Source organism: Armigeres subalbatus, chromosome 3 (assembly GCF_024139115.2).
Source record: "Armigeres subalbatus isolate Guangzhou_Male chromosome 3, GZ_Asu_2, whole genome shotgun sequence".
NCBI classification, from domain to species: domain Eukaryota; kingdom Metazoa; phylum Arthropoda; class Insecta; order Diptera; family Culicidae; genus Armigeres; species Armigeres subalbatus.
Genome location: NC_085141.1, coordinates 391,993,271 through 392,065,359, shown reverse-complemented (window position 1 = coordinate 392,065,359; position 72,089 = coordinate 391,993,271). Strand labels below are relative to the sequence as shown.

Here is a 72,089-nt window from a genome sequence, read left to right as displayed (position 1 = left end):
AATAATAAAATATGTATATTTTACAATATTTTTCGAAAAACATTTATTATTTATATTCCAAAGGCATTTTATTCCATTTTCGCTGAGGTGCCTATGGTGGTGATGCGGCTATGAGTCTGATCCGGACGCCTGAGGATAGTGTATATCCGTGTGGTAGTGGGAGAGATAGGCACTGTATCCCTTCGAGTGTTCAAAGCCGTTGTGTCACTGACGGTGTCGATCCCCTCGAGCGAACATCCGCGAAGAGATGTCAATTAAAATTTATTTGTATTTCCCAACAGCAGCTGTTACAAATTCATGTTATTATACCAATTAACTTGTCATTCAAACCACTAAACATAGCACCATTAATTCTAGAACAGCTGAACCTGGGATATACTCCACTGAACAGTATGCATGGCACGAGATAACGAGGGAATACATAGTTCTCTTTGGTGGTACAAACTTGACATCATTTTGGTCGCGGTTTGAAACTAAATTGGTCTGGCGGGTGCAATGTTTCAAATGTGTTTCGGTGATGTCTTATCCTCTAGATTAAAGTTGTGTGTGTGTTAATTCTGTTCAAATTTCAAAAAGTGTCCTAAATCGACCGGTCAACTGGTAGGGTTATGCGCTAATTCGTTTATGGTGCTAGTTCCCGTTATAATTGCCGTTAATCCTCGCGAATGGAGATTTAAATCTACTTTAATCATCAAGCTAGATAGAAAAAAGTGTACACTATGATCTGGAGTAATTTTAATCACATTTCGATGTTATTTCCTTGAAATGCAGTTCAATTCAATCTTGCAACTAAGGCATATTTGCTCCATTTCCAACATCCTTGCCAGTAGAGATATATCAGCTTCCACATTGATATTCTTCCCTCCCCCTTCATACGGGAGCTTGGCAGAAAGAAGGTCGTGCGATATGTGCCATCACAAATATTTCCCTCCGCTCGCTTTCAAATCGACTTCTATAAAAACATTCTTCATGCCTGCCGTATCCTAACGGAACTATCAGTTCTATACTTTCGCCTCTAATTCTATCATGAACATGTACGTCTGAGTTTGGAAGATGATATTAGAGACAAACAGACATAACACTCGTCAAATTTCCATCGTTCACTGATTTACTGGTCGATTCAAATAATCATTAGTTGGCCAATCGATCACACGTGGCGCACGCATCGGTTTTGCTCGAGTTTGACGTTTGCTCACTACTGCCATCTGGTTTGTGATTTGCCTAACTAACTGAAATAAACAGATGTCGTTAGTGTTTGGACGACGATGAATTTGATGGGTGAATGTTCAATATGTTATGCCGGTTTGTCTGTGATATTAGCATTTCCATATCAAAAATAATTTGTTTAAAAATGTTAAATATCTAATAGTGTATCACTAATTTGCTTCCATGAGCTGATATCGAATATTAGAGCAATGACTCATAGTAGTTCAACTATAGTAATATAGATTAGTGATAATATTGCCTTTCTAGTGAGACACAAACACCTAATTATCCGTTCTCTGTTTTCGAAATATGAAAAATAAATGGGAAATATAAATTGATACTTATCGAACACCAAAGGACACAGTGGCAGCAAACCAGACCTTGATACTGACGAACTACAACGCGAACAACCACAAGTATGAATCCAGAAACATCGATATTAAGTACGATCCTTCAGAACTATAGAAAGGCTTAGATAATTTCTTCTTGAATCAACCCGAATTCTCAGATCCAGTCCACGCACCATACAAATATTCCGATACAGAAAGATTGCAGCGTTTTCATCAGTTAACAGCTTTTGTTTTTTCAGCATTTTTACGTTGCATAATCCTGAAGAGCTGATGAAGTCCACATTTTGCAGAAGTTTCCTACTGTTGGTATTCTTCATGTCAGTCGATCGATCATCAATCAAGAAATAACCGACTATTATACTGTCCTCTTGGAAATGTTCTCACTACTCAATAGATGCAATTACGTCCCAGCTCCAAGTCTTGTTCCCTATTTGCAGTCGGTTTCTTCTTCGATGACATGATGCCGGATCTACACGGTTTTGCTTTTGTACAAGCTTTTACTTGTAGAACTGTCGTGCACACTAGAAGTCAATAAAGTTTCGTCGACCTCTCATCATTGTTTTCTTCCAGTGCATAAAAAGTAGAAAAATCCGCCAAACCATGATCCGAAAAATTTAAAATTGAAAATTGTCAAAATTCGGAGAACTCAAAAATTACGATCTCTTCATATCGATGCTTACTTCGATGTACCGAAAAGCTATAGGACTACTCCAAAAATGAACTTTTGATTTAGTCGATTCAGTGTTTTTGAGCTATTTTCAATTTTGAAAAAAAAAATCCAACAGGAAATATAAACGTTAAAAATAATCGCAACAACCTCTAAACGGAAGCTTTTGATGTGCTCTACAAGTCTTGTGAACATTACGATTCGTTTCGTTTACGTTTTGCCCATGTTAAAGTGATTTTCAAGCTTTTAAGTATATAAAAACACTGTTTCCCTCGAAAAGTCGTTGTTCTACAAAATTCTTGAATTTATTAAAAATCATTGCCGATTTGTGTTTGGCAATGTTTGTATTTCATGTTGATTTCTTGACAACTGGCACTACGACAATATCAGAATTTGCCTAAAACTAATTTTTACTGTTAAAACCATATCCTTTGTTTTAAATCATCTCTGATCCACGCAGAAACTATTTTGATCATTTTTTAAATGCATTTGAGGGTTAGGCGACTCTTAATCCTGGAGATAACCTTGTTCCTATACAGTTGGCAATACCGCCCAAGGCCGACGTATATCCAAAGATTTATATCCTATCGAACCTAATTACTTTGAATCTCCTCAAATTATTATTGTATATTAGACCTGTTCACCATTTTCAAAAGTATTCCAGATTCAAAGTGCCACCCCTCTATTTCAATGAGTATCTTAAATGGAGTCTTCTGACCAATTTTCAGCCAAATCCATGGAGATTTAGAGGTGCATCAAACGAGATTTGTGATTTTTCAGACTTTTTCGTAAAAATATCGTCTGAGTGCATCAATTTAACTCCACATAATAAAAGGATTAGTCGTTGATAGCTTCTTTAGACTATTATCTACCACTTTGTCATTGATACTTGATGTTTAGAGGGCTTATTCTATGACTTTTTATTAGATTTAGCTGAAAAAAATGTCTGAAAACGAGAAAAATAATTTTAGGTGCTTCTGGGGGTAGTATAAATTTTCAATTTGTGCCCAATTCAATTTTTTCTTCCATTTCCTTCGAGTGTTGCGGAAATTTCGACCATAAATTATTTTATTCTGAAAAATAAGCTTCGGCATGTAATAATGCAGTTTTCATGAAATACTCAACATTTGAATAGGGTAGTCAAGCAAGACCATTCCCCTCATGCTAAAACAAAGTTGACCATGATTTATGAGCAATGTCATCCAGTATGCTCGACCCACTGGTATGGATTTAGTGTGGGCTATGTGGTAGTGTCAGGGCCTGCAGATCAAGAGGTACACGGTTCGAGGCGCTTAGCAATTAAAGATATTTTATTTATCATGCCAGGTGACTAATTCCATGTTGTCGATAATCTGTCGCGGTCGGAAACTTCCTTTAAATTGAACGTGATAAAAAAATCTTATAAAGTTTAAAAAACATCTTGATTTATTGGTTATCCTCTCCTTAGTTATTGTACCACACTCATGGCACAAACAAAACCGGATCGATCCCTCCCATTAACAAACCATTACTTCACAATTGGTGGCTGCAATGATGGACATGAACTTATTATAATCTCAATCATTGAAGGTTGTTTTGATTGAAGGAAATTAGTCAGTGGCATGAGTGATGCAATAACTAGGAGGAGGGTATAGAATCACATTCAAATGTAGTTAACGACCCCAAAAGGTCATTGAAAACATGGCATTTTCCATAAGACTTGACAAGAAAAAATCTTTATCGACTCGGCGCCTCGAACCGTGGACCTCTTGATCTGCAGGCCCTGACACTACCACATAGCCCACACTAAATCCATACCAGTGGGTCGAGCATACTGGATGACATTGCTCATAAATCATGGTCAACTTTGTTTTAGTATGGGGGAGTGGGTCTTGCTTGACTACCCTATTTAAATGTTGAGTATTTCATGAAAACTGCATTATTACATGCCGAAGCTTATTTTTCAGAATAAAGTGATGTATGGACGAAACTTCCGCAACACTCGAAGGAAATGGAAGGAAAATTGAATTGGGCACATATTGAAAATTTATACTACCCCCAGAAGCACCTAAAATTATTTTTCTGGTTTTCAGGCATTTTTTTCAGCTAAATCTAATAAAAAGTCATAGAATAAGCCCTCTAAACATCATAGTATCAATGACAAAGTGGTAGATAATAGTCTAAAGAAGCTATCAACGACTAATCCTTTTATTATGTGGAGTTAAATTGATGCACTCAGACGATATTTTTACGAAAAAGTCTGAAAAATCACAAATATCGTTTGATGCACCTCTAAATCTCCGTGGATTTGGCTGAAAATTGGTCAGAAGACTCCATTTAAGACACTCATTGAAATAGAGGGGTGGCACTTTGAATCTGAAATACTTTTGAAAATAGTGAACAGATCTATTGTATATTGGCTATAGTTATATGAAAGCTCCGGTAAATATCAATTTGTCCTAAAAAAATTAGTAATTTAGGCTTCAATTGTTAAATTATGTAACTAGAAAATTATAAGAAAATTCGGATTTCAACTAAACCATCTTCAAATAAAAAAATGTACTTTGACAACCTCACTTGTTCTTGTAATCATTTTTCAGTTGTATAGCCCTTTTACATTATTGTAAACCATCCCTTGTAATAATAATGTGAATATAATGCTCACTTAAGGCATAATTAACGTTGGCTGTCTTGCCCCATATGGCCATCTTACCCCACTTTCCCCTACGTGCGGCAATCTTCGGTATTCGATTTTACCATTTACCGAGAAACGTTGCGATCGCTGCGCAGATGACAGCTCCTTCATTGCCATATTACGCCACGCACCACCATCCGTGGCCAGTCAACTTCTGAACTGTTTCGTTCCACCTTTGGCAGCTCCGTTTGATGGAAGTGCTGGTGGATTTGATCAGCAGAAATGTTTGAAAGGATTGATTTTATGCCTGGATTATCTATGCTAATTACAGGGCGGGGATTTGCGTGGAGTAGGAAGGATTTATAATAGGGAATGGAATCGATCCCCTTGATATACCTATTGTTGGCCAAACTGCGACTTTCGGCGCCAGTGTATGCAAATTCAAGCCGCCGTGCTCCTTCTTTCGAACCATCTGCATAATAGAAAGGCGGTCAGGTATTCCTCTCCATAGGAACGTCCCATGGTTGGGTTCGATTCCCGGTGCCGGTCTAGGCAATTTCCGGATTGGAAATTGTCTCGACTTCCCTGGGCATAAAAGTATCATCGTGTTAGCCTCATGATATACGAATGCAAAAATGGTAACTTGGCTTAGAAGCCTTGCAGTTAATAACTGTGGAAGTGCTTAATAAACACTAAGCTGCGAGGCGACTCTGTCCCAGTGTGGGGATGTAATGCCAATAAAAAGAAGAAGAAGGAACGTCCCAATGTGATCTTCATCGTGTGGATACCAAACGGAGGCAGCACAGACGAAAGGTACCACAGTTTTGATGTGCCGAATGTACTCAGCATTATCACCTTTTGGTGTAGAGTTTGATGCGAAAATTTTTCAACCCAATGCGTTCCAATTGATCGTTGTCATTATGTCAGTGTTGTCCCCCCTATCTTTTTAATCAGCACGATGATGCCCTCCACGAAGGCGTTGGGCAGATTGCCGGTGAGGGCTTCATTAAGAAGCAGGCTGTTCAACTCACTGTGGATGACGTTGAACATACGAAGGTGAAACTCTCTTGATCGGGGATCGTTTTGGTCCGCTCGCTCTGATCGTAGATAAAATCCCAGCTGGAAGATCAACATGGGGTCTCCCGCAAGGCGCTTCTCGTTGATATGCATGAACGCATGGGAAAAATGTCTCTGTAGAGCCAGCATTTCACCTTTTAGGCGGTTTATGGTGGTAAACATTTCGGAATGTTGATAGTATCCGTCGTACGCTAGCCTTAGTTGCGCATAGAGACGCTGGTGCGCATCGTGAAATTCGTCGAAAACGGTTCAAGATTTCCACTTGAAAAACGATTTTATCTTTGGCTTAGCGTACGACAGCCACCACTCCATTCACGACCCGTAATTTCTGCGCTGCAAAATATTGCCACTTATAATGGAACTTGGCAACGTTGTCTTCTGTCTGAAGATGGGACCGTAGGGTCCAAAATCCGCGCCCAACCTCATGGCCCAGTGGGCAGAGACAGCGTAGGTATTAGCGTCAACTCCTTGTGGTCGCTAAAGCAACAGACGTGCGTGTATGCAGACTGCAGTTTATTCTGTAGGCCAGCGCTTACGTACATGCGGTACAAGTACAAGTCGTGATTGTGCGTTTTGATTGGCGTACGTGAATCCGGGATCACGCGGGTACAGCTTTTCTCATGCATCATGCAACTGCAGTTGCTGGATGGCTATTTTGAAGGACGGGCATGTGTTTGGGCTGGATGAGTCGCATTACCGCAGAACAAAATTGATATTACCAGCGAGGATGACGATAGCGTTGGGGTGACGGAGGTAGTGGACCAGCGTGCCGTTGAAAAAAACTTCTCTTGCTGCTCGCTGCGCAGTGCCGGAGGTAGCGTAGACATTGCAAATGGTCGTGTCGGGCACTCTCAGCGCGATCAACCTGCTGTCCAGACTCTTCTCGACGTGAGTGTGTTCCTTCACTGCAACACTGTGTCTCTTATCGTGTGGTCTAAATTCGCGAAAACGACATAGCCTGGCAAGGAAAGCTGTTCGTTCTCGACTTCCTGTAGACACACGATTTTCGAGGCTACAGATGAAGGCTCGGAGTGCGTTCAGTTTCGTTTGGTTCGTGATAGTTCCGATGATTATCAACGCGAGATTGTAGGACGTGAGAGCCATTTATGGATTGTTTTATCGTTGTTTCTTACCCGGTGGGTTGCCTCGGCTTAGACTACTTCTAGTCGATGTTGACGAATCGTCCGTTGTGGCAGCTCGGGAAAGCATCTACCGATGTTGATGGTGGAGCGACAGAACGCAGACCGACCGGTTTGGCGTTCGGTTTCACACCGTTCGCCTTATGCAACGTACACAGCAGTCAAGCAGTATGACGAACATTGGCTCCGCCCCCAAGAAAACGCTTCGGTTGCTGCTTTGTTTGAGCGAGTGTGAAGTTGTTCGAACAACCATTTGACAGTTGGCGGCTCGGTTGGAAAAAAATAAAACGGTTTGATTTTGGTTTGAGTTGTCGGGGAAGGAGTCAAGGTTCGCCAAACATGTTTGAGCATTTGTAGTGAAGTTGCACAAACCCTCATATATTTGTTGATGGTTGGTTGATGGTTCAAGTTGGCGCTTCGGTCGTTCGGGTGTGATATTGTTGGGCGAATAAATTGATTGTTCGTGCCGCTGTTGATAAAACTTGATGGATGTTTAAACAAACGAGAAGTGGAGTCAATGTTGGTCAAACTGCTTGACCGTGTGTACGTTCCATTATTAGGTGGTTGTCGTGGCGTAGTTAGCTTCGCTACGTTTGCGTAGCTCTTTGGACCAGCAGCTTCTTATTCTGCCCACAAGAAATGCCAGTGTGAGTCTGCTCTTTGTAGTGTTTGCAGGAAGAAATCTGCCCCTTGTAGTGGATGCTGACTATCGATCGTGACACACGAATCGATGTTGCGTTTGATCAGCATACGAGCCGACCAAATCCCAAGGGGAATTGCATCAAGTCCGAATCCATTACCCCACGTCAGTTCGTGCAGCGAAATCATTTTCCCTAACGCACTGAGGAACTCGACGATCTTCCCTTCGGGAACGTTTTCCGGCAAATCATGTACCTTCACTTCAACTGGTTCATCTTATTCGCAACATGTGCTCCTTCCCCGCAATATCCTCTTCATGTTTTTCGTCGTGTTCGTCCAAGATTGTTTGTGCGAGCGTCATATCATTGATCTTAACGAAGAACATTGTTCACCGCGGTGGCACTGGAGTCTCACAACATTTTCTTTCTTCAGCCCAAGAACTGTGCGGCAATAGCCATGCACCTTTTCGAAAGACGGCTTCACCGGGAAGCGCGAATAGTCTATACGAAAAGTGTTTTCGCGCCTCATCTTTACTTACTTTACTTATGGATCCTGTAAACCTCCGGTGGTGCAAAGGGCCGACTTGAAATATCTCCTTCCTGAGCGTTGCCTAGCTATCGCTTTAACCTGTTGCTAGGTTAGATTTCGGTCGACTTCTTTTATTTCTTTATTGAGGCTTCGCCGCCAAGAGCCTCTGGGTCTGCCTCTACTGCGATGTCCCGCTGGGTTCCAGTCTAATGCTTGTTTACAGATTTCATTTTCGCCCCTACGTAAAGTGTGGCTGACCCAGCCCCACTTCCGATCCCGAATTTCTGTTGCTATCGGCTTCTGGTGACAACGACGATGGAGCTCATTGTTTGAGATCTAGTTGTGAGGCCACCAGGCCCGGTTTGGTTCACAGTCCGCGGTTTGGTTCACCTACCAGAATCTCGTCGATTACGATGAGGAACAGTAACGGTGATAGAATAAATCCTTGCCTCACACCAGCTACGACCCGGATAGGGTCGGACAAGACCCCATTGTGCAGCACTCTACACGTAAAGGCCTCGTACTGTGCCTCGATGAGGCCGATGATTTTCTCAGGAACCCCCTTGCGTCTTAGGGCGCCCCACATATTCTCGTGATTGAGACGGTCGAAAGCTTTTTCGTAGTCAATGAATACCAAGTAAAGGGACTCTTGGAATTCGTTGAGCTGCTCCAGAATGATACGTTTATATATTAAGTTTATGTGGATAATCTTTCCAGGAGCACACTAAGTAGAACATTATTTTGATACAATGTGACATTTTATAAGTTCTTTGCTCTTCGGGATAACCTAGTTGTAATAACCTTGCGACAAGTTCAATTATTGTCAGCTTATTGCAGATTAGAAAGATACAAATACTATTTTACTGTGTTTTACACAAGTGTCATAAAAAGAAAAATATTACAATTATACAATTGTGGGGAGATGAAACGGTCAAACAGTTTTACTCAACAACACATAGAAAATGTACTAAGAGCCATCCACAGTTTATGGCGCTATGTAATAAATGACCATTAACACTGTAAAATATTGACCGGTTTCAATGAACCACTTTCGCATTCAGTTGCGCTGCTTAATGAATAACAAATTTCTGCCATGATCATCATCGGAAAACCATAAATCCTTCCGTTCTCCGTCCACCATTTTGGGCGCAAATATCCACATCGACTCTAATCCGTTTCGGTGTACGAACAAGACAATTAGCATTGCCGAATTTATGCATACCATTTATTAAATCCCCAACAGGCTCGAACGGTTCGGGCGTTTCGCTTCGCAGAGGGCACGATTTCCATAGGGAATTAAACGTTTCCAGCCATTAGCCCCCCTGAATGGTGCCAAAACCGTAGACAACCGTATCCGTGAACACTTTCGATCCAAAAAGTGATGTTTGCCGTTCATGTTGCCCGGCTCTTCCGCTCGTACATCCATTCTGCCCATTATAGGCACAAATTACCTCTCGGTCCTTCCATGAAATTATGTTGAGCCATCCCCATTATTATTATCACTAACAGCCGGGCTGGGGTGGCAAGCCGATTGACCTACTACCACGTTCCGGTTGCATCCGGAGCTCGGTTCACTTTTACGAAGAATTGGTGGCAACAACGCAGCGGACAACTGAAAGCGCACCCAGGAGCAACGACAGGGCAATAAAAATATTTTGCGATAATGCTTCACGGAACAAAATGGTAATCAAATCATCAAGCTATTTAACAACATTCTAGGAAGGAAGCGCAAAAGAGGTGGTTTTCCTGAGTTTCACTTCCGCTCGTGCTGTGGTTTTATTGCGGCCATCATTGCGGGGCAGACGCAAAAGTGCAACGATACACGTTTACGGGTAGAGATGGCGATTTGAAGATAATGTCTTGCAAAGGGAAATTGCCTCGTTCGTGTGGTGAGGCCGGTTATAGTTCATGGAACAGGTTGATGCTGTCGGTAAAACAATTAAGATCTTTGATCGATAAAGTTCATACAATGCATTTCATTGTAGGCATCAACATTAACGCTAACAAGATGAAACATAATTTTGTTTACTACGCATAAAAATGCTTTACTGTTCACCTCTTTTGACCATTTGTCATACAGAAAGTCAAGCGCTTTCTCCATATGGTTTTATTTTTACTTCGTAATTGTTACAAATAATACACATACACCGATATTGCCGACAGATATGTTAAATTCAAACTAATTACAATATTTTTACTACAGAATCCTGCGCTGCTGCTGAAATTCGTGTTGATCCACAGCTGGTTTCCAGCATTACGCGTACCTGAATAAACAGAGAACGTGTTGTCTTTCAATTTACCAGCTACATATATGCTGATGATGACGATGCAGATAACGGTGTTGCAGTTTGTAACCCTCAGGTGCATGCATAATTTATATTACCAGCCTGACTGAAGCTTGGCTGACTAATTGTTTGTATTTGGATTGATTGAGATTTACAGTTCAAAAATATTGCATCAAATTCGCGCAGCGCAATATCAAATAATTAAATAAAATTGCCTCTCTCAAACAGAAGCAACAAAAATGCTGAAAAAGGATCGATTCTATTCTCGGTTTTATCAAAGAAATATTAGGGTTAGAATTAAAAATATTCTATCATTGTGTCAACTCATGATATACAAATTCAAAAATACTAACTTGACCTAAAAACCTCGCTTTTAATGACTGATTTTTTACAACAAAGGAATGTTTTACATGCAGAATAATCTGGTAGGAGAAGGAGGGGCAATATGCCCCAACTAAGCATAGACTGCTTTTATTCCTTAGCTATAACGGGTTTCATGGGTGTGTCTACCTCACGCAACAGTTAAACAATATAGCTAGGTGATGCCATATTAAAATTAGAAAAAAATCTTAATCATATTAATAATATTCGCATTTAAAAAAGTGGTGATATTTCGTTGCGGGAAAACTCGAGAGGCAAAACGCCTTTTAGCCGGCAGCTCTTAGGGAACAACGTACCACGCGTCGGCGCATCAGCATTCTGGTATGAACAGTGCGTGGAGACGCGAGTACATTGTAGGATAGTTCCACTAGGACGTTTTGCCTCGCCGAAATGTTAGATGTTTCATCAAAATGTGGGAAATTTCAGTTTTTCCTACATTCCTATCTATTATTTTGACACTTTTTTGGCTTAACCTACATAATTTCACGTCTAGTTTTATTAAGGCTATCTCAAACATGGTAAATATAAGTGAATACCCGAAAGTCGTTTTGCCCCGGGGGGCTGTTTTGGGGCATCTTCCCCTACGATTGAAATAGCTTTTTCGATTGTTGCATCATGTGATAAAATGAAAACAATAAATTCTTAAACAGGCAAAAAGGATAGAATCCATTTTTTCTATCAAAGTCATCGGAAATGAGTGTCTTCAACGGCTTTTATATTTTTTATGGCAATTCTAGCTTCTACTTGAATAAAAACAAGCGACTCCAGGATATTCCTGAGTTATTGGAGTTATGCCTGTTTGAAAAAGAAAACATTTTACATTAAATGTCGCGTTTGCCTTTGAAACTAGTGTCACTGACAAGCAACAAAATCATAATGTGTGAATAAATTGATTATCAAGCATAATGTACCTGCAGGGGGTTCGAGCAAAATAAAACAAATAAATCAATCAAGTCTTAGAAATGTTCTTGTTTCGCGTCGGTTCCCAAACATTAAATGTTAGGCAATTTCCTTCTCCCTCAAGTCACACCAATTTCCTTCCAGCAGACTCTGATAATCTATATAAATTTGGTCAAATAGTCCAATAAATTATCATCTTATTTACCGGATCGCCTTCAAATTTGGGTAACGACTGCTTCTCAGCTCGCTGGAGACTTTATTCGATTCGCATAAAGAGAGTTTTAATCTGATCCATCGTCATGCCATCAATAATGCCGTGCCGGCCGGCACGTATTATAAATCACAGTCAAATTGATTTTTCCGACAGCAACAGCGCCGATGTTGCTACACTGTGCCAACAGCAAGGTTGGGCGTTATTGAAGCAACCGAACACTCTCGTTAGCAATATAGGTAAAAGTTTTTATTTTGCAGGGGAAATTTCATTATGCCGGTGTAAATTGGATTACATTTTAACCGTGTTATTAGCAATGGATTGGTAATGGTAGGTGGAGAGTGCCTTTAAGCGCTGGAGGTTTCCTCTGATGGAACCTGGTGGGCACAGCCTACGAAAACTCGACATCAGCATAACGGTTCGTTAGCCTGCCACGAACCGTAGTCTGGTTGATTTAGTGGTTGGGGATCCAAATGTCGCAGAGAAATATCATGAACCGAACAGAGGACACATTTCGACCTTCTGCCGGAAAGCCAAACTGTCGGTGGGAAGGCATTCACGTTGTGCGCCGCCTCGGTAATGGATTTAATCAAAATATGAGAGATAAAAATAATGAAAAAGTCACCTAGCAGAGACATTGTTTGGCAAACGAGTATTTTCAAACTCCTGAAAAACTAAAATGTGAAAATTCAACAAAAAACCATATTTTTGAAACAATGTACTGTGCTAAACCTTATGTGGATTTAATTTGATGTGTCCCGTTAATCTTTTGCTTTCGATAACTTCAGTGAATGAGCAATCTTTTTCGATTGTTATGAGTATGTATATGAGCAAATGTGGTATTACTTTTTTATCACTTTAATTGATACTGTAATAAGAAAAAAAAGCTTCTTTCTTTCATAGTAGCTTCATTAACCTTATACAATAATTACACGACACTGTAACCTATCGAGAGCCAGAAGCAAAATATGGCGAACAGAAACCTTTGAGTGCTGTGGGTCAAAATTAAAATGGAAAACCGTTCTGATGGCGGTTCGATAGAAGCCAATGGCGCTAGGGGTAAGCCTTTCCTCCGGGACCCCAACAACGGTTTAAATTAAGGAATAAGAGTACTCGTTCATTATGTATAATAATTAAATTTAAATTTAATCGTATAACGCGGAGAAGGTGTAACAACCGCGGCAACAACAACGAGCGATGGTGTGACGAGATTTATCACGTTTCGACATCGGAGGCTCTGGTAACTGGTAGTGAAACGGAAATGTTTCACCATATCAGAAAAATGGCAGTCATTTGTTTCGGTAGATCAAATTGTGGACTTCCGCTTTGAGTGCCTTTACAAGGGAGAATTATTATTTATTTTCGTATACATTAAGAGTAAGGGAGTAAGTTTGATATAATAATTATTTCAATCCTCCTTCCTTCAGTATTATATTTCGAAGCATTGTTTTATATTCAAACGCGTATTTTGGCAATACAAAAAAGTAAGAGTTGAAAATTCGTTTGGGTATTACCGCAATAATTTTTTCCCCTAATCAATATGATTGAAACTAAGGTATGATAAAATTAAAGTTATATTAAATCTAAATCTGCAAAGTTGACCATTTTATATGAAAAACGGAAAGTGGGCTTTTTATTATGCAGGTCACTGTATATTAGGGTGCCAATGAAAATCGACTTTTTGAATTTAAAAAACGGGTAATGCTCAAAAGTTTTATCTGCTCGAAAAAAGTCCCTATGCAAAATTTAAGCTCAATCAGACTTTGTTAAGTGTTTGACCAAAATTTGACTTTTTTTTTGATTTCCCAAGGGTCTCGGTACAGGAAGATTTCGAAATCGAATTTTTTTATTTTTGATGCCATATGTCTTAGAAATGCATGAAACGTTGATATCTGGTGTTACCTCGAAAAAAAAATTTCAACAGCCTGCCACCTACAGAGCTCATATTGAGAAAATTTCATCCATTTCGCGCTCGACACGTTTGGTGGCTTAAATAAGAAATTGAGGGCATCGTTGTTTTTTACTACTTGGCGCAATAACCAAACGTAGGCAAGTCGCATGATGGCATAATATTGGTAAGAGCTCCAATATATGCTGATGTACAACAATAAATATGCTCATCCTCAGCATAATAGGCTAAGATTTAAGCCATATACCATATATAGATTAAGATTATTATTAAACTTCCTAGTTCAGGGGTCTATCTTGGTTATAAAAATTGACCACGACAATCATTTCTTGCTTAAAGTACAATAGACGCCTCCTAAATAGGGCCCTCCTTAGCCGTGCCCGTGTCATTTGTTTAGTGCATGTCTTTCTGCTCCATTTCTATTGAGAAGAAATTAAGTAGTGGCTTATACCAACTCTCAAAGGCGTCCTCCTTAATCAGTTTCGGCATTAACAATAAGCGGGAAAATACTGATTTTGATCATGCATCGGTACTAAAGTTTAAACATATTTTTGCTTTTTCTTTTGAGTTCCGAATTCGTTTTTGTACAGAGATCTGATTTCATTGCGTTTGGCATTTCGGAATCTCTCCTTCAAACAGAGCTCTGATCAGTTAGAGGGTTTAGCAGATCCACCCAATTCGTATCCGCATCTTTCCTAATTAATCAGCGCTCTGGAGCTTGGAGATTCATGTCGTCGGCTTCGAAACCAGCCTAAGATTGAGTTACGTTTTTTTTTAAATTTACTCCATTGATCCATCCAAAAGGTGCAAAAGAGAGGTCATCTAAAAGCAAATTATAGTCGTTCCATACTCTTCCGACCATCACTCTGTGAGGCAGGAATAACATACCTCCAGCGTGAATTTAGAGTCGTACCCCTTATCATATTAGCAGAAGAATGAATAAGGATTCATTCACCCGTTTAACGATAGCATTATGCATGATTCCCCAATAGTTGTCAATCAGGACATAGCAATCAGGACATGACTCTTCCTCTTTCGGCGATCAACCATCGCATCGGACGCACAGGTCGTAGGCCCCAACAGCAGCAGCGCAAATGGACGGTAACTTGGCTGATGGATAATTTTCAGTTCACACACACTCAAAGGTATTAACAAGAATAGTAAGAAATAGAGCACAGTGTGGTAGATCTCTCCCTCTTTAGCCGTGCGGTAAGACGCGCGGCTACAAAGCAAGACCATGCTGAGGGTGGCTGGGTTCGCTTTCCGGTGCCGGTCTAGACAATTTTCGTATTGGAAATTGTCTCGACTACCCTGGGCATAAAGGTATCATCGTGTTAGCCATGATATACGAATGCAGAAATGGTAACTTGGCTTAGAAACCTCGCCAATTAGAAGTGCCAATGAAGAAGAAGAAGACAATACACGAATTTCGCTCCATCTCGACCAGCGGTTGGCAACACCATCTCAGAATCGAATAAAACTTGGTGGACATAAAGATGTGGTATTTCTAAGCCACTCTGCATACTTCGTTTTTCAAAAATTGTTAAGAGTAACATTTGATGAGAGCCTAGTTTTTTTTCATTATTATTATTATTATTTTTTTTTTTTGAAAATCGGTGTAGACGAGCTCGGTGGTCTAGTGGCTACTGCTTCTGCCTTATCAGCAGGAGGTCATGGGTTCAATTCCAGGCTCGTCCATTTCCTACTTTGTATTTCTATCTTAGTTCTTTCTGTGTTTCACGTTCTACCAAAACGATTCCTACTGTTATAACCTTCCACATAATTCCAAAACCTCCCGTGGCACCTATGAGAGGACGTAGAGTTCTCTGCATCTTTCTTAAGTAGGTGTCCAACTAATCATCCTTCCCCTTCCTCAGCATTCGCAAGGACGTGGCCAGGACAGATCTCGACTATTGGAGAGTGCATTGCTTCCATCTAAGAGATAGTGATTAGTCCCAAATCAATGTCTGTGGTAACGGATGAAAGTAATGTTACTCGCATACAATAGTCTTGACTTGTACCACCTACGAATTTGTACGAATTGCTCAATGCTAATGCTAATGCTAATTTTTTTTTTGAAAATCGGTGTAATTCTAAAATGACAAGACTTACAAAAAAGTGTTGTATGGCGGACTGTCGTGAAAATCCCAGAAGTTTTTTGTAAAAATATATAAAAAATTAAAAAACGATTTCTACACTGAAAATACTTTGTTTTAAAAATTAAAATCGATATTACAAAAAAAACCTCATCTCAGCAATCGATGATTTTTTTTCTGCAGATAGGTATTTCAATTATCAAACTTTTCTGGGAATAATGTTCATGTGACATATTTAAAGAAACAAAGTTTTTCTAACAAAAACTATTTTCATGTCCATATTGAGTGAAAATCTATCAACGTGTTCTATGTCTACAGCGCCAAATATAGGTTCAGTAGTCTATCATCAACAAACGACACATTTTGGACGTATAAAAATTTGTTTAGGAAGCAATTTAGCATAATCTAACATTAACATAGACCAACATTTGAAAAGGGCGTATATTTTCCTAGATTTCTTATATCAATGCTACTCCCAAATTACAGTCGGGATTCGCTGGTTGGGATCTTAATACTTGGGTCACTTTTCAGTTGGGCCTCCGCTGGTTGGGCCATGGCCCAACTAAAAAGCAACCGTACGTCAAAATTCAATGTAAACACGAAAAACGGGATTGGGCGTCACTGGACATCATTTGTGATGTTCAAGTCGAAATACACGTGTTCAAATGACTGTCAGTTGGCCCAACTAAAAAACCGAATTCGTTAGTTGGGCCGAGGTCGTGGCCCAACCAGCGAATCGCGACTGTATCAGGTTTACAAAATTGTGATGTTTGATGGACTTTTGTAATTTTGTCTAAACTGTAAAATCTTTTCCGTACGATGTCTTGTCTTGTCTTTTCTTGTCTTGTCTTGTCTTGTCTTGTCTTGTCTTGTCTTGTCTTGTCTTGTCTTAGCACATGCACAGCCAGTATTGAAAGCCATCCTGGAAATGTCGGCTGTATTCCCGAGCATTTTCTTGTCTGCATTAATATTTGCAGCATATCATAAATATGACACAAGTATCAAAACGGCCAGGCCCACCGTGCAGGCTTGAATTTGGGAGAAAATCCAAAACATCCCGGCAATCATATTATTTAGTAATAAATAACATGATCAACGAAGAGTTTTGGATCTACGAAAGGAAGAAATGAGGACAGCCGTACCAACCGTTTCACATTCAGGGAGAAAAATGATTGACGAAATCGTTGGGAGTGACTTTGCTAAGAAGATTAATGTACACTCCTTGGGTCCTCGACGTCTTGGGATGGGGCACAGTTTTTAGTCTAGTGCCCTGGCTTATACACTAATGGGCAAAAGTGTTCGCAAAAATTCAGATAGATTACTATGAAAACATGACGAATACTTGTGTACATCAGTGTACATATAGACCTAGGTTTAAGCGCCATTACTCGCTCTCTGTAACGAGAAAAAGAAAAAGAAACAAAAGCGAAAACTCATGACGATAAAATTATACCATATACTTACAACATCTCCATATTTTCCGTGCTTGGAAACGTTTTTTTTTTTGTTTAAATTACCCCCGTCAAAACACAATTTATTGAAATTGCTTACCACAAATTTTTGCGAAAACTAAAGAAAAAATTATCAAGAACAGCCCTTCCGAAAGAAAATTATGAAATAATAAAAATAATAATTGAGGAACGTTTAGATTATAAACTTCATTGTACATGTTTCTGATATGTATAACATGTTGATTCTTAATACATTTCAATGTTCTTGTTAACATATTAAGTTAACAATATTAAAACTCGTCTCATTGTACGAAATAACTTGAATTAAAATTAAAATATACCGTTCAATTGAGTAGATAGATAGATGTCTTACCTGTCATATTGAAAACCATAACGATTCTCATGGTGGTATTTTTTTAACGTACTGTCACTTTAAGTTTAGTTTGAGTTTGATTCGATTTTTTTAACTTTATTTTTGGTAATTTTGATACCAGTGATCAGTTCTACACTTAATTCGATATATGGGATGTAGCTTAGAAGCATATAGACGAAACATATGGGAAACACTGAAATGAAGACATCTCATTGGAATGTGCAAGCGCCATTACTCGCCCTCTGAAAAAAAAATAAATAAAATAGCAAAATCATGAAAATAAGCATAACCTGAGCAGTATTTTGAATAATGAATGAATCATTTTCAGAGAAATCTACTGTATTACACTTTGATCTGAAGTTTTTCAACCGTCTAAGACGAGTTAAGTACTTTCCATTTAATTCCACTAAGATTTGTTATCTTTGCAGATACGTATTTCGACCTCAACTGTGAGATCGTCTTCAGTGTCTTGTACTTGACTCGATCAAATCGTTATCAACAAATGTTACTCTTTACAATTTTTACAAAAATTAAGTATGCAGATTGGCTTAGAAATACCATATCTTTATGCCCTCCAAGTTTCATTCGATTCTGAGATGGTGCTGCCAGCCCCATAGAAGGGTTTGCGCGATATTCGTCAATAATAAAAAGCTTCGATGAACCGATGCGTGTTTACAGATGTTCCGGATTTTCCGGAGGACCTCCAGCGATCATACAAGTCAATAATAATGGGTCACAACAATCCTTTCTTGATCATAATACAACAACAAAAATGTAGAAAAATCGCGCTTTTCAAGGAAGAGTATCGTGAACTGAACTCTTTTAAGGATGTTCCGGATCTTCCGAAAGACCTCGAATGGCCACTTAGATCCATGAAGAAGGGACTTGGCCACCATTTGTTGCTCAGCATGAGCATGAGCATGATTGACCGTCCACGGTTGCTTCTCCGTTATTGCCAGGTCAGCTGTAATCTAATGGGACTAACATCATCTTCAATGTGTAAGAACTGGCGACCCAAAAACAAACAATATCAGCGCTGGCCGTGTCCGAATGCAGGTTAATTGAGGTACAGGTAGGAAATTGTTGACGTGATACTCGCTTTGATAGAAGCCGACGAGTCATCTGCACTTCCACGAGAAATCACCGGGATGTTGGATATATGGGGTAAGGAGTGGTGCAGGGTTCGTTTTGGTAAACGGTCTGCCGTGTATAGCGTGTAGTTTGATTTAAAACAAAAACAATTATACGAACGCTTATTATTTTAACTATCGACCGCACTACACAACTGGATGCGAACTTAATTTTCACATTCTGATTAACATACTCACCCGCACAATGCAGAACAAAATTTCGGTGACCAGCCGATCGTTTTGCTTTCCGCACAAAGCAAAACTAAATTTTGACGACCAGCCGATCGCTCTGCTTACTGGAGAATGTCCGCTGTCCGAAATACGAGAAAACATGCACTGAACTGATTATCTACCATCATTTATTGCTCAGCAAATAAAAAAAATCTCCCTCCTCAAGCATAAGTTTTATGAATCGATCTCTTTAGCAGATGATCCGGATCTTCCAGAGGACGTCCAGTGGCCATTGATCAGGATAATCAATTCATACTCATAGTGTTATAATAGGCAGATTAAAAAAAACTGAGCTCTTGTTGGGTGAGTTTCGAAAATTTATTACTTTTATGTATATTCCAGATCTTTCGGAGCGCCTCCGGTGGCCACTCAGCTCCACGAAGAAAAGTCACAGCAAAATATTTCTTATAGCACGAAAACGATAAGTTTCGAAAAACCATGCAATGCAAGAATGCGTTCCATGGGTCCATGTGAACGGGTCACGATGAGCATGTCTTGCTTATAGTAAAGTCGTAAGGTAATAAACATATGTTGAAAACGGCGCTCTTCTACGATGAGTTTCATGAATTGATCACTTTTATGAATTTTCCGGATTTTCTGGAAAGACACCGTACTATCAAACAACCAGGAAATGTGATGATCCACGAAAATAGACAATGGCTACCTTTTATTGGGATTATTGCTACAAAAATGTGTGAGCATTCCCACAATTACCATCCGAAGCGCAAGAAAACTAGACCTGTGCGCCGCCGCGCCACGCCGCCGCCGCCGGTGGTTTTACTCGCGCCGTCGCCGCCGACGATTTTGGGACGGCGCGCCGCCGATCATAATTTTGCCACGCCGGTGACTAATCGCAATAAAAAAAATCAATTAACTTAAGTCGAGTCGAGCCAAGCACGTGACACTGAAAAACGGCCTAATAATTGAGGTCGAAATACGTATCTGTGAAGAAATACAGCGTGGTAGAGTTAATTGGAATAGTACTGAACTAGTCTTATGGAAGTTCATAAATGTTGTTAAGGTGGATCTCGTCAAAATTCAATTTCAAATCTACCTCAAGCGATGGTGTCTCTAAGTCGGTGTAGTGACATACATTGGTTGATTAGTTTGAGAGTTTGAATGAAGCTTTATCTAATAATAATACATAAATTGTTAAACTGATCTTTGGAATGCGTTAAGCCAAGGCCTCATTTAGTCGGGCACCTAAACTTGTAGGTGACTCGCAAAATGGGTTTGTTGTGGGGCTTGGATACATACCCAAAGCGTCTCCATTCTTAAAGGATCTAACATTGGTGCAGGAAAATTATTGCACCTAAGAAATTTCAAGTTAAGTTGCACATTATTTATTTTTACAACATTTTTTTTTATTTATTTGAATCAACTCATTTAATCAGGACATTACGAAAATTTTATTTTATTTTATTGTCTTGAAATTATTTAATACTGTATTGTAAAAGCCTTATTGTGAAATTCCTGGAACTTCTGAGAATATTCGAAGAAGTATCGTTCAAACATTCATTTATGAATTTCTTCAAAAAATACTCCAGAAATCAGTTCGGAAATAAATAATGAAATTTATTTGATAATTCCTCCAGATATTCCTCCGAAAAGTTTCTTTTAAAAAACCTTAGAAGATTATTTTAGGAGTTCTTCCTAATTTGTTTGGGTATTCCTTCGGAGACTCCGTACAAAATTTCTTCTAAAATTCCTTTAGAATTTTCATTACGGATTTCTTTACAAATCCTTTACACATTTCTTTCAGAAATTGCTTAAGGAATGTTTTCGGATTTTGTTCTATGAATTCCTACAATCTCCTTCGGAGACTCCTTGAGGAATTCCTTTGGATGTTTCTTGAGCAATTCCTGTGAAAATTCCTTAAGGAATTCCTTAAAAAATTCCATTCGTTCTTTTGAGAATTTCTTCGGAAATTTTTCCTTTTGAAATTGTTTCGGCATTTATTTCATGAATCGCTGGAAAAAGTTGTTCTAGATATCCATAAGGAATTTCTTCAGAACTTCTTCCAGCAATTCCTTTAAAACATTCCTCGGGAATTATTCCGGAACTTCCTACAGGAATTCCTTCGAAAATGCCTTCATCTTTCCTAAGGTCTTTGTTTGTTTGTTGTTTATTTTTTAATTTTTTTTTTCGAAACTTCAATAAGTAACTACATTGCAAACAGCTTCATTTTCAATAAATTTCAAAATTTCTTCCGATAAAAAATCTGGAGAAATATCCGAAGGAAATCTCGAAGGTTTTACGAATTTCCTTTTAAAGAAGTCACTGGAGGAATATCCGAATGAATTCCGGGCGGTATTTTTTAATTATTTAATAAATAAAATTCAAACAAATTTTTGGAGGCGTTTTTAAAGAAATTTGTGTTGGGTTCAGTGCAGGTATTTCCAAATAAACTTTTGAAGGGATTCTCAAAAGAGAACCTGAATGGATTTTCGAAAATAATTCCTAAAGGAACTTCTAAACGATTTTTTGAAGGTAAAATACTTCCCTAAAGAACTCCTAAAGGAATTTCCAGAGGAATCGATGAAGGTATATTTGAATGATTGTATGATGGAATTTCCGAAGGAATTCTCAAAGGAAATTACGAAGAAAATCCTAATAGAATTTCAGAGAAAATGCCTACTGGTTTTTCTGATGTAATTCCTAGGTTTCTTCAAGAATTCCTTTGGAATTTTTCCCAGTAATTTATTCGCAATTTCCTACAGAGATTCTTTTGAAAATTCGTCCAGGAATTCCTTAGCAAATTTCCTCAAAAAGTTCCACAAAAACTCCTCCGTAAACGAATTCCAGAAAGTTCTTCGGAAATTCTTTCGCATATTCCTTAAAGTTTACCTCAGGGATTACGTCAGAATTTTCTCCACGTATTCCTTTGTCTAAGAAAACCTTAAGAAATTCGTTAAGGTTCGTTCTTTTGGAAATTCCTTTGAAAATTTCTTGGGAAATTGCTTTAGGAATTGCTTCATAAAATCCCTTAGAAATTCTTTCGGATATACCTTCCGAAAATCATTCGCAAATTCCTTTTGAAATATCGACGGAAAATATTTTAGAATTCCTCTAAAAATTCCTTCAAAAATTCATTAACAGATACCTTCGGAATCATTGAAAGTTTGCTCAGGAATTTCTTCGAAAATTAATACGGAGGATTATTTTAGGAATTCCTTCGGACTTCCTTCGGACGGAAATTTTATAGAAATTCCTCTAGGAATTCCTTAGCAAGTTAAGTTCCTTGGGAATTTCTACGGGTAATTCTTTGAAAATTCTTTGGTAACTTTAGGAAGAAGTTCTTGGACATTTCCCTCAATAATTCCGTCACAACATTCTCCATTTCTTTTCATTTTTCGGGAATCTCTTTAGAAGTTAATTCAAAAAAATTTCTTCGGAAATTGCTTTTGGGAACCATTCGGAAATTGTTCTAGGAATTCCCTAGATTTTTTTTTTCAAAATTTACTGAAAAGATTCTTTCTGATTTTTCTGCGGGAATTTCATCCTTGTGAAGTCGGTGCTACCGGGCAAAATTATAAAATACCTATACATATAATAAGCAAGGCCTGCGTGCTCAATCCTTTGTTCCTTATGAGGAATAAACGAGTATACATTAAGCAAGGTTTTGTATTTCCTTGGTGTGATTTGTGGGAAGTGAGTCGTGGGATCAATAGTGAAGTCAAGGCCAAGTTCGGAAGAAGTATTTGACACTAAGTTCTTTCGAAAATTCCTTAAAAATTTTTGCCAGAAATATCTTTATAAACTCTTTTCGCTATTCTCTCGGAGAGTCCTTTCTGAACCCCTTCGAAGATTTTTTCAGCAGTTTTTTCGGAAATTGTTTCAGGAATTCTTTCGGAAACTATTTCATTCCTTAATAAATTCAGAAAAATATATAAAGCTCTTTTAGTGGAATGTATTCAATCGTCTAAGACGAATAAAGTACTCTCCATTTAATTTCACCAATTATTTTCGATATCTTTGCAGATACATATTTCGACCACAACTATGTGGTCGTCTTCAGTGTTTCGTACTTGACTCGACTTAATAAATTAATAAATTTCCGAATGAAATCCTGAAAGAATGTTCTACGGTTTTACCTATGGTTTTACTAAAGAAATTTTCCAACGAGAACCTTAATGGTTTTTGAAAAAATGCCTATATGAGCTTCCGCAGAATTTGTTATAGGGTTCTACAAAGGAATTTCTAATGATAAAATCGTAGTTTCCTCCGAGTCCCTCCAGGAACTCCACCAAGAACTTTTTTGCCATATTTTACCAACTTTTGAAGAAAATATTCAATTTTGTTGGTCATCGTGCCCCAGTCTCACTCAGCCATAGCGCATTTTAGTTATGTTGATCATCTATTGGGATTTGTGCATACAAGAACGCGATTTGGGGAGTAAACTGTCCATTGTGGTTGTCATTAGTGGACTCCATCGTGAATGCCCTTCCAGGATCCAAGGGTCACAGCAGGTGAACGAAGTAGCACTGCAAATTCTCTAAATATACTAGATATGCAGCCGCTCAAACATTACCCAATTGTAAATGTAACTCAAAGAATAGTAGTTAGAATGTTTCTCAAATTTAGATAAATTGAGAAGTAAATCGACTGGAATTTATCAAAATCCTGAATTGGGAAAACTTTTGGAAAAATATTAACAAATTAGTCCTATGACACCGAAGTCTAGTTTTTAATACTGCTCAAGGGTTACGAAAATTTGTTAAATTGTTAAATTTTGATTCATCAAAATCAGAGAATAATAAAATAGTTTCAATTTAAATAACATTTTGAGATCAGGTACTTATTAGTGTCGCTGGTAATTTACTATGGAATGTGCTGTTTGATGATCAACAAACATAGAATATTACAATTTTAATCCACTGAAGTCGAATCCGCATTAAAATTGATTTTTTGCCATTGGCAAAAGTGACTACTACGCCGCCGCCGCCGATTATATGACCGGCGCACAGGTCTAAAGAAAACACGCCAAAAATTGGCCTTAGAATCTTTGTCCCTTCGAAATCAATTCCTGGATACCAGAAGGGCTAACCCGCCAAAAAGCCCAGAACGACATCCGCAGAATCCATACCTTCAATTTGTTCCCAAAACATTGAAAATTGGTTCGAACATGAACTTTCGGGAGCAAATTAAAGTTGGGATCATTTTTGACCCGCCAATGATGTATCACTTATTTTAATGCATTTTTCCTTCATATTATTAGCATCACTTCAAGAATAATTATAAAAAAATTCGGTCTTAATGTGTTCTCTTGTTCTACCAAACATTTTATCAAGTTTTACCTTTCATACTTACAATTCAAAAACCTTCTATTGTAAAATAAACTGCTTCTTTCATGTATATGTGACGAACTAGTCCTCTCCTTCCTCAGCATAAACAAGGACATGGCCGTGTATTGATTTTTTTTTCTAGAATCTCCTGTTCCCAGGTATTGGATGGCCTCAAAGCTGGAAATTGTGCGAATCAATAAATGCTGATGTTATTCTTCAAGAATGTTAAGAGGATAAATCTTGGGATAAATACTATTTGTGCAGATTTGCGCAAAACAGTCATCATCTCCCGGAAAGCTGAAGAAATAAGCCTTGAAATAGGCCCAATTCGCCATGCGTGCGATTGCGTGCTCGTAGTTAAAAATCAGGTTGAAAAACATCATACTTCCGCCATATATTATATACAAGCAAATTTAAAATAACCTTGATTTACTATTGGATCAACTTGTGCTTCATCGAGATGCAAGTTTCATCTGATTTTCAAATTAACACTCAGCTCATTTTTTTACTTTTTTCCGCCTTGACATCACTGTGCGACGGTACGGTTATATCGTTGTTTAAAAAAGGGGTTTTCCTAACAAAACTAAGAGTGTAGGAATCAACACGTGGTCAGCCCTAGCAAAACACCACGCCAATCGAATGATATGAGGACTGCGCTCTAACGATAAAAAGCATAAACATTGACCGATCAACGTATTGTGTTTATTTTCTTAGCTTTCGCCTGGCGTCTTCAATTTTTCGTGATTTTCTCTCTCCATTTTTCATTTTTCTCAAACTTTATACCAGGATCTCACAAATAGAAGTGTTATAACGAGAGAACACCATATGACACACACTCAACAAGTTTCCACCGTTGCAACTCGCGTTGGCGAGATATCCCCTTAGAGATGGGGAGAGTCGAACATGAAAGGTGCTGGTTCGAATAGTCTGAATTTAATAACCAAACAATAAATTTATTTCACATAGGTACTCGTACCATTACGTAATAGAAATAGACATTTTTCCAAGGCATCAGATCAGATCCGCCAACTGATGAATCAGATTCTAAAACAATGATGGAGACGCATGGTCGAAAACAAGTACGAATGGGACTTTCTATCTACTGTCACAGAGCGTATTCCGCTTACGCTTCTCAACGGCGACAGTCGCTTCACGAATGTTTGGGGGCACCTCTGAAGCATGCGCAATAATTGGTATTTTGCGATAGATACGACTGTGCGTGCCACTTTACCAATCAAAATTTATATACACTGAGTACAAAAATAACGAATCAGTTAACTTAAACTCCGATCAAATAGCTATTTTTTTGGCTGCCGTTGAATATTTTTCAGTTTTCTTCCTTACTACAATTTGGTTAGGAGATGAAAATATAGATTGCGCGTTCTGTAACATTTTCCCAAACATGTGCATATAGCATTCGCTAAAGATCACGATCACCGACCATCCGGCTTCGCGCGCGCCGGTTGCGTAAAAATAACAACACCGCCATACATTTAGGCCGTAAGAAAATTCTCTCAAGTTCACTCACTGACCAGCCCAACAACGAGAAGTCGATTGGGAAGAGATTTGAGTTTTTCGCTCCCGCTTTGGTGGAAAATTTCGCATCGTTTGACTTAGTTTTTCTAGAAATATCGTGTACAGTAGATCGATGATCGATTCTGAACAGGGAAAATAGGTGAAAAATTGTGAAACTTTGTTGACCAAACAAAACCTGCAATTTTGAGTGCAGGAAACCGAAAAGGACTCTGGTACAGATGACGGACACACGGAAATTTAGCGCTGGATGGAAACTCGATGTAGATGACAAAGGTGACCTCAGGCTTCTGGATATCGTATAGCATGATTATTCTGAAAATCACTTGTAGACTGTGAAACAATTTAAAATATTCCAAAATAAGAAAAAGCTATCAATTAGAAAAATCGGAACCGTCGTTCGGATTTAATCGCTTTTGCGTAGTGCTATTTTTAAAAACCAGCCATAAACGACGTCGATCACTTGCTCGGTGGTGGTGATGCGGTGTCAGCTGATGCTATTTGCCAACAAAATGCTTCGCGGAAAATGCTCATCCCCGAAAAGCTAGGGAGAAGTAGAGCAAACCAAAACGGATTAGTTACAACTGTTTTTGAGAACCGAGCGACACTGTTTACAAACACACAGCCGGAACTATTTGTCAATGCTTTTTTGGATAAACGGTCATTTTTGACAGTACAACGTACTTCAATGCTAGTATTGTCAACGTGCTAGACGTATTTAACTGCGGAGTGCGGAGCCATTATTCCACTCGAAACTACCTCTTGATTGGATAATTTGATTTAATCTGTCTCACAATGCAGTCTGGCGGTGCATTCTACCACGAGATGGAAAAATTTACCTACTTTGAGCTCACGGTCGCACAAGTATATAAACCCACAAGAAGCAAAAGTTGCCCAACTGGAAGCCGGTTCCGCCGGAAAGGATGTCTGTCTGCAGTAAAATCCTGTGACACTGAAGGAAAATTAGCTAATTACTATCTTTGAATCTCGTGGTATGCAGATTGATTTAATTCATAAAATTTATTTGCTTTGTTATATCGAGCAGTATGACCGTATAACACTAACACTGGAAAAGTTAGTTTCCAAAATGATGATTTCCAAGGACATAATTTCACGTATAAAAACTAAGAAGTAATTCGGTCGTGACCACCGTTCGGTCATGAATACCACTACGCATCTAATAGATACTGTCATTTTGACCACTGTCATCTGTTGGTTGTATTCACAAAATACGTATTGCTAAATTTGGCACTTTCGAACCCCCACCTTTCCCTTTGTAACACTTTTTGTAAGGAAGAATTAGATTTGTTGTATGAATCGTGTCGCTCGGCCTGATCCTCTCCCTCTCCATATAGCGTTACACAATTTGTGAACACTCCCCAACACGATTTTATGTTGCCTTCGGTGCACTGCACTGACGAGCTTTATCTATTTTCAATGTACCAATTGAAGTTACAAAACAACACGACCACGAATTGTCAATATTAACAGTTACTTCCCTTGTTGCTTTCTGATCTTCATGAAGTACGAAACAGAAGATATTCGTTCGTGTATAAATAAATATGTATGTAATACGATTTTTTATTATACGGTTCGTTTTGCCTCAGTAAATCTGTGGACTATGGAGTGGTGATCGTCATCAAATTTGAAGAAAGGCCTTAGGAAATTAAAACATGGCCCATTGTAAAAACGGCAACATCGAGACTTCGAACGCCAACAGTACCTTTATTTGTCCTTTGACGTTATTTTTTCATTCGATCACTCAATTATTTCAATTATATAAGGTCAACTTCCTCGGGCCTTCCTTAACCTTGGCTTAAAAACCTCGCAGTTAATAACTGTGGAAGTACTTAATGAACACTAAGCTGTGAAGCGGCAATATCCCAGTGGGGGATGTAATGCTAATGATAATAAGAAGAATAATATAAGGTCAACTTGCCATAACTGCCGTAATCTGAAAAATTGACGTAGGGCAACTGTACCAGCTTTGGCCTTGATCCTAATTTGCCAAGTTTCTCGCATGACTTCGAAAATAAAGCAATTTCCGTGGGTTTTATTAGCTGTAACATGAGATATATCGCTGTGGAAATTGATCGATAGTGTTTGGAAAATATGCATTTGTCATGGTTGGCCAAATTATGCACTAAAGTGGCTAAAACTATTACACTTCCCCTACCCGTCATCGAGCATTTTAACAGAAAAATGGAAAACATGCATTTTGTAATTTGGCGCTAACGTCACTTTCTCAGATTACGGCAGATATGTATCAATTTTGTTTTCAAGACTGTAACTATTTTCAAAATTTAACAGGAAAAAAAGAAAAAGTGCCTTTTTACCCTTCTTACATCCTAAGAAGGGTATAAAGATCGCTTGAAAAACCGACTTTTTATCCGAGGCTCGGAGACCCAAGTCGTATATACCAATCAACTCAGCTCGACGAACTGAGCACATGTATGTGTGTGTGTGTGTGTGTGTGTGTGTGTGTGTGTGTGTGTGTGTGTGTGTGTGTGTGCGTGTGTGTGCGTGTGTACGTTACAAAAATGTCACATCAAGATCTCAGCCGTCCGTGGACCGATTTGCACGATTTTAACACTAAACGAAAGCTATGACTTTGTCATTGTACAAGTTCAATTTTTTTGCAATCGGACATTTGGTTCCAGAGATATGTGAGAAATACGAACATGAAGTGTATTTTCAGAAAACTAACAAAATAATGTCACATGAATACCTCAGCCGTCTGTAAACCAATTTGCATGATTTTATCTTTAAACGAAAGCTATGGCTTTGACTCTGAAATACGAACATAAAGCACTAGCCGTATCAACTTCACACATTGGTAAAATATGTCCCATCAAGATCTCAGTTGTCCTTGGACCGATTTGTGCGATTTTATCTTTAAACGAAAGCTATGTTTTTGTCATTGGACCCATTAATTTTTTTTCTGCAATCGGAAATTCGGTTTCAGAGATATCTGTGAAATACGAATATGAGACAAATTTTCAGACTACTAATGAAGAATCCTTAGCCTTAGATTAGCCTTAGATGCGCGGCTACAAAGCAACACCATGCTGAGGGTGGCTGGGTTCGATTCCCGGGTGCCGGTCTAGGCAATTTTCGGATTGGAAATTGTCTCGACTTCCCTGGGCATAGAAGTATCATCGTGTTAGCCTCATGATTTTTTTTTTTTTCTTTTTTTTTTTTTTTTTTGAGCAAGGGTGAACGGAAATCTGCAACCAGACACCTGAGGAGATACTCAGGTAGTGTGGGGATGGGTATGTCATGTAACTCTTACCCGACCCACTAAAACCAAAACCCTTTCGCCAGTCCGTACCCCCGGCCCGCAATTATGCAATACATCAGGGGGGGGACTATTGAGAACGCTCATGCCTATGCTAACGCACTTGACGTCAATACACACAACATCGACTTCAAGGGTGGCTACCTCACCACCCGTCGATCGCAAGCTATGATAGTAACCTAACGGTCCGTATCATAATCTCACGTTGGAGACGAGCACCCCGACAACAACCACCACGCGCGAACCGCAATGACCTCTATATCTACATACTGAGGTCCCTGCAGCCCACCCGCGACATGTTGGTTGTCGGGGTGAGCAAAGTGTTCACTGCATCACAGGTGCCCTTACTGCACTCGTTGGTTTTGTTCAAGACGCCACCACCGCTGCAGTTTCGACATAATCTGTTGAGATGCTGTGTTCACCGCATTCCATATAGCTTCTTCCCGGCACGCCCTCTCGTCGAGGTTGTCCGGGGTTGTATCCATACCCACTAATAAGCAGCATGGTATTGCGTTCTACCTCGAATCGCGGGCATGCGAACATCACATGCTCTGCCGATTCTACCTCACCCACACATTCAGGACACTCCGCAGAATTCTGCGAAGCCAAACCTGTGTAGGAATTTCTTAAAGCAGCCATGTTCAGACAACACCTGTGTTAGGTGGACATTGACTTGACCATGCTTCCTATCAACCCAGTTGGACACATCTGGAATCAGTCTGTGGGTCCAACGACCTTTGACTGCGGTGTCCCATGCTCTTTGCCATTTAAGCAACGAGGCTGCTCTCTTGACACGTCGCACTTGCACCGAGCACTCCACATCCTCCTCTAAGAGTATGTCGATCGGCATCATTCCAGCTATAACGCACACGCTATGGTGCGATATGCGCTTGCGACACGTAGACACATCAGCCGGTGTACTCTGATCAATTTCTTTACATTGTACTCGGCTTTTAGTGCTACGGCCCATGCCGGCACGCCATAACGGATGATAGACAATGCTACGCCAGCTATCAGCCTACGCACTTGACTATGCACCGCCGATCTGTTGGACATCATTCGTGATAAAGATTTTATCGCCAATGAAGCCCGCTGACATGCATAATCGACGTGGCTCGTAAAATTGAGCTTATCATCGATCATCACGCCCAGATGCTTGAGAGACCTCACGGAGTTAACTGTGCAGGTCCCTACTCTTATCCTCGCCTGTTGCAGCCCATGACGGTTATGCACTACCACGACTTCTGTCTTGTGATGTGCAAGGGACAACCGCCTCGAGTTGAGCCATTCCTCCACTCTGCCAATCGCGTATGAAGCCTTCAGTTCGACTTCGTCGAGAGTGTCACCTGCTACTTCTAGCATTACGTCATCCGCGAAGCCTTCTATCTTTACTCCGGCCGGGAGACTTAAGCGCAATACTCCGTCGTACCTAATATTCCACAGTACCGGTCCGAGGATCGATCCCTGTGGAACACCCGCGGACACTACGATCGACTTTTGACCAGCATCAGTGTCGTATAACAACACCCTATTCTGAAAATAGCTTTTCAGTATCCTGCACAGGTAATCCGGAACTCTCAATCGGTGCAGGGAGTCAGCAATTGCTGCCCAGCTAGCATTGTTAAACGCGTTTGTTACATCAAGTGTAATCAACGCGCAGTACCTAATACCTCTTCTGTTTAAACCTCTCGCTATCTTGGCCGTATCCGTTACCGCTCGAATTGCTTCGATGGTAGAACGGCGCTTACGGAAGCCATACTGGTTGCTAGATAAGCCACCAGCACACTCTGTATAGGCCGACAATCTATTCAGAATAACCCTCTCTAGCAGCTTTCCAGCTGTGTCGAGTAGGCAAATTGGTCTGTATGCCGAAGGATCCCCCGGCTGTTTGCCAGGCTTCGGTAATAGCACCAATTTCTGCCGTTTCCATCGATCTGGGAAGTTTCCTTCGTCCATGCATCTCTGGAGGCAGCTCCTGAACATATCTGGATTGGCAAGAATGGCATGTTTAAGGGCCAGGTTTGGAATACCATCCGGGCCAGGCGCCTTATTGAGCTTAAGTTTTCTTGCGGCTACGATAAGCTCTTCGTTAGTCACTAGCGGTACCACGTCGACTGACTCGTATGGTGTAGCGGGCCAGTCCGATGGTTCATGTGTCGGAAACAACCCGTCGACTATTTTGGCCAACATCCCCGGAGATTTCTCAGGTAGCGTGGTATTGGTTCTAGCCATCACCATCCTGTATGCATCTCCCCATGGATTGTCGTTTGCCATCCTGCACAGCCGCTCGAAGCAGGCTTTGATCTCGTAGTTCAGAGCTCTGCTCGCTGTCTGGAACACCCTGCGTCTCTCGACCTTATCAGCATCTGTTCTGGCACGTCGCAGCCTTCTCTTTGCTCGAAGACAGGTTCTACAAAGGTCTGCAATTGTGTCAGTCCACCAGTACGCAGGTTGCCGATTTCCGGGAGGTTTGGTCCTCCTAGGCATCGTCACATCGCATACACGGGTTAGTATATCGATTAACTCGTCGCCACTTAATCCCGTTGTTTGCGTCTCCCATCGTAGTGATTCCTCCATGAGTTCTGGGTTGAACTGCGAGGTGCACCATCCTAGATCGGCTTTGCCGATCCGCCTTGTGGTTGCTACGGGGGTATACCGGATCATAAAACGAATTTCCTGATGATCGCTGGAGGTATGCCCCTCATGAACCTCCCATTCTGGCTCCACCGTCCATCCCGCGCTGCAGAAGGTCACATCGATGCATGAATCACCGGTCGGTCCCCTGAACGTTGGCACTTGGCCTTCATTCAGCAGGACTACGTTTAAGTACCTCCGCTAGCGACTCTAGCAGGGTATGACCTCTGGCGTTTGTGGACCGGGATCCCCAGTCCACTGCCCACGCATTGAAGTCGCCTGCTACAACTAACGGTTTTAAGCCAGTTAGTCTTGCTGCAAGAATATCTACTACCCTAGTAAACTGCACTATACTCCACCTGGGAGGACAATAGCAGCTACAAAAGTAAACACCGTTTACCTTTGCTATCATAAGACTTATGACCGTTGCCAAGACACCTGAAACAGGTCTGAAGTGGTTGGCTTATACTTAGCGGACATACCGACCAACCCACTTTCAGTTTAGCCTTATCCATTACCTTTTTGGCCTCAGCCTGAGGTACTTGGAATGAGGCAACCTGCATTCCATGAAGCTTTTGCGTAACCGAACCGTAGATTCCTGGATCTCGACATTGCACTGATCTCTCAGTGCGTCGACCAGGTCTCTAGCCTCGGTTACTTCATCCAGGCCCTTGCACTGGATGTTCAGGAAACTGGACATAGGGCTCTTACTTGAACCCCATCGCCCAGGACTTCCTCTGTCAACTTTTGTACTCAGAACTCTTCTGAGCAGCATCCCGCTTCAAGACGAGAATCATCTCGCCTCTCCGCGTCCTTCGGATGCAGTTGACATCCTCTCCCAGGCCAGCGAGTTTGTCATTAACTCATGGCCTTCAAGACTTCGGCGTAGCTCTTGTCGTCAGTACTGACGATAATCGCCTCACCTCTATCTTTACGCTTACCACTGACATTGAAAGGCTCACCCGTCGGCTTCTGGGCTCTACCCTTCTTAACAGTGGCGCGTATCGCTCCGCCTGCCGCTTTCTCTGCGGTCTGCTGTCGTTGTCGTCTCGCCTTCTTGGGGTTCACGACTTCCCTCCAGGGTAGGTCTTCCTCCCGGCGAGCTTCAGTGGTCCTCACTGGTGGAGGCACTGGGTTCAACGGCTTGGGATGGCCATCCTTCTGCTCGACCTTCTTCCTTTTCGCTGACTTCTGGGGCTGCGGAATTCTCGACAGCTGCTTTCAGGTTTGCCTCCTGTGTAACCTTACTTAGCTTCGGGGTCGCCCCTGTTACAGCCATCCTTTTGCGGAGTTCCTCGACATGGCTCTCCGCCAGTCGTTTGCCCTCGGACAAGAGACGAATTTTCAATTCCGCCTCCTCTTTGTCCTTATCCGCCTGCTTCCGCTCCTTGACGAGTTTGCGGAGCTCTTTCTCCGCACTCATACTGGCCTCTAGTAGGGACCTCCACTCCGTTTTGGCCTCAACTACTAGGGCACAGAGTGCCTGTACAGCAAGTTTCAAGTCCTTGCTGTAGTTAACCCGGTTGTCTAGGAAGGACATAATCACGTCGGATACCTCCGTGACTACTTCCATCGTGTGACCACCGCGTTCTTCGTGGTTCGCCATCACAGATTTGATGACGCGGGTCAGGGTAGGGCCGTCCATCTTTACTTCAACCGGCACCTCCTCAGACCCTCCACGGGCTTCACCATCGCCTTCCCCCGGCGATCTTTGGGGAGACCTTTCCAGGCCGCTACGTCTGGTGAAAGGGTTCTCCTTACCACCATTCGCTTCACCTCCTTCCTTCGTCGATTTTATTTTATTGGGATTACTCATGTCTGTTGGGTCCCCCTTGCGGCTGCTGTCGAATCCTGCTGGTGTAGTCGCCTTCACGATCCCATGGTTATCTATACATACCTTGCGGTATGCAGGGAGGCCATGCGAGGGTTGACACTTTCGTGTTCAGAGCCAGATCAGCGCTAGTCAGGGAAAAGCATTTGAGCCTACTCCCACTCAGCTGCCAGCTGAGCGACAGAATTGTACCGCGTGCTGCAAGGCCAGCCACGGTTTTAGGGGACGGAAGACAGCCTGGCCATTAGCCCATTCGCCGTTTCAGGTCGGTGTCACCCGGCCTTACTAAGAGAATAGAATAACCAGACTACCAGCCCTCGCGTTCACAATATCTCAATATCCAAAACAAGACCAATAACATGCAACCAGTATACCTCTTGATATACGAATGCAAAAATGGTAACTTGGCTTAGAAACCTCGCAGTTAATAACTGTGGAAGTGCTTAATGAACACTAAGCTGCGAGGCGGCTCTGTCCCAGTGTGGGAATGTAATGCCAATAAGAAGAAGAAGAAGAATGAAGAATTGTCACACCAATATCTCAGCCGTCTATGACCCGATTTGAACTCTTTTGGGCTTAAACAGAAGCTGTAATATTGCCATTTAAGGCGACAAATCAAATCTGCAGTCTTTTTGTATTTTTTAAAAATTGTTTAATTTTCTAGAAATATCCCTTTTTACCCTTCTTACACCCTAAGAAGGGTATAAAGATCGCTTGAAAAACCGACTTTTTATCCGAGGCTCGGAGACCCAAGTCGTATATACCAATCAACTCAGCTCGACGAACTGAGCACATGTGTGTGTGTGTGTGTGTGTGTGTGTGTGTGTGTGTGTGTGTGTGTGTGTGTGTGTGTGTGTGTGTGTGTGTGTGTGTGTGTGTGTGTGTGTGTGTGTGTGTGTGTGTGTGTGTGTGTGTGTGTGTGTGTGTGTGTGTGTGTGTGTGTGTGTGTGTGTGTGTGTGTGTGTGTGTGTGTGTGTGTGTGTGTGTGTGTGTGTGTGTGTGTGCGTGTGTGCGTGTGTGTGTGCGTGTGTGCGTATGTGTGTGCGTTACAAAAATCTCACATCAAGATCTCAGCCGTCCGTGGACCGATTTGCACGATTTTAACACTAAACGAAAGCTATGACTTTGTCATTGTACGAGTTCAATTTTTTTCGCAATCGGACATTTGGTTCCAGAGATATGTGAGAAATACGAACATGAAGTGCATTTTCAGAAAACTAACAAAATAATGTCACATGAATATCTCAGCCGTCTGTAAACCAATTTGCATGATTTTATCTTTAAACGAAAGCTATGACTTTGCCATTGAACCCATTGTATTTTGTTTTTGCAATTAGACATTGGGTTCCGGAGATATCTCTGAAATACGAACATAAAGCATTAGACGTATCAGCTTCACACATTGGTAAAATATGTCCCATCAAGATCTCAGTCGTCCTTGGACCGATTTGTGCGATTTTATCTTTAAACGAAAGCTATGTTTTTGTCATTGGACCCATTAATTTTTTCTGCAATCGGAAATTCGGTTTCAGAGATATCTGTGAAATACGAATATGAGACATATTTTCAGACTACTAATGAAGAATTTTCACAGCAATATCTCAGCTGTCTATGACCCGATTTGAACCCTTTTGGGCTTAAACAGAAGCTGTTATATTGCCATTTAAGGCGGCAAATCAAATCTGCAGTCTTTTCGCATTTTTTAAATTTTAAATTTCCAGAAATATTCCCTTTTTACCTTCTTACACCCTAAGAAGGGTATAAAGATCGCTTGAAAACCGACTTTTTATCCGAGGCTCGAGACCCAAGTCGTATATCCCAATCATCTCAGCCCGACGAACTGAGCACATGTATGTATGTGTGTGTGTGTGTGTGCGTGTGTGCGTGTGTGTGTATGTGTGTGCGTTACAAAAATCTCACATCAAGATCTCAGCCGTCCGTGGACCGATTTGCACGATTTTAACACTAAACGAAAGCTATGACTTTGTCATTGTACGAGTTCAATTTTTTTCGCAATCGGACATTTGGTTCCAGAGATATGTGAGAAATACGAACATGAAGTGCATTTTCAGAAAACTAACAAAATAATGTCACATGAATATCTCAGCCGTCTGTAAACCAATTTGCATGATTTTATCTTTAAACGAAAGCTATGACTTTGCCATTGAACCCATTGTATTTTGTTTTTGCAATTAGACATTGGGTTCCGGAGATATCTCTGAAATACGAACATAAAGCATTAGACGTATCAGCTTCACACATTGGTAAAATATGTCCCATCAAGATCTCAGTCGTCCTTGGACCGATTTGTGCGATTTTATCTTTAAACGAAAGCTATGTTTTTGTCATTGGACCCATTAATTTTTTTCTGCAATCGGAAATTCGGTTTCAGAGATATCTGTGAAATACGAATATGAGACATATTTTCAGACTACTAATGAAGAATTGTCACACCAATATCTCAGCCGTCTATGACCCGATTTGAACCCTTTTGGGCTTAAACAGAAGCTGTTATATTGCCATTTAAGGCGGCAAATCAAATCTGCAGTCTTTTCGCATTTTTTTTAAATTTTTAAATTTCCAGAAATATTCCTTTTTTTATTTTGAAATCGATAAAAGCATGATAATATCAGTTATTTTATATTCAATTGAAGGTCATATGCATAGAAATTGTAATATGCACTAAGCACACACAACCATTCAAAAGTGTAAGAAGGGTTGCGTTCACTGTAGGTGGATTAAGTCGGGTTTTTTATTTTGAAATCGATAATATATCAGTTATTTTATATTCAATTGAAGGTCATATGCATAGAAATTGTAATATGCACTGGGCACACACAACCATTCAAAAGTGTAAGAAGGGTTGCGTTCACTGTAGGTGGATTAAGTCGGGTTTTTCTTCTTCCTTTTTCTTTCTTCTTTCTTCCTTTTTCCTTCTTCCTTCTTCTTTCTGCCTTCTTCCAACTTCTTTCTTCCTTCGGCCTATATTGACAATAACACTTTTTCAATGAAAATTGCTTATTTTGTAGATTATAAAAATTCCACTCATAAACATTGATTATTTTTTTATTAGTAAGTTTTACAATTTTCTTGGAAGTATTTTGAATTCATCAGGCTAAATTTCCGTGACGTCACTCATATGTGTACGTATGCACGGCAGCTTCGACTTAGCGAGTACACGGTTAGATTCAGCTTGAGCAAATGTCTGTCCGTCCGTATGTACGTGTGTGCACATGGTGCATGCAACAACAGTTGCAAAATTTTTATATTACTACCTTAACAGATTTTCTCGCAAGGGGTTAACGGGGGTAAGGGGACGACAAGTAAAAGTTCTCGAAGAAAAGTCGGCCTTACATAAGTCAAGGAATCGATTGACAAAATAAGTTTAAGCTTGAAAATTTGATTGACTGCCCGTAGATGCCCGTATTCCATTATGATTAGATCAGCTACTCTTGCGCAAAAAACCAAAGGATGTTTTGCTTGGGATTAGCACTCTTCTTCAATGTACATGTACAGGTGTTATCATTTGTTACTTCAAACTGTCGCTTGCCAGGGGGCAGCAGGGACAGCAGGAACAGCATGATGTCCAAGGGCTTGACGACCCCTCCCCAGCTGTCTGCGAGTCAGGGAGAACTGCCTAGGGCGTGGTGGGATTTAGCAGTGGGCTCTGCTAAAATCCCTCCCAAAAAACCACAAGTGCCCGTAAGCGGACTCTATCAAAGCGACTGTGTGCCGCTTCAAAAGCACAAGCCCAGGGAGGGAGTGCCAACTGGCATGTGGAGTGTCCCTACTTCGGTAGGGTAGTGCGTGAGCTGCTTCGGCAGGGAGTGAGTGATCTGTTTGTGCTGAGGCAGGAGTCTCATAGCGAGTCGCCGCCGCTATGGCCACCTCGAAGCGCAGCAGAAGTCTGAGTATGGACTACACATGCTAAGGTAAGAGTGTCGTAGCGTAGTATCGTTGATTAGTCCCCACATACCGCTATCGACACCTCGAGGCATGGCAGTGGAGTGTTAGAATAAGTTGTGGAGTGTACCTACTTCGATAGGGTAGCGCGTGAGCTGCTTCGGCAGGGAGTGAGTGATCTGGTTGTGCTGAGGCAGGAGTGTCATAGCGTGTCTCCGCCGCTATTGTCACCTCAAAGCGCAGCAGAAGTCTGAGTATGGACTGCACATGCTGAGGCAGGAGTCGAGGTATCCCATCGACACCTCGAGGCATTGCAGTGGAGTGTTAGAGTGAGCACCCGAAAAAGGGTCACATGGAGCGAATGGTCTTTGGAGAAGCTGCTTCGGCGGCAGGGTAGCAGTGGGTTGTACCCACACACCTACAGTTGTGCACATGTGGTGCATGGGGAGTGTCCCTGCTTCGGCAGGGTAGCGTATGGTCTGCTTCGGCAGTGGTGTGATTGATCTGCTCGTGCTGAGGCAGAGTGTCGTAGCGCAATATCTGTAGGCCCAGGCAGTTACCGCTATTGACACCTCGAGGCATGGCAGCGGAGCGTCCGGGAGAGCATCCAAGTAAGACTCAAATGGAGTGAATGGGGTGCGAGCACCCAAGTCAGTCTCGCGTGGGACGAGTGCCTGTGTGAGCGATAATGAGTGAGTACGCTTAGTACTGCCGTCCCCCAGAAGTAGTACTGCGAGGTAGTTCCTGGGGAAACGATGGTGGAGCCCAAGGGGGTTTATTCGGTATTACCGGTATGGTGAGGTCCAACACTTCAGTAAACTTCCGTGTGGTAGTTTGGCAACTACAATGCACGTGTACTGGGTTAGTGTGTAAATGCATTCTCCCTTGTAAAAAAAAAAAAAAAAAAAAAAAAACTGTCGCTTGCCACGTCAGAATACAAATTAATGAAAGGAAGGGAGAAAGTGATGATGCAATCGCTCGCCCACTGCAAGTCGAATATACCTCTGCACTTGCCACTTCTTCTTATTGGCATTACATCCTCCACTGGAACATTGGCGCCTCGCTGCACTTCCACAGTTATTATCCGCGAGGTTTCTAAGCCAAGTTACCATTTTTGCATTTGTATGGCATGAGGCTAACACGATGATACATACTTTTATGCCCAGATTAGTCGAGACAATTTCCAAACCGAAAATTGCCTAGACCGGCACCGGGAATCAAACCCAGCCGCCCTCAGCATGTTCTTGCTTTATAGCCGCGCATCTTACTGCTAGGCTAAGGAGGGCACTTGCCACTAGTTCACGCTGAATTGATTGGAATTTATGGTTCAGGTTTGAAAGGTAAAGGTTTGTCTTGGTTGAAGAGTTGCCAATGTTATAAGTAAAAGCAATGAAGGAATTCTAATTAGATGCGGAAATCAGTTTTTTCATTCATTTACGATTACAATTAGAAAGGTCAAGTTGAAAATAAAGGATAGGTATAGGGAAACGCTATGGAAGCCCATTTCTAGTTCTTTCGATTTCTAGAAAATGAGAAATATAGAGAAGATACAAGGCAGGAGAATGGGACTGGCCTGGATTGAACCCACGATCTCCTGCGTTTCAGACAGAAGCGGTAGCCAAATGACTACCAAGCCAGTCGATTCGATTGTCACAATAAAACTAGATACAAATTTTGATGATAAAGGTGAATAAGAGTTCTTTAATTTTTCATTGATTTACTTCAAGAACGATGAACGATTTCATATTAATCTTGACTGTTTGTTAATCCTTAATTTATTCTCGACAGGCTTTCAAGCAAACTAACAAAATTTACCTTCAACCAGATTTTTAAATAATTATACTTTAGCTTACGTACCTTAAACGAGACTTTAAAACATTTTGAAATAATAATTTTAAGAACCAATGAAAGCGAGCGATTTCCTTCGTGCATTGAAACCGAACTAACATCTCACTTCTACTGGTGCGCAGCGTGCGGTTTCGAGGTTAGTGAAAACGGTTGTAAATTTCTTCTTCGCCATTAAATTGCACCGCGAGCACGACAGAGTTAGCTTCTGCTGGCTACAGGAAATCTTCCCGGTCGCTTCCGGATGTCTTCATCGCATCGTAAAATCGATGGTAAAAGTGGAGGTACCTCTTCAGCGCATCGTTCAACCGTCTGAAAACGAAGTTGACAGCGGGTGGCGACCGAGCACGAGGGTTGATATGGTATTAAAAAAGTCTTCATGGGTATAAAGATGTTTTAACTGAAACAACTATTGAATAAAATTTCTAGTTTGACAATTCATCATGTGAAATACTGTGAAACAAAAGATCAAGACACGAAACATTAATCAAAACGCAATTTAATTTGGAAGATTCAACACTTAGTAGCACATTATTACTAATATAATATTTCTACCACCCTACCGCAGGTGGCACAGGAAGAGGAATAAATTAAGCAGTTTAAATTGCACGGGCTTGAAGGAAGTTCAGATTATATGTTCGGTCTAGGTAGAAAGAGAGTTCGCTGAACACTTTTACAAACAGATTACATCCAAATTAGTCTAAAGTAGCAATTTACCAAATGTAATTGAAGATGGTAAGATTTTAGGTGTTAAATTAGCTCAGCTTTTTGAAAAATGTTAATTAAGGTAAGAGATTTTGTGTTATATGTCAAATCATATCAGAGCTGAACTATATATCCATATATGGAAGTTGGTACTCACAACACAAGTCTCTATAGTACATTTACTATATTCGATCAAAAATTCCACAACTTTCTATTGGTTACACTTTTACTTCATCTGGAAGATCACTAATTAAATTCTTCCAGTCTCTCTTCTTTATTATATTTTAATCAGTATACTCTGATACATGACTCTGTTTATCCTAACAGATATAGGAAAAACCACAAATTGGCAACCATTATTAAACAATTTTCTTGACTATTTTTCAAGCTTAGAATCTACCAAGAAAATTACTTTAAGAAAATGATGCTGCACTCATATGACACCATCAAATAAATATTCAGAACCTCAATACGACAAATTGATACACTTGATCATGTGCATGTCGAAATATGGAATGTACATGCCTTTATTCTCCACATCAAATACTCCTTTCAATTATGCAATTGCAACAATCGGACATGTGAGATTTCTATCACTTCCAAAGCGACAAATCCATTCGATCCATAATGCTTCTGGTTGGTTCAACTAAATCGCACCTCTGCTCTACTGGGACACATCCATATAGCTGGAAGCCTTCTGTTTCATGTCTTGCGAAGCAATACATCTGCTATCAGCAAAGGTATTCAGTAACTCAGGGCAACCTTTTCCTCAAATACAAGAAAAGTGACCAACCGAAGAACAACTATATGCCTTGCCAACCGGTAGCAATCAACTGAAATCAGACCCAGCTGGGCGAGAAAAGAAACCAACTTCTCGGATGGATTCATATAAAATTTACATCCTTGTAGCATGTATCTACTCCATTGCATTATAACCTACCTTCTTAGTTAACAGAGCATTCTCAAGCATTTGTCGGTTGGGTGGGTTTTCCTCAACAGCTTGCTACATCGACATTGAGCGTGACGAGGACGAGGAAGACCACGACGGCACCAATGGCAACGGAACGGAACACAAGGGTCGAAACGGCGCCGGAGATGAGCTTGCTAACGGCCAGTCACAGTGGTGTGATTTACCGGATCACATCATGGAGCGTATCTTTGCACACCTGAGCATCCGAGAACGGTACTACGCTAGTTTGGTGAGTGCACCTATGCGAAGGAGGGGGGAATATTTTTGAAGAAATTGTCTTGAGCTGATGGGACGGTCACTGACGTATTTGGGAGCTCTTCTCTTCTGCAAAATTTGAACTAAAGTTCTTACATTTGTTGCAATAAATCACTAGGTTTTTAAATTTTTTAAATATTTTTTTGCACTTTTGCACTTTTTCACTTTTATTTAAAAAAAATCAAACTCACATTTGTTCTGTATCCGTAAATCACGATGAGGCCTAACGATAATATGCGTGATTATGATGCAGGACCATGATAAAAGTGGCTGGATTTAATTCTCCGCCAAGTCTTAAAAAATGCCGCTTTTAAATCTTCAATTTAAAATATGAATGCTATGAAATAAATGTGAAATACTCAAAAACATGATTGTGTACAGAAGGATGCCCCCCGTTAGTAGTCCTTATGCACGCTATTGAACCCGTACGTGTCCCGTCGGGAACAGCTCGATTTATTTCGTTTGCACTGATGAGATGATTTTCATGATTTTTTTTCCATTTTTTCCAGACCTGTTTCAGCTGGTACCAAGCTTTCTCGCTGCCGAACGTGTGGTCTAATTTTATAGTAGAGGACGAGACACTCTCCCGGCTCAAGTACAACTACTACTCCGGTTGGCAACCGGTGTTAGATCATGCCCGCACACAGAATTGCCTGCTCTCCGTGGGGAAACTGTTTCGTGGGCTGGATTTCCGTCCGGTTTTCACGTTCAACAATATGTTCCAATTTATGTCGCTGATCTCGTGGGCCATCGAGCAAAACCAGAAGACCAAAGTCCCCAGGGAATGGCAAGGCTGTGGATTGAAAATAAAATCTCTAAATTACATCTTCCCCTGCAACATGGCCTCCAGCGAGGATCCGGAATCGGTGAAACTGTTCGGCACTGGTGGGCAGCTGTTGGCTTCGCTGAAGAGATTAATGCACAATTTGCCCAACTTGCAAACACTGAAGCTGATCGATTTGATGCTGGAACGATACGAGGCAAATCACCTCCTCGACGAGGTACTGGACGCGTGCTGTTTGGTGCTCAAGCGGCTGCACCTGATCAACGTGACCATGGTGCACTGCCCGGTGATGCACGCCGCACTGTTCCTCAATCTACAGGTAAGCTTGCTGGGGAAATTTTGATTGTTATGCGTAATCACAATTTGCAGAAGTCGCAATATTAGTTCCAATTAATTTGTAAACGTGCCTGCACAGATGGAAACTAATCGTTTTGGAGTGTCTGTCTGCATTTGAAGGGAGCGATTTTGATATCTTCATATTAACGTACCTATTGTATTGTATTTCATAAATCTAAAAATAGGATTAAAGCAATCAGAGAACTGTTCCTGGAACAAATACGCTTCATCTTAAACCATAGACAAAAGAAAAACTCCCATTTCATCGGTTACAAACCTACATAACGTTTTGACTCAAATCCAAAACAGACTCATATTTCGAACGCTTATTACATGAAGATTGGGGGTCCTCCTTAGCCGTGCGGTAAGACGCGCGGCTACAAAGCAAGGCCATGCTGAGGGTGGCTGGGTTCGATTCCCGGTGCCGGTCTAGGCAATTTTCGGATTGGAAATTGTCTCGACTTCCCTGGGCATAAAAGTATCATCGTGCTAGCCTCATGATATACGAATGCAAAAATGGTAACCTGGCTTAGAAACCTCGCAGTTAATAACTGTGGAAGTGCTTAATGAACACTAAGCTGCGAGGCGGCTCTGTCCCAGTGTGGGGATGTAATGCCAATAAGAAGAAGAAGAAGAAGATTACATGAAGATTTATCTGATGCACTTCGTTATTTTTGCATAAATAAACGAATTTTCTCGACAGGTATATAGTTCAAGGACATAACAATTGTCCAAGATCGGAATAATGTTAAAATTTCGCATTTTAGTGCATTTGAGGTGGTATTCGGAATTTAAATCAAAGTGTTAGGAATTTAAGACAATTTTTACTATTGGTGTTCGGCATTTGAGACAAATTTCGACAGAATATAATAAATTCAGTATTGATAGTTACAATCAATAAAAATGAATATCAAGCGATTATGAAACTTCAATTCCTTCGCTAACGGATGGAAACTATTGATTTCTGAAAATATTTTAATTCATGTGACATAAAGGCATCTGAAGTGAAAAATGTGCAAGCAGTGGATTAAAATGTACTGTCTTGAACTGTAAATCTGTTGATGGTCACGTGTTGCATGTGTGACGGTCATGTAACACAAATTATTGTAGCATGACAGAAAAAAAAGTCATGAGCTACCGTGACATTTTTCTATGCGACATAATGATGTCACAAATGAAACTAATGGAATATAATTTTGAAGGTGATGAATGCATCACCAATGGAGCTAAATATTTGAAAATAATACAGTTAATATAGCTGAGCTCGCTTTTTGTGCTTTCTTTACGCGGATTTTGGGATTTATAAGTTTAATTTCCTATTTTCCGGGTATTGGCCACCCGAAATGAACAATAATTACAATATTATGAAAACTCGATTTGCATATAAATAGGGGAAACCGCCAAATGTTGAACGGCTAATTTTTTCGCCTATTGTTGAACTCCCATAAGAAATGCACGTGCGTTCAACAATAGGCGAAGAAATTAGCCGTTCAACATTTGGCAAATTACCCTACACAGTGAAAGATTTAAGAAAGATGAACGGTTTACGCAAAATTTATACAAAATATTTTTTTCTTTCACGCGAGTAAAAACCACTAGAAATCGATTTCGTTGAACCGTTTCTTAAGTTTATTTTAAAATTCACGTTCACGGATTATCGATATTGATTTATTAGCTTTTTTCGGCGTGCATCTTTTTCAAAATCAATTAGGACCATTTGAAAAAAATTCCAAGCAATATGACCATAACATGTGTCCTTGAAAGTGTTTATGCTGAAAAAAATTATGGAGTTTTTTTACTCTTCAATTTGGGGTAACTTTGATCATCAAACGTTTCAATCATTCATCTATGTACCTATAAAGCAAGCGTCGGTAAACGCCTTAAGGTAGGCAATTATAGTTGGAATGCATCGATTGTTTGGACAAAGGCATCTTCACCGCTAGTGGAATTAGGGATAACTGGGGTAATATGCACCCCCGGTGCAAAACGACTTTTTGGCATATTCGGCTATGTTCCAGGAATATTTTCATTAATGTTTACTACTGGATCGCTAGTTCGAGATCCGAACTACATGCGCTGTTGTAAATACTCTGGAAAAACTGCTGAAAATGTATTAAAAATGGCAAATGGGTCGTTTTGCCCCGAGGGTGCATATTACCCCAGTTTCCCCAACCTGGGTTTTCAACAATAAAAATCAAAATTTTGAAATGAAAAATGTGGTTCAACCAAAAAAATAAGATTACTTATCACACAATTATACGTACGAGCTTATTTTTTTTGTTATTGTATTGGTTTTTAGTGCTTTTTTTGAAATATATCTAGAAATATCATGTTTTACTTAGATTAGATAATCAAAAACAGGTTAAAAATAAATTTGGCTCGAATAGTTGAAATATTAAATTATTTAAATGATTTTTAAGTCTGTAAATACGTTTTTTTTTTCAGAGCAATAGCTTTGAAATATATAAGAAATGTCTCATCTCATGAGAAATCTTACTCGGGATATAAAAAAGAAGATACACTCAGTACAAAAATGAATTCTCCGGGGTTTGAACCCCTCCCCTATGAAAAATTGTTTCATTATAAATTATTTTTGTTCTTACCCCACCCGCCATAAGCATTTACGTAATAAGTGTGCAGTAATACACCTGTGTTCAGAATAATAGCAGCGGAAGCCGTTTTTCATACAAAATAGTCAACTTTGACAAGCTGTAACTTTGTACCCCGATGACCGATTGAGCTGAAATTTTGGCAGTGAACTACAAATATGATGAAATTTACACATACTACGTATCAATTTTTTCGAATGACACATACTACGTGTCATTTTTTTCGAATGACGCGTTCAAAAATTACGCACTAGGTCAAATTGTTCAAAAAAATGGCAGCTTTTATTTTTGATATATTGGCCAATTCAAATGTCAAATTCAACAATTTATATTTTTTGCCTTTCTCGTATACTAAGTATACGGTAAAGGCTATATGATCGCTCCCAAAACAAACTTTTTATAGAAGACCCGGAGACCCATAGTGTTATATACCGATCGACTCAGCTCGACGAATTGAGGTGATGTCTGTGTGTATGTGTGTGTGTGTGTGTGTGTGTGTGTGTATGTGTGTGTGTCTGTGCGCACCCACCCAAAAAAAAATGTCACTCATTTTTCAGGTACTTATCCTTAACCGATTTACTCGCAACAAGTTGCATTCAACGCAGGACACTCTGCCATTGTTTCCTATTGGAAATTGGTCAGATCGGACTATGGGCTCAAGAGTAATGGCCAAAATACCACTTTAATTACAGAAAAAATGTCACTCATTTTTCATGCACTTATCCGTAACCGATTTCCTCGCAACAAGTTGCATTCGACGCAGGACACTCTGCCATTGTTTCCTATTGAAAATTGGTCAGATCGGACTATGGGCTCGAAAGTTATGGCCAAAATACCACTTTTTTTATAGAAAAATTGAGTAAAAAAATGTCACTCATTTTTCAGGCACATATCCTTAACCGATTTAGTCACAACAAGTTGCATTCGACGCAGGATACTCTGCCATTGTTTCCTATTGAAAATTGGGCACATCGGACTATGGGCTCAAGAGTAATGGCCAAAATACTATTTTTATAATGCACGAGAAAGGCACCATTACCGTTAGGTGGATTAACCAGGGTTTTTAAATTATAAACTTAGTGTCTCGCAGCACCTGAATTCAAATTGATAATATTCCAATTAATGGTTTTCCTGATATTTCCAAAACAAAAACTGCTATTATTTTGAACAATTTGACCTAGTGCGTAATTTTTGAACGCGTCATTCGAAAAAAATGATACGTAGTATATGTAAATTTCATCATATTTGTAGTTCACTGCCAAAATTTCAGCTCAATCGGTCATCGGGGTACAAAGTTACATCTTCTCTAAGTTGACTAGTTGACTAACGGCTTCCGCTGCTATTATTCTGAACACAGGTGTACATGTTGGGTAGCTACCTAACTGTCAAAACGTACTCATTTTTCCTTCGTTGACATTTAGTGCCCTATCTTTGCCAGCAAAAGATGTTTCGCCAGCGACGACAGCGACAATTTTCCTCTATAGTTTATTGCCTCTATTAGCCAAAGCAGTCAAACGAAACAAATTGTTTATTAATTTACTTTTTCTGTAAGCATCATAGCTTTTATGACTGCTCAGAACATTCATTTTGCACTACCATCATAATAGATAGCGATACATTCACAGGCGGCACGAATATTGTCACATGATACGAACGACTCGCGGGTAATACATTCATTGCCATGAATGGCATGTGCCTACAACACTATAATTGTCACAAGAGAATGTTGTGCAACATTCTGTCCGGTACAAACAATGTGACATGATAATAGCAGCAAAAATGTACTGTACGAATCACTGCTGTGCAAGTGTTCGGAACATGAATCAAAACGGTACTCACTTCTGAAAAATTACATAAATAAGGAATACATCATATCGCCACAGACAAACAGACATAACACTCGTTAAAATACCATCGCTCACTGATTTACTGGTCAATTCAAATAATCATTAGTTGGCTAATCGATCACTCGTGGCGCGCTCATCGAATTTACTCTAGTTTGACGTTTGCTCACTACCGCCATCTGATTCGTGATTTGCCCAAATAACTGAAATCAACAGATGCCGTTAGTGTTTGAACGACGATGAATATGATGAGTGAATATTCAATTTGTTATGTCTGTTTGTCTGTGATATCGCTTTTCATTCCATTTGTTTTTGATTAGATGAGTGGGAGCTATGAAATGGACAAAAGAAGCAGTATGGCACTACATAAGAAATGTTTTTATGTTAGAAAATGCAAAAAAAAAACATTCTCCCTACACATTTTTTCCGGATTATCGGGAAATAATTGTTAAGAAAATTATTTTGAGTCAAGTCGAGTCAAGTACGAGACACTGAAGACGACCTTACTGTTGAGGTCGAAATACGTATGTGTCAAGGTACAATTAAGTGGTGGAATTAAATGGGATTGTACAAACTCGTCTTATGACAAGTGAAGACATTCCACTAAAAAGCTCAAAATAATTTTCTTAACGTAAGAGAGGTCAAAATAGCACTTCAGGGGGATAGATTTGACTATTTCCATCAATTCATATGTATTTGCGGTCATTCGAATGTATTGCAACATTTTCTGAAAAAAAAAATCTATTTTGATTTTTTCGTTTTTGCGAGGGGCAATGTTTTTGACGTAGGACTACGTTTGTCTTTTCTATATTGGGGTACACTTAACGATTGCGAAAATCGGGGACCGTCACGAAAATATGATAGACTTTAAACTTTAATTCTCAGCCGTTTCTTGATGGATTTTAATTTTTTTTTTGACCGTTCGATCAAGGATGAGTCAACGCATCTTTGTTAATACTGATTTTTTACTATTTATTATCAATAATTGATAAAAAGTTTAGATACAGGTAAACCAACCAATCACGTGCGTGCATCACTAGCACAGACATCAAAAATCAATCACTTGCGGGTTTGGATCTAATCCTCACTTTGAACAAGCTTTCACGCAGAGCAGACGCATCAAAGCGATCGCAGCACAGCGCTGGTAACATTTTCATCAAAAATCCATCGCATTAGTGGTGGTCCGCGGTGTGTTGCTGCAGATCTTTCAACCTTAACCAACCAACATTTTATATGAAGAAAGGGTTGACTACAAAAATAGCACTGTTGCGATCCCGTGCCGCCAGTGGCGATGCTTTTATTACATTACATTTATTACAAATTGTGGTGTCAGTTAGTTGCTGGAAAGGCGCATTGGGGAAAGAAAATTAATTTTTCTCAGGACTAGCATTTTCTGAACAGAAAGGATTAATTGCGAAAATAGACTGTTTCGGTGGCATCGGCGTTTGGCTTGGTTTCTGTTAGTGATTCTATCCCTTCAAATTTACAGGCTTAATACAAGAAACTGCTTTCCGGCGCGCGGCCCATTTTGTTCGGGATTCCGCAAAGAGCGGTTTAACCATTTGAGCAATTTTCTGTGAAATCGAAGGTCGATTTATTTTTTGTATTTTTTTATTTCTCTGAAATTTTGCATATACATTCTTTGTGATCAAAAAACATAATTTGCATCATTGGTTTGCCAATTTGACTCTTGCCTAACTTTTGATAAGGGCCTAAGCAAAACCACTTCGAAAACTTTCAAAAAAAATAGCTTGAAAACGGCTTGTCTGATCGTTTTGATGTCTTCGGCAAAGTTTTAGGTAATCAATGGGACTATGTGAAAAAAATATACACTGCGAAAAAATATTGTTCAAACATTGAAAATAAAATTTAAAAATGATTTTCTCAAAAACGAATTTTTCAATATTTTTTATTTTTTGATATGTTGTGAGTCCAGTTCAGTGCGTGTTGGCTCTTGTTTCGGACGGCCGAACGATCGCGCGATTTGCCGAAATTTTGTGTTTTGCATTGCGCGGCCCTTAGTAAAGTTAATTAGTTCAGTGCGTGTTGGCTATTGTTTCGGACGGCCGTACGATCGCGCGATTTGTCGAAATTTTGTGTTTTGCATTGCGCGGCCGGTAGTAAAGTTAATTAGTTCAGTGCGTGTTGGCTCTTGTTTCGGACGGCCGAACGATCGCGCGATTTGCCGAAATTTTGTGTTTTGCATTGCGCGGCCGGTAGTAAAGTTAATTAGTTCAGTGCGTGTTGGCTCTTGTTTCGGACGGCCGAACGATCGCGCGATTTGCCGAAATTTTGAGATTTGCATTCCGTGGCCGGTAGTAGAGTTAATTAGATCAGTGCGTGTTGGCTCTTGTTTCGGACGGCCGAACGATCGCGCGATTTGCCGAAATTTTGTGTTTTGCATTGCGCGGCCGGTAGTAAAGTTAATTAGTTCAGTGCGTGTTGGCTCTTGTTTCGGACGGCCGAACGATCGCGCGATTTGCCGAAATTTTGAGATTTGCATTCCGCGGCCGGTAGTAAAGTTAATTAGATCAGTGCGTGTTGGCTCTTGTTTCGGAGTGCCGAACGATCGCGCGATTTGCCGAAATGTTGTGTTTTGCATTGCGCGGCCGGTAATAAAGTTAATTAGTTCAGTGCGTGTTGGCTATTGTTTCGGACGGCCGTACGATCGCGCGATTTGTCGAAATTTTGTGTTTTGCATTGCGCGTCCGGTAGTAAAGTTAATTAGTTCAGTGCGTGTTGGCTCTTGTTTCGGACGGCCGTACGATCGCGCGATTTGTCGAAATTTTGTGTTTTGCATTGCGCGTTCGGTAGTAAAGTTAATTAGTTCAGTGCGTGTTGGCTCTTGTTTAGGACGGCCGTACGATCGCGCGATTTGTCGAAATTTTGAGATTTGCATTGCGCGGCCGGTAGTAAAGTTAATTAGTTCAGTGCGTGTTGACTCTTGTTTCGGACGGCCGAACGATCGCGCGATTTGCCGAAATTTTGTGTTTTGCATTGCGCGACCGGTAGTAAAGTTAATTAGTTCAGTGCGTGTTGGCTCTTGTTTCGGAAGGCCGTACGATCGCGCGATTTGCCGAAATTTTGTGTTTTGCATTGCGCGGCCAGTAGTAAAGTTAATTAGTTCAGTGCGTGTTGGCTCTTGTTTTGAGTCAGCGGATCGACCGGTCGTCAAAGTTTAGTTTTGCTTTGTGTGGGTGAGTAGATAAATCAGAAAGTGAAAGTTTGTCTCTTGTCCGGTCGCGTTTCTCCAGTCAGCGAATCGACCGGTCGTCAAAGTTTAGTTTTGCTTTGTGCGGGTGAGTAAATAAATCAGAAAGTGAAAGTTTGTTTCTTATCCGGTCGTGTTTCTTCAGTAAGCGGATCGGCCGGTCGTCGATGTTTAGTTTTGCTTTGTGCGGAAGGCAAAACGATCGGCCGGTCGTCGTAATTTTGTTCTGGTTTGCGCGGGTGAGTGAATAAATCAGAAAGTGAAAGTTTCAGACAGCGAGAGTGTTATTTCCCATCCCATAGATCGCATCACTTACCGAAGTGAATCCAGATAAATTATCCTTTGTAACTAAAACGATATCCTATCCCAAGACAATCGTGGAGATGCAGAGGTGTTCTCGGTCTCTAGTAGCAACGAGAGTCGGACTAACAATCATTCCCTTCTTATATGACCGTAAGGACGTGGCCGGCGCCGTTATTGACTTTAGATATTTGAGCTCCCGAAACGTGTACATTGAGAATGGGTAGCTAGTCCCAAGCCCCATTTATTGTGTTCTCTGTACAATTTCGCAAGTTCTAGTCAATCACGGAGTAGCAACTACGAATTGTGCGGTCATAATGCTCATGCTCATGCTCATTTTTTATTTTTTGATATGTTGTAGCAGAAAAAATATATATTTTTTTGCACCATGAGTCATAATGGAGAAATGATGGACAAAAAGTTATATTTTTTTTAAATCAGTTAGTTTTTCAAAAATATTTTTCTATGTTTTTGTAGACCCGATGTTATGAAAGTGCGTTAAATTTCAAATGGAAAGGTATGCAGTATTTTTTTTCCTAAGTGCTTCCGTTTTTTAATTTTCAGACATTTTCGATTTTTATCCGATTCCATTCAACCTAGAATTAAATTTTACTGAACCGTTGATATTTATTGACAAATGCTATTAATGGAGTAGTGGCAACTATATTGCCTATATTGCCTATATTTTCAGTTATATTTCGTTAAAAAATGACGTCAAAGATATATTTTTCCCCATTGGTAATAATTATTTTGAATCTCTTGTGTTAGATTATGGCGTGATTAGCGTGAAAAATGCTTTGCCTTTCTGGTATATTTGGTTTTTGAATTTTTGACGAAATTGCTTGGGAAAAAAAGGGCAAAACAAATTTTTTTTCACCTGGATGCGTTTTCCAACTAGGATTCGGAGACGAGCCAGCCTCGGGCTGAAAGTCTCCCTAATAAAGACATAAAAAAACTAGGACTCTTCGCTAAAAAATGTAACGTTTTGATTTGTTTTACGTAAAACCTATTTTTTAAAATCTTTTATTTATTTTTGTTGCATTTTCTCCCGCTTGCAAGACAGTGGCAAATAACATTCTCCGAACGGTCCGTTGTCTGCGGAATCTCGATCAAAATGGCTCGCGCGCGCCGTAAAGCAGTTTTCTTATATCTAATGAAGTAATTCAATTAGCCCCGCCCTTTCATTAATCGTTATGAGTGCACATTATATTTACACCCATATCAGATCACAAAGGGGCGGGGCTAACGGGCTTTATTTATCGAATACAAGGAAGCTGCTGTCCGGCGCGCGCGTGCCATTTTGATTGGGATTCCACAAAGAGCGGTTCGACATTTGATGCAGCGGAACGGTAGCAGTGGCAGGCAATGCTGAAAATTTATTCCAAATGGTGGAGGCTTAGCGAAAAATCCTCGAGTGGCTGTCGGACAATTTTAACGCAAGATTCCGAAAAGCGTTTGGATACAGTTAGTTATTGGAAAGGCGCATTTTTTTATTCCTTTATTTATTTGTCAGGCACTCTGTGTTACTTAACCGCTACTGTGCCGAGATCTACTGTAGTATTCTGCTGAGCAGAATCCACACAGAATCTATTTTTAGATTTCCATTACCATTATTGTTGTCGTTGCCAGTCCATCTCATCGTGAGTCCATTGTGTCCGTTTGTCCATGTCGTGCATCCAATGTTCGTTGCATTGTTCAGTTGCCATTAAGCCGGGTCCGTTGGAGGAATGCCTCCGAGAAGAACAAGTTGTCAGTCGTCATCAGGCAACCGTGACGGTAAGACGCGTTCCCCAATACGCTACCGCATGGGCTGCGCATCCGGCGACTGACGAGGGTTTGGTGGAGGGGCTGGGAATCGAACCCATGACCATTCGCTTGTAAGGCGAACGTGTAGCCAACTACGCTACGGGGCCCCCTAAGAAAGGCGCATTGGGAAAAGAAAATTGGTTCTTCTCAGGGTTGTTTGCAAAAATTGTCTGTTTTGGTAGCATCGGCGTTTGGCGTGGTAGCTTGGTTACTGTGAGTGATTCCATCCATTCAAACCAATTTATTGCATCATCCCTTCTATCTAGCGTTTGTGATTCTGCTACCGAAGAGTAGCTTTCTGCCGTCGCAAAACGATTAAGTTTTGCATTTTGAAGAAAAATTATCTCGGATTGACCTTTTTTTTGTATAAAATGGTGGCTCGGAAAAAACTGATTTCAATGGATCAATCAAGGTAACTCATTTTGCACTCACCGCATCAAAACAACGGCGGCACTGTATACGCATATTTCTATTCATGTGTGTTTGACAGAACATGTCTACGGTGGCGCAATCTGTTCATTTCATAGCGGCAGTTTTTGCTTATTGATTGGTCCATTCCAATGACTAACAGAAACAAAACCAAATAATCTTGCCAGAAAATTTCACTTTCCGCCGATGACAGCCAAATCTATAGAGACGCCAATACCTCTTCTTGGATAAATAGTTTAAGTCCAGAAAAGAATCATGTGTAATTAATTCTTGAAGTTCTCCTCACTTCGCCACGAACGTTCCCATCGCGGGCGTAAACACCAGTATTTTGCGCACGATAATGGCGGCGTGAGTTCCCCTCAATTTGACATTCAAGAGGTAGAAAACACTGGAACTCATCAAGTATGCCTTGAATAAATTATTTTATTTAAGTAAATAAACAAACGTCAATAAAACCCCTCAATAATTATTCATAATTTCAATTAATGATGGAGTAAATCATTATTTTTTCAATGCTTTATATTTTTTAGGTTTGTCGTTGATGGTCATCATTGGACAGAATAATTAGTGAAACTAGTCGGAACTCAGTTTTAAGACCTGTTGATTTGTGGCCTCCGTTCATACTTCCAAGGCACCTCTAGATTTTGAGAAGCGTGAAGATGCTTTTTTCCTTTGTCATGCTTTTCGTATTAAATTTCTAATTATACATAACTACAGATTTAATATAAAAGCGTGACGAAGTGGGAAGGAGTAGCAGAAATCATGTTTTGAAATAGTTTTGTGAATCTTCTCTTAGATAGTTTTAACTTCTCGTGATCCACATACCTACGACGTTCTGATATTATTGAATAAACAAAATGATGGTGTGATTGACTAATGCTACTTATCCCGTAAATGAACAAATGGTTGTCATGAAACCAACTTTTGAAAATGTAAAAATAGTCAAGCAATTGTGACCATCGTTGTTCCAATAAGAGCAGAATACTATTTTTTCTGTCCTGTTGGTCTTTGAAAAATGAAAAGGTTAGGAAATTAACAAATGAATAAATTGGGAAAATCGCAAAACCTTGCGCAAAACTCATCAGTTTTATTAAAGAATTTCCTTCTCAAGTGTCCAACAAAGCTTTTTCCTCATCAATATCATTCAATTTGGCCACGAAATTTCGATGGGGACAGAAAACAAATTGGTTCCGGATACCGAATACCACCCTGCTTGTTCAGGCTCGAAAGGTACCGTGCAAATTCAAACTTCGGACGCTTAAGCACTTTTTGCTATGAAATCAATCTGTTAATACACATTTTAAGTCTCACCGTTCTAATTACCATCACAATCATAAAGCATATCGCTGATCTTTGTTAGACGGAATTAACATGAACAAATTATTGTGTAGAATCCTTGCGATTAATAAAAATGTCCGGCTTCTGTTTTACTCAAACTCCGGACAGCAGCAACATTGGATTCATATTTCGGACACAACATTTCAAACTTCGGACAACAATTTACACAATATTGAGAGGAAAAAATGCAAATATTTATCACTAGATAGCTCAGACTGACATTCAATTATTTCGTCACATTGTATTAACATGGATTACTAGAATGAAACTATCCTAAATAAAGCTAAAACTATGAGCCCTTTCAATTCAGCTGGATGAAACATTTCAATGACATATTTCTGAAAACCTCCCATACAAATTGGAGTGTCCGAGGTTTGAGTATGTCCGAACTTTGATTATCCACGGTACCTGTCGATTATTTCGACGAATAGTCAGCTTAACCAAATCGGTTCTAGGTCCAATAATGCAAATGTGAAATCTGAAATTTATGAAGAAATACATAATATAAAAGAAGCAATAAATGAAGTTTTAAACTTAGTTATTTCCGATAATGTTCCTGTAACATTGACTTTTATTTGTTGACAACAAAAGAAATATTCAACTCAAGGCATACGTGATGAGTTCCAATGTTTTCTACCTCTTAAATGTCAAACTAAGAGGAACTCACGACGCCATTACCGAGCGCAAAATACTGGATATGCAAATAATATATGCCTTCTGATTCTGTTTATTTCTCCTTTATTTCGGACATTTTTGAGGATGGTGTCTTCTAGGATTGTGATATCCTCCAATGAAAGCCAGTCGAGTGGCTTCAGCGGCGATGCGGCCGATAAGTCATGTTAATTCCATGGTTAAAGACTCAAAGTCCATCCAACTGGCAGCAACTATTCGCCTTCTTGATTCAGTTGACCTCCGAGCAGTTTGCTCAATGTTAATGAAGAGACACAAATTATTATGGCAAATACCATCCATTTCGTATAGCTACGTAGTCCTACGTCACCTTTGCGTACAACCCGATTGGGCTGCACCTTTGAGTTTTTTCAATAACTTTGAAACGCAATGGGCGAACGAGCCATTTTTCAATAGGAAGCAACTAGACCGCATTCGGCGTCAATTGCTACTCCGATATTTCTAAGTACCAAAATGTGAAGAAGTAAGGGGCCCCATACATGCTCCGACATGTTGTACAACTTTGACTCCGCCCCCAGGAAATTTGGTTCGGTCCGAGGAAAGTCGAATCGTCTGTGGGCAAGTTGTACTGTCCAACAGTCGTACAACTTGTCCACAGACGGTCCGACTTCATTCCGACCGAACCAAGTTTCATAGAGGTGGAGACAAAGTTGTACAATATGTCGGGTGTATGGGGCCCACGGGAGGAATTTTGGGGCAAACCACCCCCCCTCCAAAGCCAAATTTTTAGAAGATAAATTTTGTTCAAATTTCCATATACATATTAAAAAAAGTTTCTAAATTGTAACTCAATTTATAAAGTCAACAACGGTACACTGAAGACGCGCGTGCCTTTAATGTGATAATACTTATCGAAAATAATCGTGATAGGGTAACGGTACCAATAGTGGAGGTATTAGTAGATCCACAAAAGAAAATATTTTTTAAAAATTGATAATTATGGAAAATTTACAGCTGTAATATCCTAGTCAATAGATAAACTAATAAATTTGCTAACAAAAATGAGATAGATGTCATTTAACATCAATAATTACCAAATATTGCTTGCACCACTATGGGTACACTGTTCTTTTAGTGGCGGTAAAAATTAATTTTGGTTCCCATAGTGGTGCTATCCATTGGTTTCTTATGAGACTCGCCACTACTGGTACAGTTGCACCACTATAGGTGCAAGGGATTCAATTTTGTTAAGGAAAATCATTGTTTTTAATAGTTTTTCAAGTGAAATCTTAAGATAAGTTACATTTAACAGGATATTTGGAGCACGGCGCATCAACTGAAACCATCGTAAAGTGTATAAACATGATAAATCTCGATGATAAATCTCATTAAAACCCCACTACCTCCACTATTGGTGCTACCTCCACTAAGGGTACGGTTACCCTAATACAATCAAATTGTGGGAATTACTGAACAAAAAATTTAATGTCTGATCTAGATTCGATCGTGTGAATTTTACCTTCCGGAACTCGAAAAATACTGAGTATCGTATGCTGACCTGGCCTAAAGTACTTGAAAGACTGCTGCATGATAAGCTTTATCCATCCGTTTAATCCGTTATATCGGAATTCCAGCATGGATTCATGCAATAACGCTCGACGATCTCTAATTTGATGAGTTTCACCAATACTGTTAGTGATTGCATGCGTGTTGTTTATTGCATCCGTCGAGAAGCGGCAACAAGAAGATGCTGTGTATACATATACTGGTTAATCAACTTTGTCAACGATTAAGAATCAATAAGACCATACCTATATTGTCAAGTGACATTGTCTCTCGATTCTACATAAAACATATGCCTTCTAGTAATTTTATCTGCTAGTCGCTTCAATACTGTACAAATATGTTCAATACGAAAGCTACAATGCTTTACTCTCGCCGGATAGAGAATGCTAAGCATAGTTCATCGACAGGGGCCATTGCCATAATGCCACACTTACTTCAATATTAATCGATAATGCACTATATATAAGAAGACCCTTTGTGAGAGACTGGATCGGAGGCTAGTCGGGAAAGTAACATCTACGAGCTTACCGCGTCTAACCAACCATGCGAATAGCGTTGAAGACACGTGTGCACCAAACCAACAGACAGCCGTTCCGTTTCAGAACCAGCGTTGATAGTGGAATTTCTAGGGTGACCAAACGCTTAATCAATGTATGCAATTTCTAAGGTAATTAACAGTTCAAAAGCTTTATCTATGGAAAAGATTAATCGCTATATCAAAAAGCTGCCTGATAAAATAATACGAAACAGCTATCTTTGTATGCAATTTCAGAGTGCAATTAAGTTGTTATAGCGAATAAGTTGACACGTGGCACTGCGAATGTAACTCAATTGCAACTGGCCGACATTATGAAGCTCTATTCCGAATGTATATAATTCGTATATTACATACTACTTAGATCGGGTGGATGCGTTATTCATATAACTGAATATATTATAATTAGAATTAATGTGTTGTTTATGGGTGGCTTGACATATCACACAAAAGAGAAAGCTTTTCTCATCTTGTACTCAAGCAGCAACATATTACGTCAAAAATCAGGGTTTCGTTATAATGGCCATATGCTTCTAAAATTTATAAAAAGCTCCAAGTGAACATTTTGGACTGTGCTTTTAGCTACACTCTGCAATCCTTTTTAATCAAACCGAAAATATTTCGACTCAGTCCACTTCTAACATAGCATACTCGACCGTACTCAGTGCCCTCCCATACACAACTCGCTAAAATCAGTTTCAAAAACCACTTACACATACCCTAAGCCACTGTCGGTTGCCCAGCAATGAATATTCATTTACGACGTGTACCCCAACCTAACCCTTTCTAATGCTTTCGCCCACTGCAGGTTCTGGTTATATCGCCGCAAAACATCGACGACGACGTCTTGACGCTGCTGGCCGATTCGAAGGTACGGCACATGTACCTGCTGCAGAACCGATACACACCGGCGGCCATTTCGATTGCACCGTGCTCCGCCAAAGGCTGGCGGATGGTGCGCCGTGATAATCCAAATTTACGGGTCCATCTACGCGTCGAGTCAACAAGTGCCGGCGAAATGCTGCTCCAACCGGAGGCTCCGGTCCACAGCATGATTTATCAGTCGCCTAAAACAATGGTGAGTGTTGGCGTGGGCTGCTTTTTCGGGAATGTTCAATTTGAGTATTCGGAAGGAGGGCAGTGCAAAACGTACGTATTCATTTTAAATCAACAGAAATACACCTACCTTGAGAGTAAGATCGATAACTAAAAAAACTTTGTTGTACAAGACAGTTGGCTGTTCGGTGCTCCTATCAAACAATCATTTTTAATGTGAACAAATCGCTTTTTCCGTTACACTTTGGTGAACGAGAAAGGCAAAAAGAAATAAAATTTCCTCAAATTTTTAAATCGCATTCCCTACCAAATGCAATAACAAGGCTCGTTTTTCGTTACGCACATCTAGATGGAAGGTTACCATACTTTGAAGAACAACATTGTGAGAAACCGGTGATCACCTTCAACTTTTTTGAGGATTGGTATAATTTCCCAGAATAGTTCCAGATTCGTTTTTCAACAGTAGCCGGCAAGTTGTGCTCCCGGAATTTATCAACGATTTGTCGCAGGGTAAACATCTGGTCCATTGTTAATTGTCTTGGAATCTGATTCAAATTTCGCCGACAGAAGTCTCCGCCAATGAGCACAGTTTGTTAAGCATAATTCGAAAGAAAACCTTCTAGGTAGCATTTGGAAGTGTTATAGGAGAAAAGTTCGACACTTCATCTCATAGCTCCTTTTTCCATCCCATCAAAAACAAAGCAATGAAATAGAATTTGTGTTGGAGATTAGCCAACCAATTGAGACGGGTGAATTTCCGAGATATTAATACGAACGACCGGACCGGACCGGACCGGACCGAGAGGATTTACGTTCTTATCCTAATATCAATATATTCCTGCAATGATATTACATCTTATAGACTACAATCGTTACAATGTAAATAACGGTTTTACACCGCCCTGAATCAAGTTCAATATTGTTTTTATCAGTTTTCACTTACGTTTAGTCCCGTTTGCCCTACGTTTACGGGAAGGAATCTAGGCTTCGAATCACCGGGGGTCGTATATACTACTATTCACAAACTAGTGCTGCGTGACTAAATACATCCGTACTAAAATAGCCGTTGAATAAGTTCATGTAAATAGTTCGAATAATAGTAGTTACCTTCGCACGTAGATATAGATATAGAAAGGATTTTAGGTTAAGTATTCAGATACTTTAGGCAAACACTGTGGAATAGATATTTTAGTTTAGAATAACAAGATTTTAAGGCATGTTCAATTTAAGATACTACATAGTAAACTTCTGTAAATTAGCACGATTTCTTGATTTCACTTGTATATAGAATAAGTATAATTTAGGAGCTAAGGAGCTATGAGTTTAGTTTTAATCTTGCAATGATAAACTGCGTGTTTTGATTCTTGATCGAATACAAAAGCTAGCTCTCACAAAGGCATTCAATCATGGGCAATATAATGGATTGAAAGGTGTGTCATAATCACTATTTTGCATCTATGTGTGTTTTGGGTGATAGGGTGCGCATTAACGCTAGGGGCGTATTCAACACTCCCCCCGGGTACGATGACCATACGATCAGCTTACTGTTGTACGCATCTTACATCCAAAACGGCCAGCTTTGACACAGGACGCTCGAATACTCCGTTGACTGTTCTCACGGTTGCTGACCTTACCTGCTTATCTTTACTGTTGATGTTAGTTTGGATGACCTTACCTTTGGACCAACACATTCTGGGTAACTTCGGATCTACGATGACAACTATATCGCCAATCTCGATTGGCTTCAGGTACTCGTACCATTTTGTCCTGCATGTGATTTCTGGCAAATAGTCACTCAGCCAACGGTTCCAGAACAGGTTAGCTAGTTGTTGAGACATTCGCCAGTTTCTTCGTAGAATCTTAACCCTGTCATCCAGATCACATAGGGGTTTCGTCCCGTCAGATGACCCCAGAAGGAAGTGATGGGAGGTAAGCGCAGCTGCAGATTCGTCATCTACCGGAACATGTGTTAGCGGCCGAGAGTTAACCGTGTTCTCGATCTCAGTTAGAAGATTTCTCAGGATCTCGTCAGCGCTACTAAACTCCTTCATAATCTCGTCTTGATTGATTGTCGTCGCGGCCTCTAGTAATTCGCGACAGGTTCCATGGTCACTGTAGATGGTCTTTGGTGTACCTCTGCGTGCTATGAAGTTACGGAGCTCCATGATGCAGGAGTCGGTACTCAGAGTATGCACCACTTCGATATGGATGGCTCGAATGGTTAGGCATGTAACCAACATTCCCCACCGTTTCTCAACGCGACGGCCTAAGGCAACTTCGATTGGGCCGAAATAATCGATACCAATATGGGTGAAAAGCCGTGCAAATGCATCGAGTCGTTCTGGAGGAAGGTCGGCCATTATTGGAGGCCTCGGTACGGCACGATGATTCTTACAGTATTGACAGTTGTAGCGTATCTTTGCATACGTCGCACGTAGTCAAGGTATGCAGTATCTCTGTCTGAGTTCATTTATCGCGGTTTCGTGATTTATGTGGTGGTACTTATTATGATAATGTGAAATTACGAGTGAGGTGGGAGAATTATCGGGTTTTTAGAGTAGAAGCATAAGTACTAGAACGCTAGTGGCGCTGTATGTGTTATCGATTTTGACTTCAGTAAGCTGTTTTCAGCTGTTTATGATGCACCATGTTGTAGGGAATGTTTCGTTTTATCAACAACATCGGTTTGACATTTATAGCACCAGTACTTTGGCTGCTAAGTCGATGCTAACTAGATGTTGATCACGCGAACAGGAGCGACACTAGCAATCTCATACTTATGAATCAACTGTTTTTAGCATCTTCGGTTGCTAAACTGCAGGCACTTATCCTTCCTCGCATTCGCAGTAGGCCTTGGTAGCCAGGAAGTCAGTTTGAACAGTGGACTGGCCTTCGGAATGCAGTTTTTCGGTTCATTCATGGAGTCCTTGAGAGCAGCTATTTCGGATGGGTAAACTTCTCGCTGGCCTTGAAACGGAACGTTCGGCGATCTGCAACTCCTCCGTAGATAATGTGCCGCAGATAATGGATTTTCTTCTGTATTTTCCGAGGACAGTTTACGATTCATTTTTTCATTTATTTATTTAACATCTAAACAGATAACACTGAATCAACAATTTGACGCCACAATGCACGGTTCGAGGCCGCATCTCTCCATCCTCGGATACGCCCCACGCTCGCCAAGTCGTTCTGCACCTGGTCTGCCCATCTCGCTCGCTGCGCTCCACGCCGTCTCGTACCTGCCGGATCGGAAGCGAACACCATCTTTGCAGGGTTGCTGTCCGGCATTCTTGCAACATGTCCTACCCATCGTACCCTTCCGGCTTTAGCTACTCTCTGGATACTGGGTTCGCCGTAGAGTTGGGCGAGCTCATGGTTCATTATTCGCCGCCACACACCGTCTTCTTGCACACCGCCAAAGATGGTCCTAAGCACCCGTCTCTCGAATACTCCGAGTGCTTGCAAGTCCTCCTCGAGCATTGTCCATGTTTCATGTCCGTAGAGGACTACCGGTCTTATTAACGTCTTGTACATGACACATTTGGTGCGGTGGTGAATCTTTTTCGACCGCAGTTTCTTCTGGAGCCCGTAGTAGGCCCGACTTCCACAGATGATGCGCCTTCGTATTTCACGACTAACGTTGTTGTCAGCCGTTAGCAAGGATCCGAGGTAGACGAATTCCTCGACCAAATCGAAGGTATCCCCGTCTATCGTAACACTGCTACCCAGGCGGGCCCTGTCGCGCTCGGTTCCGCCCACAAGCATGTACTTTGTCTTTGACGCATTCACCACCAGTCCAACTTTTGTTGCTTCACGTTTCAGGCGGGTGTAAAGTTCTGCCACCTTTGCAAATGTTCGGCCGACAATGTCCATGTCATCCGTGAAGCAAATAAATTGACTGGATCTGTTGAAAATCGTACCCCGGCTGTTACACCCGGCTCTCCGCATGACACCTTCTAGCGCAATGTTGAACAACAGGCACGAAAGTCCATCACCTTGTGTTAGTCCCCGGCGCGATTCGAACGAACTGGAGTGTTCGCCCGAAATCTTCACACAGTTTTGCACACCATCCACCGTTGCTTTGATCAGTCTGGTAAGCTTCCCAGGGAAGCTGTTCTCGTCCATAATTTTCCATAGCTCTACGCGGTCTATACTGTCGTATGCCGCCTTGAAATCAACGAACAGATGGTGCGTTGGGACCTGGTATTTACGGCATTTTTGAAGGATTTGCCGTACAGTAAAGATCTGGTCCGTTGTCGAGCGGCCGTCAACGAAGCCGGCTTGATAACTTCCCACAAACTCGTTCACTAATGGTGACAGACGACGGAAGATGATCTGGGATATCACTTTGTAGGCGGCATTAAGGATGGTGATCGCTAGAAAAATCTCGTCGCCTTTCTTGTAGATGGGGCATATAACCCCTTCCTTCCACTCCTCCGGTAGCTGTTCGGTTTCCCAGATTCTGACTATCAGTTTGTGCAGGCAAGTGGCCAGCTTTTCCGGGCCTATCTTGATGAGCTCAGCTCCGATACCATCCTTACCAGCTGCTTTATTGGTCTTTAGCTGTTGAATGGCATCCTTAACTTCCCTCAAGGTGGGGGCTGGTTGGCTTCCATCGTCCGCTGAACTGACGTAGTCATCTCCTCCGCTGCCTTGACTTTCACTGCCTGTACTCTCAGCGCCATTCAGATGTTCCTCGTAGTGCTGCTTCCACCTTTCGATCACCACACGTTCGTCCATCAAGATGCTCCCATCCTTATCCCTGCACATTTCGGCTCGCGGCACGAAGCCTTTGCGGGATGTGTTGAGCTTCTGATAGAACTTGCGTGTATCTTGAGAACGGCACAGCTGTTCCATCTCCTCATTTCTTCTCCTGAAAAAGGAGGGTCTGCTGTCTCCGCTTCCGTCTATAACGTTCCACGTTCTGCCGGGTACCTTGCTGCAGCGCGACCGCCCGCGCTGCGTCCTTCTCCTCCAGAATCTGTCTGCACTCTTCGTCGATCCAATCGTTCCGTCGACTTCGACCCATATACCCGACGTTGTTCTCCGCTGCGTCGTTAATGGCTGCTTTAACTGTACTCCAGCAGTCCTCAAGAGGGGCCCCATCGAGCTCACCCTCTTCCGGCAACGCTGCCTCGAGATGCTGCGCGTATGCAGTGGCGACATCAGGTTGCTTCAGTCGCTCTAGGTCGTACCGCGGCGGTCGTCGGTACCGAACATTGTTGATGACGGATAGTTTTGGGCGCAGTTTAACCATCACCAGATAGTGGTCCGAGTCGATGTTAGCGCCACGATATGTCCTGACGTCGATAATGTCGGAGAAGTGCCGTCCATCAATCAGAACGTGGTCGATTTGTGATTCTGTCTGCAGTGGTGATCCCAGGTGTACCGATACGGGAGGCTGTGTTGGAAGTAGGTGCTACGAATGGCCATATTCTTGGAGGCGGCGAAATCAATTAGTCGTAGGCTGTTTTCGTTCGTCAGCCGGTGAGCGCTGAACTTTCCAATAGTCGGTCTAAACTCCTCCTCTTGGCCTACCTGAGCGTTCAAATCTCCTATGATGATTTTGACGTCGTGGCTTGGGCAGCTGTCGTACTCACGTTCCAGATGCGCGTAGAATGCGTCCTTATCATCATCAGTGCTTCCGGAGTGTGGGCTATGGACGTTGATTATGCTGAAGTTGAAGAACCGGCCTTTGATCCTCAACCTGCACATTCTTTCATTGATCGGCCACCACCCGATCACGCGCCTTTGCATATCGCCCATCACTATGAAAGCTGTTCCCAGCTCGTGTGTGTTGCCGCAGCTCTGGTAGATGGTATGATTACCTCTAAACGTTCGCACCATTGATCCAACAAACCTCCTGCAGCGCTACGATGCCGAATCCACGGTCCTTGAGCACATCGGCGAGTATGCGTGTGCTCCCGATGAAGTTGAGAGATTTGCAGCTCCACGAACCGAGTTTCCAATCGCTAGTCCTTTTTCGTCGCAGTGGTCTTCGCCGATGGTTCCGGTCCGTACTCTCTTGTTGATTGTTCGTTGCTTATGATTTTTTAAAGGCTGGCTTGCAGGGCCTGACACCAAACCCCCTAAATTTCCGGAGGACCATGGTGCACAGTTTCACTTAGAGTCCCTCGCTGGCACTCTAACATGGAGAACAGACGCTGTTGTGAGCCGATCCTGACATGGAGAACAGACGCTCAATAAGATTTGCACCTCCGGAAGGAGCAAACCCCTTCCCTGTCAGCATACGACCATAGTTCCCACCGGGGTTGGTTACCCGATCTTCCCTAAGGTTGCTCGTATCCCGGCCAGCACCGCGGGGAGGTAGGGATAGGAGTTGCTGGGTAAGAGGCTAAGGACCGCGAGATGGGGTCTATTTTATTCCTTCAGGTACGCGAAGTACCAATGGTACGCTTTACCCAGCATTTGCCGTGCCCAGTTTACGATAAAACGATGAACGAACGCGAATATCGTGATAAGCCGCTTCCAACTAGAGACGTGAATTGCCGGATTCGAGATGACATGGTGACTTAAAAGACGGGGGCGAAGCTCCGAATCCGTCTGGCTACTTCTTGCTAGTTGAGATGGCCTTTCTCTGGTTGCTGCAGGAATTGTGGTCCATTAAACCTGGAATCGGGAATCTGTAGTCATATCTGGCATCTTTCCCCATCCCCACTTTGTTCCTTCATCTGCGACATTGAGCTTTGTGGGAACCCAGCGCCATTGATCTAGTTCTGTTGCTTCAAATATTTCGCTGGCTCGGCATGCAACAAACGGTGTGTACCGGCGATGATCTGAGTATAACCAACAGAACAGATTACATCCCGAGAGTCAGAGTGATAGAACAGTTTGCTCACATTGAACGAGATACAATCGAGTACAGGGAGATTCTTGTTCCGATGACAGCTGCCATAAGCTCGAGCCGTGGGATCGAGTGATATTTCAGCGGGGCGACTCTTGCTGTGGCGGCGACTAGACAGCAGTGAACGGCTTCATCTTGAACGAATCGAAGGTAGCATGCAGCGCACTATGGGGAAAGTGGTGGCCAAAACAAGTAAAAGTGACTTGCTTTGAGTGACATGTCTTGTACACCATTTGATAGCCAGATAGTTCAAACCTAGATTCCGAAAATTTCAGCCCTCTGTGATGCAAACTCGTTGCGCCATAGACATCACAACCGTCATAGAAACATTTCTTGTATTAAAAAACATCTGCATGCAAAATTTGATTCCTTTTTCTTGATTAGTCTTTAAATTATGCTGAAGTATGTGTAGCATGTGTATGCGACCATTTAGAGTGGGGAGGGGTCTCAAGCTATCATAGAAACATTTCTTGTTATTTATTTATTATTTTTTACATCAACAGACTTGATACAGCCCCAATGATGGTTTAAAAAATATATATATAAATACAATATCACATCACTACATTAAAAACATTGTCAAGGATTAAAATACAATACAATCACAAATACATTAACTATAGTCTATGTGCGTCAATTGTTCTGGTCGGTAAAAAATTATGTGAAGAACCGGCGGAGGACATCTCGTGTCAAGTGGGAATCAAACACCGACGCCACTCTATTGAAGACACGCTGCAAACCATGGAGAGCACTACGCAGCCCATAGTTTGTGCGACGAAAAGCAAGTCTTAGCATTAGGTTACTCCGCAGTTGTCGGGGTTATGCGTTGATGTTTAGCGATTTCGTAGCGAGGAAGTCGTAGCGGATCTCTCCAGGGAAGGTTGCGGAGTGCGTACCGTATAAATCGACGTTGAACGGATTCGATGCGTTCGACACCATTATTATAGTTTGGACTCCAGACCGCAGAGCAGTATTCTAACGTAGATCTCTCGTGCGAGCAATACAGTGTTTTCAAACAGTAGATGTCTGTGAAAGTCTTTGTCACTTTGATCACAAATCCAAAAGACCTGGATGCTGTATCAACAACATATGAAATGTGATCCGAGTATGTCAGTTTGGAGTCCAATAGAACACCGAGATCTCTCACACAGTGCACTCGACTCTTTCAATAGTCGTTCCGAACAGGCAGTAATTGAAGGTAATCGGTTGTTTCTTCCGAGAAAAAGTTATGATCGAGCACTTTTTCGGGTTAAACACAAGTCGATTTAGATCGAACCAATGAGCGAAAGCATCGATCTGGTCTTGTAGTAAGTGACAATCGGCTATTGAGCATATGCGCAAAAACATTTTACAACATTTTTCTTGTTATCAAAAACCTGTCAAATTTGATTCCATCGTGGAAACATTTCTTGTTTTCAAAAATATCTACATGTTAAATTTGATTCCAGTTGCTTTATTAGTTCTCAAATTATGCAGAAGTTTGTGTTTTTTTTTTGTATGGGAGCCCCCCCCCTTCCTTTTTAGAGCGGAGAGGGGCCTCGAACCATCATAGAAACATATCTTGTCTACCAAAACCTCCACATTCCAAATTGGGTTCCATGTGCTTTATTAGATTATTATTCCGGAAGCCCCTCCCCCCTTTAAGAGCGGGAAGGATCTCGATCCATCATAGAAACATTACTTGTCCTCAAAAACCTGTCATATTTTATTCCATCATAGAAACATTTCTTGGGTTCAAAAACCTCCACCTGTCAAATTTGATTGCATTTGCTTTATTAGTACCTTTTAGAGCGTGGTGGGGTCTTGAAACATTATAGAACATTTTTTGACTACAAAAACCTTCACATACCAAATTTGATTACATTTGCTTCATTAGTTCCCGAGTTATGCAGAAATGTGTTTTTCATTTGTATGGGAGCTCTATCTTCTAGGGTAGGAGTTTCCAACCATCTTAAGAACCTTCCCGGCCCCAAAAAACCCTGCCTAAAAATTTTCACGGAAAACCATTCAGTACTTTCCAAATCTATAAGGGTCAGACAGACAGAAATTCATTTTCATGAATATAGAAGAAGAAGAAGATTATAAAACCGATCAATTTTTGTAGTTATTTTTGAATCCGGTTTTGATGGGTGGCGTTGGCGAACGCATTTTATTCAAATTTTCATTCCATGTACAGATCACGCGAATCAATAACCTCATCTTCAAACACTAATTTGGAACACTATGCAAGAATTTTGATTGCGCGTATTCCCATTAACTAAAACACCGCCTCTTCAGACTCTTCCAACCAGTTTAACTGAAAACTCACACAATTGGATTGCACGGTTATCTATGCGCAAGGTCCCTCGAGTGCAGTTTTCCCCTTGCCGTCGATTGATGCATATGAGCTGGGAAATATTTCGGATTTTCACCGAGAGGTAAATGCCGACTAAGTAAACAGTACAGCTTGGCTTTCCAAACTGAGCATACTGATGAAAGCGAGCCGGAATGCGTCGAAAGTTGTGCTTTTCACTCCATTTTGAGAGAACCCAGCTCGAACTGTGGTCCGGGGAAGGATACGGCGGAAGGGTGTTAATTAAGTTTGGAGATAGTTTGTTTATTATTCTTATTCATATGCATAATGGGGAGGTTGGCTTTCGGGCAACTCCGCACAAATGAATTGAGTATGAACGATTCCACCGAGCGAAGCTGAGTTTTGTGCACGTGAGAGTGGGGCTTCAGGATGAGTTGGATGAAAGCCATATCTGTTCCGGTGCGATGTTTTCCTGTATTTTAATGCTGTTGGCTTGTTGCTTCGTCGGGTTGTGGGTGGTCGTAGACCACTGCGGACGAATGGTGAGACTGTTTTTCAACAATTCAACTCGATGCTTCTGTTTTCATTTTCAGATTACTTCGGATAAGCTGCTGGCTGCAGTTGATGCTTACAAATTTACACTGGCCGTGTATGGGCACGAGATGCTGCCGGATTTCGTCTCTGCTGTCGAGTTTGAGGAGCGAATCGATAGTTTAATGGTTTTGATGACGAGGTCATGTCCAGAGCTAAGCGTGTTGGTAAGCCATATAAAAGGGATTCTAATAATACAAACATATTGATTTCTAATGTTTAAACCTATCGCTTCCCTTGTTTTCATAAACTAAATATTAAATTTTAGTTCTAGGAAAAAATAATAATTATTATCACATCATGCCTCATCATAAGCTATTCTGCTCCGATTTACATATAAGTCTTATGTCGATTTTTGACGATTTTGATTTTCCTCCATAAATTTGCTTCCTTTTCAGAAAAACTAATAAAAAAAAGCTTCGCTCTAGAAATTTGAAAGTCAAAACCCACTTGTTTTGTCCCATCTTGCTATTTGGTTCAATTATGTTTCATTTCACAGTTCTATTATCTACAATGCATGCAGATAAAGACTATTATGTAAGATTTTCAGAAAGTTTGCAGGTTTTATCAATTTATTAGATTTTTCGTATTTATTACTCAAGTTGGAGAAAATTTACATGGGACGCTTATGCGAATAGGGGGAGTGTTGATAATTGTTATTTAGCACGAATAAATTCATCATTTTAGTAAATTTTCGTATATCAACCGCAATTTTGAAAAAAAAACTGCACTGTTGTTTAAGAATATTATTCTTATTTATTTCAATCATTTCATTCAAGTCGCGAGTTCTACTAACCGATTTTTCGTTTTTTCTTTCAGATGATCCGCGAACACATCTCAACTGCCACGCTTCTTATCATTGCTCGAACAGCGCAAAACCTTCGACAATTGTACGTTCGTCGCAATCAGCTGATAGTGGAATGCGATTGGCCCAGGAACCCCGACTGGTCCGATGATTTTTTCCAATGGCTTCAAGTTGCATCACAGTCCATCGAATCCACCGAGAAGGAAATCTCCCAAATTCTACAAATCGACTGGAAAACCCTCAGCGATGAACATTTTCAGATGACCTCCCTAACTAAACACGTGGATTATTGAAATAAATTTACCTTTATTATTAGATATAAAAAAACCTCACAGGAAAATACTAGGTACAATAAAATCTACCCATAGAGATGAAGCATCAACCGGACCGTGTGCCAAAGTAAACTCAAAGAAATCCTCGGAGCCTTTCCTTAATTAAGTGAAGATAATCGAATAATTACGTCCACTTCCCGCACAATGATGATGACGTGGTAAGGAGCCACCCGGGACGAACGAGCGTCCAAACCGGAAAGTAAGGTTATATGCTTGGCTCCTTCCACCTACTAGTGATACAGATGTGACCGGAGCCTGGCGCTTCCCCCAAGCTGCAAGTGAAATTTCTTTAATCATCTTTATCAGCAATCATAAAAATAACGGCAACGGAGACCCTTGGACCGACTTTCTCTCGTGGTTGCATATTTGTCCTATAAGCATTTTCTTCGGAACTGAATAAGCATCATAAAATTTAATTGACTCACGATGGAACTTACATATCTCAAACTACAAAGTTGTTGCAATCTGTGAAAAAAAAGATCTCCAAAACATCACACATGTTAATAGATAATCGGAAAGATAAATATAAACAATTTATTGCTCGGCGAATTCTGTTATTTCAGCGGACATTTTAAAATAAATAACATCGAAAGAAAAATTGAATAGGACAGCTATGCATTTATCGAAAAAAGCTCTTCTACTGAATATCGAGGAAGAACTCTAAGAGTAGACTGAAATTTGGTTTGCAGAAATAAACACCAGCTGGAGATACATATTCGAAGTAATATTTATTTTTCATTGAACCAACAAAGGTGCGTCCGCTTTCCGGGATGTTAGAGACTATGTGCACTTGACTCTCTAGCGTCAAAAAGCAACAATAGAGTGTATAGATGAACTCAAAATTTCTCAATAAACTTTCCAATGTTTATGTATTGTTATGCTTTGGTTTCAATTCGACCTCGGAAACTTGTGAATTTGAAAAAAAAAATGTTTGGTAATGAACATTTTACAAAACTAAACAACATTTGTTTTAAGATGAGAGAAAAGAAATTTCAGACATAAAAAGTTATGACAAAGTGAATAAATGTCTGAACGTATGTCTAAATTGTATAAAGCATTTCGTTATGATGCCCAACATGTGAAAAATTCAGTTCGGAAAATGTATTTTAATACATTAAAAAGGGTAACCTATTCCAGCAAAGAAAGAGGTTACCCCTCAATACATTTTTCGAACTAAATCTGTCACATGGAGTGCATGTGCATTGTGCATAAATCGAGTGCCAGACAAAATAATTAATAACCATTATGGGTGGCTTAGTAATTAATAATAAGGATATGCGGTATTTCGAAACATTTTGTTTCAGGTGGTTCGAAACGAAATTCCGCGGAGTATTTCTCAAAAAAGGGGTGGCTACAGGGTGATCACAGCACGACAAATGTCCCGCCATATATTTTCTTTGGCGGACGAAGCATCCGCTCCTTCTGTGGAAAATAAGGTATAACGTAGTGAAATTTTAACAGTGAGCAATGAAAAAGTGTGGACACTTTGAACAAAAATTACAAATTTGGTAATTCGTTTACCGAAAGGAGGCTTCCGAGCCTCTTGAAAGGAGGCTTCCGTTCCTCTTGAAAGGAGGCTTCCGAGCCTCTTGAAAGGCGACTTCCGAGCCTCTTGAAAGGCGACTTCCGAGCCTCTTGAAAGGAGGCTTCCGAGCCTCTTGAAAGGAGGCTTCCGAGCCTCTTGAAAGGAGGCTTCCGAGCCTCTTGAAAGGAGGCTTCCGAGCCTCTTGAAAGGAGGCTTCCGAGCCTCTTGAAAGGCTGGGCCTCTTGAAGGGAGGCTTCTGAGCCTCTTGAAAGGAGGCTTCTGAGCCTCTTGAAGGAGGCTTCCAAGCCTCTTGAAAGGAGGCTTCCAGAGCCTCTTGGAAGGAGGCCTGAGCCTCTTGGAAGGAGGCTTCCGAGCCCTCTTGGAAGGAGGCTTCCAGGCCTCTTGGAGGAGGCTTCCAGGCCTCTTGGAGGAGGCTTCCAGGCCTCTTGGAAGGAGGCTTCCGAGCCTCTTGGAAGGAGGCTTGAGCCTCTTGGAAGGAGGCTTCTGAGGCCTCTTGGAAGGAGGCTTCCGAGCCTCTTGGAAGGGAGGCTTCCAGGCCTCTTGGAAGGAGGCTTCCGGAGCCCTCTTGGAAGGGCTGAGGCCTCTTGGAGGAGGCTTCTGAGCCTCTTGGAAGGAGGCTTCCGGGGCCTCTTGGAGGAGGCTTCCGAGCCTCTTGGAAGGAGCTTCCTGAGCCTCTTGGAAGGAGGCTTCCAGGAGCCTCTTGGAAGGAGGCTTCCTGAGCCTCTTGGAAGGAGGCTTCCGGGCCTCTTGGAAGGAGGCTTGAGCCTCTTGGAAGGAGGCCTGAGCCTCTTGGAAGGAGGCCTGAGCCTCTTGGAAGGAGGCTCTGAGCCTCTTGGAAGGAGGCTTCCAGGCCTCTTGGAAGGAGGCCTCTGAGCCTCTTGAAGGAGGCTTCTGAGCCTCTTGGAAGGAGGCTTCCGAGCCTCTTGGAAGGAGGCTTCCTGAGCCTCTTGAAGGAGGCCTGAGCCTCTTGGAAGGAGGCTGAGCCTCTTGGAAGGAGGCTCTGAGGCCTCTTGGAAGGAGGCTTCCTGAGGCCTCTTGGAGGAGGCTTCCGAGCCTCTTGAAGGAGGCCTGAGCCTCTTGGAAGGAGGCTTCCAGGCCTCTTGGAAGGAGGCTTCTGGGCCTCTTGGAAGGAGGCTTCTGAGCCTCTTGGAAGGAGGGCTTCCGAGGCCTCTTGGAAGGAGGCTTCGAGCCTCTTGGAAGGAGGCTTCTGAGGCCTCTTGGAAGGAGGCTTCCAGGCCTCTTGAAGGAGGCTTGAGGGCCTCTTGGAAGGAGGCTCTGAGCCTCTTGAAGGAGGCCTGAGCCTCTTGGAAGGAGGCTTCCGGAGCCTCTTGGAAGGAGGCCTCCGAGCCTCTTGGAAGGAGGCTTCCGCGCCTCTTGGAAGGAGGCTTCGGAGCCTCTTGGAAGGAGGCTTCGGAGCCTCTTGGAAGGAGGCTTCCAGGCCTCTTGGAAGGAGGCTCTGAGGCCTCTTGGAAGGAGGCTTCCAGGCCTCTTGGAAGGAGGCTTCCTGAGCCTCTTGGAAGGAGGCTTCCGAGCCTCTTGGAAGGAGGCTTCGAGCCTCTTGGAAGGAGGCTTCCAGGCCTCTTGGAAGGAGGCTTCCAGGGCCTCTTGGAAGGAGGGCTGAGGCCTCTTGGAAGGGAGGCTTCCGAGCCTCTTGGAAGGAGGCTTCCTGAGGCCTCTTGGAAGGAGGCTTCCGAGGCCTCTTGGAAGGAGGCTTCCGAGCCTCTTGGAGGAGGCTTCCAGGCCTCTTGGAAGGAGGCTTCCAGGCCT

General features: G+C 41.2%; 1 protein-coding gene across 1 annotated transcript; it reads left to right on the top strand.

The window, feature by feature from the left end:
- Positions 1-26,047: 26,047 nt before the first annotated feature.
- LOC134223924 (uncharacterized) lies at positions 26,048-68,826 on the top strand. Its single transcript, XM_062703148.1, has 6 exons — positions 26,048-26,281; positions 41,221-41,420; positions 41,956-42,549; positions 57,643-57,912; positions 67,642-67,806; positions 68,459-68,826. The coding sequence occupies exons 1-6, from the start codon at positions 26,227-26,229 to the stop codon at positions 68,735-68,737; spliced, it is 1,563 nt and encodes a 520-aa protein (XP_062559132.1). The 5' UTR covers positions 26,048-26,226; the 3' UTR covers positions 68,738-68,826.
- The last annotated feature ends 3,263 nt before the right edge of the window (positions 68,827-72,089 follow it).

Bases quoted from the DNA above. Each gene is read 5' to 3' on its own strand.
- LOC134223924 (XM_062703148.1), top strand. From the start codon at position 26,227: ATGACGGACACACGGAAATTTAGCGCTGGATGGAAACTCGATGTAGAT. The intron at 41,421-41,955 runs GTGAGTGCACCT...CATTTTTTCCAG, and splicing joins AACGGTACTACGCTAGTTTG to ACCTGTTTCAGCTGGTACCA. The intron at 67,807-68,458 runs GTAAGCCATATA...TTTTTCTTTCAG, and splicing joins GTCCAGAGCTAAGCGTGTTG to ATGATCCGCGAACACATCTC.